Raw genomic sequence first — 66,067 nt, 5'->3', positions numbered from 1 at the left:
ATTCAATGAGATCATGGCTGATCTTTTGTGGACTCAGCTCCACTTTCCGGCCCGAACACCATAACCCTTAATCCCTTTATTCTTCAAAAAACTATCTATCTTTATCTTAAAAACATTTAATGAAGGAGCCTCTACTGCTTCACTGGGCAAGGAATTCCATAGATTCACAACACTTTGGGTGAAGAAGTTCCTCCTAAACTCAGTCCTGAATCTACTTCCCCTTATTTTGAGGCTATGCACCCTAGTTCTGCTTCCACCCGCCAGTGGAAACAACCTGCCCGCATCTATTCTATCTATTCCCTTCATAATCTTATCTGTTTCTATAAGATCCCCCCTCATCCTTCTAAATTCCGAGTACAGTCCCAGTCTACTCAACCTCTCCTCGTAATCCAACCCCTTCAGCTCTGGGATTTACCTCGTGAATCTCCTCTGCACACCCTCCAGTGCCAGTATGTCCTTTCTCAAGTAAGGAGACCAAAACTGAACACAATACTCCAGGTGTGACATCACTAACACCTTATACAATTGCAGCATAACCTCCCTCGTCTTAAACTCCATCCCTCTAGCAATGAAGGACAAAATTCCATTTGCCTCCTTAATCACCTGTTGCACCTGAAAACCAACTTTCTGCGACTCATGCACTAGCACACCCAGGTCTCTCTGCACAGCAGCATGTTTTAATATTTTATCATATAAATAATAATCCCTTTTGCTGTTATTCCTACCAAAATGGATAACCTCACATTTGTCAACATTGTATTCCATCTGCCAGACCCTAGCCCATTCACTTAGCCTATCCAAATCCCTCTGCAGACTTCCAGTATCCTCTGCACTTTTTGCTTTACCACTTATCTTAGTGTCGTCTGCAAACGTGGACACATTGCCCTTGGTCCCCAACTCCAAATCATCAATGTAAATTGTGAACAGTTGTGGGCCCAACACTGATCCCTGAGGGACACCACTAGCTACTGATTGCCAACCAGAGAAACACCCATTAATCCTCACTCTTTGCTTTCTATTAATTAACCAATCCTCTGTCCATGCTACTACTTTCCCCTTAATGCCATGCATCTTTAACTTATGCAACAACCTTTTGTGTGGCACCTTGTCAAAGGCTTTCTGGAAATCCAGAGATACCACATCCATTGGCTCCCCGTTATCTACCGCACTGTTAATGTCCTCAAAAAATTCCACTAAATTAGTTAGGCACGACCTGCCCCTTTATGAACCCATGCTGCGTCTGTCCAATGAGACAATTTCCATCCAGATGCCTCGCTATTTCTTCCTTGATGATAGATTCCAGCATCTTCCCTACTACCTAAGTTAAGCTCACTGGCCTATAATTACCCACTTTCTGCCTACCTCCTTTTTTAAACAGTGGTGTCACGTTTGCTAATTTCCAATCTGCCGGGACCACCCCAGAGTCTAGTGAATTTTGGTAAATTATCACTAGTGCATTTGCAATTTCCCTAGCCATCTCTTTTAGCACTCTGGGATGCATTGCATCAGGGCCAGGAGACTTGTCTAACTTTAGCCCCATTAGCTTGCCCATCACTACCTCCTTAGTGATATCAATCCTCTCAAGGTCCTCACCTGTCATAGCCTCATTTCCATCAGTCACTGGCATGTTATTTGTGTCTTCCACTGTGAAGACCGACCCAAAAAACCTGTTCAGTTCCTCAGCCATTTCCTCATCTCCCATTATTAAATCTCCCTTCTCATCCTCTAAAGGACCAATATTTACCTTAGCCACTCTTTTTTGTTTTATGTATTTGTAGAAACTTTTACTATCTGTTTTTATATTCTGAGCAAGTTTACTCTCATAATCTATCTTACTCTTCTTTATAGCTTTTTTAGTAGCTTTCTGTTGCCCCCTAAAGATTTCCCAGTCCTCTAGTCTCCCACTGATCTTTGCTACTTTGTATGTTTTTTCCTTCAATTTGATACTCTCCCTTATTTCCTTAGATATCCACGGTCGATTTTCCCTCTTTTTACCGTCCTTCCATTTTGTTGGTATAAACCTTTGCTGGGCACTGTGAAAAATCACTTGGAAGGTTCTCCACTGTTCCTCAACTGTTTCACCATAAAGTCTTTGCTCCCAGTCTACCTTAGCTAGTTCTTCTCTCATCCCATTGTAATCTCCTTTGTTTAAGCACAAAACACTAGTGCTTGATTTTACCTTCTCACCCTCCATCTGTATTTTAAATTCCACCATATTGTGATCGCTCCTCCCGAGAGGCTCCCTAACGATGAGATCCTGAATCAATCCTGTCTCATTACACAGGACCAGATCTAGGACCGCTTGTTCCCTCGTAGGTTCCATTGCATACTGTTCAAGGAAACTATCGCGGATACATTCTATAAACTCCTCCTCAAGGCTGCCTTGACCGACCTGGTTAAACCAATCAACATGTAGATTAAAATCCCCCATGATAACTGCTGTACCATTTCTACATGCATCTGTTATTTCTTTGTTTATTGCCTGCCCCACCATAATGTTACTATTTGGTGGCCTATAGATTACTCCTATCAGTGACTTTTTCGTCTTACTATTCCTGATTTCCACCCAAATGGATTCAACCTTATCCTCCATAGCACCGATGTCATCCCTTACTGTTGCCCGGATGTCATCCTTAAATAACAGAGCTACACCACCTCCGTTACCATCCACTCTGTCCCTCCGAAAAGTTTGATACCCTCGGATATTTAACTCCCAGTCGTGACCATCCTTTAACCATGTTTCAATGGCCACTAAATCATAGTCATTCACGATGATTTGCGCCATCAACTCATTTACCTTATTCCGAATACTACGAGCATTCAGGTAAAGTGCACTTATGTTGGCTTTTTTTTACCTCTGTTCTTAATCTTAACACCTCGATCAGTAACCTCTCCTAAGTTATATTTCCTCTTAACCTTTCTCCTAATTTTCCTGATCATCGAACCCATATCTTCCTGTAGCAACCTGCTGCGCCGCTTACCATTAATGTTTTCACTTCCCGTTTTATTCCTTTTAGTATTCCTGGTCCTATTCACTGAGCTCCCCTCAGTCACTGTACCTTGTACTGTCGCCCTTTTTGATTTTTGACTATGGCTTCTCTGCCTTACACTTTCCCCCTTACTGCCTTTTGTTTCTGTCCCTGTTTTACTACCTTCCAACTTCCTGCATTGGTTCCCATCCCCCTGCCACATTAGTTTAAACTCTCCCCAACAGCTCTAGCAAACACCCCCCCTAGGACATCGGTTCCAATCCTGCCCAGGTGCAGACCGTCCGGTTTGTACTGGTCCCACCTCCCCCAGAATCGGTTCCAACGTCCCAGGAATTTGAATCCCTCCCTCTTGCACCATCTCTCGAGCCACAAATTCATCCTCTCTATCCTGACATTCCTACTCTGACTAGCTCGTGGCACTGGTAGCAATCCTGAGATTACTACCTTTGAGGTCCTACTCTTTAGTTTAACTCCTAGCTCCCTAAATTCAGCTTGTAGGACCTCGTCCCGTTTTTTACCTATATCGTTGGTGCCTATGTGCACCACGACAGCTGGCTGATCACCTCCCCCCCCCCCCCCCCCCCCCCCCAGAATGTCCTGCAGCCGCTCCGAGACAACCTTGACCCTTGCACCAGGGAGGCAACATACCATCCTGGAGCCTCGATTGCGTCCGCAGAACCGCCTGTCTATTCCCCTTACAATTGAGTCCCCTATCACTATAGCCCTGCCATTCTTCTTCCTGCCCAGCTGCGCAGCAGAGCCAGCCACGGTGCCATGAACCTGGCTGCTGCTGCCTTCCCCTGGTGAGCCATCTCCCTCAACAGTATCCAAAGCGGTATATCTGTTTTGCAGGGAGATGACCGCAGAGGACACCTGCACTGCCTTCCTACTCTTGCTCTGTCTTTTGGTCACCCATTTACTATCTCCCTCAGTACCTTTCACCTGCGGTGTGACCAACTCGCTAAACGTGCTATCCACGACGTCCTCAGCATCGCGGATGCTCCAAAGTGAGTGCATCCGCAGCTCCAGAGCCGTCAAGCGTTCTAACAGGAGCTGCAACTGGACACACTTCATGCATGTGAAGGAGCCAGGGACAGTGGACGTGTCCCTGAGCTCCCACATCGCACACGAGGAGCATGACACGGGTCTGAGATCTCCTGCCATGTCTTAAACCTTTGGTTAACTTCAACAATTTCAATTTCCCCCCAAAAAAATTTAAATAAATAAACAATGAAGAAAAAAAAAAATAAATATACCAATGAAAGAAACAGAAAAACAGAAACACTACTTACCAGTCACAAAAAGCACTTCCTCCCCACCCAGCTTTGAATTCCCACCTCGATTCAAATTCCCAAACTCACTCTTTGCTGCATCACTCTGGCTGTCTTCTCTGTCTCACTGGGAGAACTCACTGCCACATATCATGGATTCGGGAAAAGCAGCTGATTTCTGTCACTTTCTGTATAAACGGTGAAACATTCACTCAAAATGGACCCAAAACAGCAACGCTGCATAGAATGTTTTTAAACATATTCTTCCCTGGGATGTTGGTGTCACTGGCTGGGTCCAGCATTTATTCCCCGTCTATAGTTACCCTGGGACTTAGTGCCTCGCTCGGCCATTTCAGAGGGTGTTTCAGAGTCAACCACATTGCTGTGGGCCTGGAGTCACATGCAGGCCAGACCGGGAAAAGGTGGCAGATTTCCTTCACGAATAAGTGAACCAGATGGATTTTCAAAATGATCAACAATGGTTTCATGGTGATCATTCGACACACACAAACATTCACAAACACACACACTCAGAAACACACACACACTCACACACACACACACACAGAAATACACATGTACACACACTCAGACAAACACACACACACTCACACACACACAGAAGCACATGTACACACACACAGACAAACACACACAAACACACTCACTCACAGAAACACTGAGAAACACACACACTCATTCCCACAAACACACACAAATTCAGAAACACAGACACACTCAGAAACACACACACACTCACTCACGGAAACCCACACACACTCAGAAACACAAAAACAGACATTCACAGGAACATGGACTCAGAAATCATCCACTCATTCACAGAAACAGACACACACTCAGAAATCCTCACACACTCAGAAACACACTCACTCACGGAAACACACATATACAGACAAACACACTCTCACAGAAACACATAAATTGACACTCAGAAATAGATACACGCACACTCACTTCTAAAAACAAACACACACTCACAGAAACACATACACACACACAAATGACATACAAACACACTCACAAAAACATACACACCTTTCATCCTTAAAAAAAAAAGCTAATTAAATTGATGCACGATCAATGACCACTAAAGCGAGGTTGTAGTCCAACTGAAGGCTTTAATAAGCTAGATGTTTCCCCCAGCAGCTCAGGTACAGTATGAAGGCTGCTGGGGCGGCACTGGTTCTTATACCCCGCCTAGTAGGGCGGAGCTATCATACATTCTAACCAATAGAAAGCAGACAATTTCCACCAAGGTTGCTTTAGCCTATCAGGTACCGTAATACCTATAATACCACAGGAGTATAAAGTGGGAAAATGTGGAGTTGCTCATTTTGGAAGGGATAAAGAGTATTATTTAAATGTAAAATACTGCATAAAGCTGCAACACGAAGGGACATTGGGGGACTTGCGCACGAAACACAAAAAGCTAGCACACAGGGTCAGCGGGTAATCAGGAAGGGTAATGGAATGTTGGCCCTGATTTCACTGGGGTTAGAGTATAAGAGTTGGGAAGTCTTGCTGCAACTGTACGATGTTGTAATAAGCCACAGGAGGCAGGGGTTCCGTCACTACACCAGTATATATTTGCAATAACATATACAAGAGCAGCTCCAAACAGTGCTACTAGCATTCCAGTCAACCTAAGACAGCCTCACAAAGCCTACACAGGTGCTTATATGGGCCCCCTCAATGAGCTATCATTGAGGGAGCTCATACTCCAATTGGCCAACCAATAATGCCAATTGGAGGTCATTACACCCCTCCCCCCCCCCCAAGGTCCAAGGAATTCCTGCCAGCTGGCATTCCTCTGAGCTTCTTCCTGCTCCTCCTGTCCGGGTCTGTCACCTCTGTGTCGTCCGCCGGGGCGTTCTCCGACATGGGTGGGGTGTACCTTACAGGTGCCCGTCTTTTCCTTGATGACCTCCTTGGAAGTTGTACTTCCTCCTCCTCGGGGCGAGGTGTCGCGGCGACCTCGTCGAACGTGTCCATCTCCGACTCTGACGCCTGGATGACGGGGTCTGGAGAAATTGCTCGGGGCTGGGGTGTGGGTATCTTTCCCGTCTGAGCTATCCCAGCTTGAGGCGGTCCTGCTTCGACGGCCTCCAGGTGTGGTTCCGCTGCCCTTATTTGGTCTCGGTGTTTCTTCAGCACCTTACCTTCTATTGAAACTTCATATGACATGGGCCCTGTTTGGGACTCAACCGTGCCTTTGACCCACGTTGGTCCATTCCTATAATTCTTGACCCAAACCGGTGTCCCCACCTGGAAATGTCTCTGCTGCTGACTATTATCATGCCCCCTGCGTTGGACCTCCTGTTGTTTCTCCACTTTCCCCGTTGAATTTGGGAAAAGGAGACTCAGTCTCGTTCGCAGCCACCTCCCCATTAAGAGTTCAGCTGGTGGTATGCCCGTTGTGGAATGCGGTGTTGTCCTGTAATCAAACAGCCAGCGGGAGAGCTTTGTGTCCATTGACGCTGCTGGCTGCTTCTTGAGTCCCGCTTTTAGTGTCTGGACCGCTCTCTCTGCCATGCCGTTGGACGCTGGATGGTAAGGGGCCGTTTTGATGTGGCGGACTCCGTTTCCCTTTAGAAATTTTCCAAATTCCCCACTTGTGAATGCCGTTCCGTTGTCCGACACCACTACCTCCGGAAGTCCATGTGTTGCAAACGAGGCCCTGAGTTTTTCAATTGTCGATGCTGTGCTTGCCGCGTTACCCGGTGGACGTCCAACTATTTGGAGTGGGCGTCCACTATCACCCAAAACATTGAGCCCATTAATGGGCCTGTGTAGTCAATATGCAGGCGGGTCCCGGGTCTGCCTGGCCATTCCCACGGGTGCAATGGTGCAGCTGGTGGCACTCTTTGCCCCTGTTGGCACTCCTGGCACCGACGTACCAAGGCTGTTATGTCTGTGTCCAATCCTGGCCACCAAACGTAGCTTTGAGCGAGCATCTTCATTTTAGACACCCCTGGGTGTCCATGATGTAACTCGGTTAAGATTGCCCGACGGCCCTGAGCTGGGACTATTACCCGGGCTCCCCATAATAGGATACCGTCTTCTACGGCTATTTGGTCCCTTCTGCTCCAGTATGGGTGCATCTAGGGCTACACTGGTCTCTCCAGTTCCCCTGTTAGCAGTAAATGCTTCATCTTGGCTAAAACTGGGTCTTTTTGTGTCCACAACCGAATATGTTGTGCGTCCACTGGTAGGGTGTCCAAAAAATTTAGAGTAATGACTGTCTCCTCTACTTTCGGTATTAGCGGCGGGGTGTCGGGGAGGGGAAGTCTGCTCAAAGCATCTGCATTTGCTCCTCGCGTTCCCGGTCTGTGCTCCAGAACGTATCTATACGGTGCCAGTATATTGGATTCTAGCTGGTGCAATCGGGGGTATTGACTTGTCTTCTTTTAATAACCCTAATAACGGCTTATGGTCCGTCACTATGGTGAATTTCCGCCCGTACAGATACTGGTGACATTTTATTACTGCAAATATCACCGCCAGTCCTTCCTTCTCGATTTGGGCGTACTTTCTCTCAGCCATCGCCAAGGTCCTCGAAGCATAGGCTATTGGCCGTTTTTCCCCATTCCTTCCTTGATGGGCTAAGACGGCTCCTACCCCGTAAGGTGATGCGTCACACGTGACCACCAACTCCTTGGGTCATAATGCTCGAGGACATTTTTGGATGGCAGCTGTTCCTTAATGTCCCTAAATGCTCGGTTTTGGCGGGCGGACCATTTCCATTCTTGTCCCTTTTTTAGTAGCTGGTGGAGGCGTTCTAGGATGTACGCCCTATTTTCAATAAATTTGCCATAATATGTTACCAATCCTAGAAATGATCGTAGCTCCTGGACTGTGGTGGGAGCTGGGGCTTCTTTTATTGCCAATGGGTGTAAGCCCGACTCGTCTACTTTATATCCCAGGTACGTCACTTGTGGGGACAGAAAAACACATGTTTCTCTTTTCAGCCGTACGCCTGCCTTTGCGAAACGCCTGAGCACTTCCTCCAGGTTCCTTAAGTGTTCCCTGTTTGTCCTACCCGTGATTAAGACATCGTCCAAATAAATCGCCACCTGCGGTAGTCCCTGCAGAATATTTTCCATCGTACGCTGGAATATAGCGCAGGCTGATGACACTCCGAAGGGTAGCCTAGTATAACGAAAAAGTCCCTTCAGGGTGTTGATCGTAGCGAACTTCTGGGAGTCCTTGTCCAGTTTTAACTACAGGGAGGCGTGGCTCATGTCCAGTTTCGTGAACAAAAGCCCACCTGCCAATTTGGCATATAGGTCGTCTATTTTCGGGATCGGGTATTTGTCCAGCAGTGCGTATTTGTTTACTGTCTGTTTGAAATCTCCACAGAGACGTATCGAGCCGTCTGGCTTCAAAATTGGTACCACCGGCGCTGCCCATTCCGAGAACTGTACTGGTCTGATAATGCCGTCGCGCCGTAACCTTTCTATTTCCACATCTACTTTCTTCCTTAATGCAAAAGGTACCGGCCTGGCCTCACAAAATTTCGGAAGGGCTTCTGGGTCCACGTGCAAAGTTGCTTTGGCGCCTATAATTTCCCCCAAACCTTCTTGGAAGACCTCTGGGTATTTTTGGAGTACTCCACTCAACTGCCCGCTTCCACTCTGGAAAATTTTCATCCAATCTAAGTTTAGGTCTTTCAGCCAGTTCTGTCCTACGAAGTTCAGTCCGGAGCCCTCTACTATCGTCAATGGTAATCTGAGCAATTGTTTGTCATATTCCACGGGTCCATGAGTCGTGACTAGAACTTCCAGGGGTTCCCCCATGTAGGTTTTAAGTTTTGTCGATGTTTTTGTTCGGGTTAGTGGCTGGAGTCCATCTTTGATTTTTTAAAATGCTGCCACTCCCATTACTGATATGGCCGCACCCGTGTCTATTTCCATTATTGTCGTCCGACCGTTCACCCGGGGGGTAATCTTAATAGGTTCTGCTTTCTTTGTCGCAATATTATAGAACTGTTCCCCTTCGGAGGAGGATGGGGCATCTAGGTTGTGTACTTCCCTGCGTCCCTACCTGCTATTCCTCTTTTGCCACCTCCTTCTAGGGTTTCTGTCACTGTTACCCCACTCTGTCTGAAACGGTCCTTCTCTGTTGGGGGAGCCTCAGCCGGTTGTTCCCTCTGTCTCCAGTTAGTCCTAGCAGACTTGGGGGCAGTTCTGGGGTTTTTCTTTGGCCCTCTGTTCCTCAGGCTTTCCCTGAGGGCGGCTATCTGGTAGCTGGACCCATTGTGGTAGTCCCTCTCCCTGGTATCTACCTCCATTGGCATGCCCTGTAGTTCCTGTGCCCCACTTGCTGCCTTTTCTAGGGACAGTGTGAGCTGTAACGCCCGCCTGCAGTCTAGCTGCGTTTCTGCCAACAGGCGATTCTGTATTTGGAGGTAATTTATGCCACACACTAACCGGTCCCGAAGCATTTCATTTAGCGTCGAGCCGAACTCACATTTTTCCGCCAGCCTTCTCAGGCGGGTCAAGAAATTTGTGACTGACTCTCTGTCTTCCCGCTTCGTTGTGTAGAATCTGTACCTACCCAAAATGAGGGGTGGTTTTGGGTCATAGTGCTCTTCCACCAATTTTGTTAATTCTTGGAAAGGTATCGTGTCCGGCATATCGGGGTAAGTTAGACTACGTATAATGGCGAAGGCTGAGGGTCCGCACGCCGACAGCAGTAGAACCTGTTTCCTTCCATCCTCCGTTATCTCATTGGCCTGGAAAAAGTAACACATTCTCTCCACATCCTGGGACCAGTCCTCAATAGTCGGGTCAAATGCATCCAACTTCCCAAAAAGAGGCATTTTTGAAAGAGCAAGCTTACCCTCCGAGTGCGGCAGCTGGTCTCCGCAAGGTTCTTTGTTTACCTCGTTTTTGCCAATTGGAGGTCATTCCAAAGGTACTGGTGAGACCACATCTGGAGAGCTGTGAACAGTTTTGCTCCCTTATTTAAGATAAGATATTATTCCATTGGAGGCGGTTCAGGGAAGGTTGACACGGGTTGGAGGGATTGTCTTTGCAGCAAAGGTTAATCTGGTTGTTGGGACGCTACTTGTTGGAAGTTGGAAGAATGAAAGGTGATCTCAGTGAATCTTATTCTGAATGGGCTTGACAAGGACAATGGTGAGAGGCTGTCCGCAGCCAGCACGCCAGCTTCCTGATCGCTGGGACCACACGCGGCCCGCTCCGTCAGGAACTCGGCCCATCGGAGGCGGAGCATCGCGGGTGGGCCGGCTGATGACATGGCAACGGCGTTCTGACTGCGCGCGGCATGCGTCCCGATGAAGCCGATTCGGAGGGGGAGGAGCATAGCGAGCCGGAGTCAAACCGGCGCCTGCCCCGATTCTGCCGACGGGAGTCATTCTCCGCCCAATCGCCATTCTCGATTTCAGCGTCGGGAAATTCCGGAAAATTCCGCCCATGGAATAGATTCTGTGGAAAAGGAGATGTATTTAAGCAGAGACAAGTGGTTACTCGGGAAGTGAATGGATCCAATGGGAAAGTGAAAATGAAAGCAAATTACTGCGGATGCTGGAATCTGAGACAAAAACAGGAAATACTGGACAATCTCAGCAGGTCTGGCAGCATCTGTGGAGAGAGAAGGGAGCGAACGTTTCCAGTCTGAGTGACTCTCTCCCAATGGGAAGCTTGTTGACCACAACAGCTGTTCCTGAAAAGTCTGATGATCTGATTGAACCACAATCATTAACGTGATACCAGGAAACAGAAATTGGCCGAGGTTTGAACACACACAAAAAAACAAATCCACACGGATATGAAAATGAAATGAAAATGAAATGAAAATCGCTTATTGTCACAAGTAGGCTTCAAATGACGTTACTGTGAAAAGCTCCTAGTCACCACATTCCGGCACCTGTTCGGGGAGGCTGGTACGGGAATATTGTATGGTACTGCTGTAATATATTTAGAGATTAATGAGTTTCATTTTGCAGAACCTGTCTTTCGCAAAATAAAAGTAAATCAAGTGCACGTTAAGAAAGGTGGTTTACGAACGGTGAGGGGTTGACTGTGTGGGTAGCAGGGCTGACAGAGTCGAGGGTTTATTAACCTCTGCCAGGGCCAGTGGGGGTGGGGGGCTAGTGTTCAGAGTCAGGGGCCTGTTGATTAAGTCATCAATACAAAATATAAACACACAAACCTGTTTCCCGAATCCCAGCCTGTCCACCACTCACACCAATGGGGATCAATTAGAATCATGAAAACTGCACTTACTGGTTACACTCAGCTGTGATCCATTCCCACTGATATCTCCCCACACGGAGCAGTAATAGACGGCAGTGTCACTGGGCTGCACGTTGCTGATTGTCAGGATGAAGGTTTTATTGGATGTGTCTCGGGAAGGATGGAAACGCTCAGTGAAACCTGGACTCCGTTGTGTGTTGTTCTTTATATCATGTGTTAAAACCCTCTCCATATCTTTCCCTGGCAGCTCCCGGTTCCAGTGAACATCGGTGTGTGTCACTGCGGCGTTCCGCATGGTGCACTGTAACCGTGCAATGGTGATTTTGAAAAAAATGACCATTGATAAGCAGAGAAATAAAAACACTGAACAACATGAGGCCATTCATTTCCTGTTGACTCCATTATGGATCACCCCACTATTATATTCCTTTGCAAAACTGGACCCAATCTTGGACTGGATTGGATTTGTTTATTGTCACGTGTGCCGAGGTACAGTGAAACGTATTGTTCTGCTTACAGTCCAGACATATCATTCCGTACATGAAAAATACAAAGGCCATACATGTATTTGGAATGTATATAAATGATTTGGAGGAAAATGTAACTGGTCTGATTAGTAAGTTTGCAGATGACACAATGTTGGTGGAATTGCGGACAGCGATGAGGACCGGACCGTCAGAGGATACAGCAGGATATAGATTGGTTGGAGACTTGGGCGGAGAGATGGCAGATGGTGTTTAATCCAGACAAATGTGAGGTAATGCAGTTTGGAAGAACGAATACAGATGGGAAATATACAGTAAATGGCAGAATCCTTAAGAGTGTTGACAGGCTGAGAGATCTGGGTGTTCAGGTAGATAGGTCACTGAAAGGGGCAACGCAGGTGCAGAAGGTAGTCAAGAAGGCATACGGCATGCTTGCCTTCATTGGCCGTGGAATTGAGTTTAAAAATTGGCAAGCCGTGTTGCAGCTTTACAGAACCTTAGGTAGGCTGAACTGAGAATCTGGTGTTCAATTCTGGTCGCCACACTACCATAAGGATGTGGAGGTTTGGAGCTGGTACAGAAGTGGTTTACCAGGATGTTGCCTGGTATGGAGGGCATTAGTTATGAGGAGAGGTTGGAGAAACTTTGTTTTATCTCATTGGAACGACATAGATTGAGGGGTGACCTGATAGAAGACTACAAGATTATGAGGGGCATGGACAGAGTGGATAGTCAGAAGCTTTTTCCCAGGGTGGAAGAGTCAATTACTAGGGGGCATAGGTTTAAGGTGCGAGGGGCAAGGTTTAAAGGAGATGTATGAGGCAGGTTTTTTACACAGAGGGTGGTGGGAGCCTGGAACTCGCTGTTTGGGGAGGTAGTGAAAGCAGATACGATAGCGACTTTTAAGAGGCGTCTTGACAAATACATGAATTGGATTGGAAGAGAGGGATTTGGTCCCCGGAGCAGTGGGGGGATTTAGTTCAGATGGGCAGCATGGTCGGTGCAGGCTTGGAGGGCTGAAGGGCCTGCTCCTCTACTGTAATTTTCTTGTTCTATGTATAAATACGCAATGTAAATACATAGACTCAGGCATCGGGTGAAGCATACAGGAGGGCAGTACTACTCAGTAGTGAAGATGTGTGAAGCGGTCAGATCAGTCCATAAGAGAGTCGTTTAGGAGTCTGGTATGAGTGGGGAAGAAGCTGTCTTTGAATCTGTTAGTGAGTGTTCTCAGACTTTGCATCTCCTGCCCGATGGAAGAAGTTGGAAGAGTGAATAAGCGGGATGGGAGGGGTCTTTGATTATGCTCCCCGCTTTCCCAAGGCAGCGGGGGTCAATGGATGAGAGGCGGGTTCGCGTGTTGTTGAGGCACGTTGCCTGGTTCTTCTTTGACACCAGTATGATGATGGTCTTCTTGAAGCAGGTGGGAACCTTGGAACGGAGTAGGGCGAGGTTGAAGATGTTTGTGAATACATTAGTCCGCGCAGCATGTGACTGTATGACCAGGGACCCGACCCAAACCGTCGCTTTCCGAGGGTTCACTTTCACGAAGCCCATCTGACTTCGGAAGCTGTGACGGTGGGTATGGGTGTGTCCGGGGCTGCTGGGGCTGTCGACAATGGTTAGAATCTATCATGGAATTTACCCATTGTAGCGCACAATGACTTACGAGAGACGAATAGAGATGAAGTCGATGAGGCTTTATTAAGCGTGACTTGTTCCCCGCAGTTCAGCAACAGACTGGAGCTGCGGGGAGAACTCCTGGTTCTTATACTCCGCCTTCAGGGCGGAGCTAGAGATCAACAGCCAACCAGGACCCGGGATCTGTCAGCCAATGGCATCACGGCTTCACAGTCCCACATGACCCCTAATGCATACTACCACACCCATCCTTCCACAGCCTATGTACACTCTCCTCCAAATCTGACTCCACCTAGCCAGGGACTGGTTTAGCAGACTGGGCTAAATCACTGGTTTTTAAAGCAGACCAAGGCAGGCCAGCAGCACAGTTCAATTCCCGTACCAGCCTCCCCGAATGTGGCGACTAGGGGCTTTTCACAGTAACTTCATTTGAAGCCTACTTGTGACAATAAGCAATTTTCATTTCAGTTAATCACTTTCCACAGCCCGTGCATAATGAATCTATCACAGACTTTTCACCTCACCCGTTTCTTCCTGATTCTGATTGATTCCAGTTTTGCTCGGGTTCATTGAGGCCAAACTCAGTCAAATGTTCTCGTGGTGTCAAAAACTCTCCATCTCCATTGGTTGGGCTCAAACCCGGCACAAAGGAAGATGGTTGTGGTTGTTGGAGGTCAATCATCTCAGTGCCAGGACATCACTGTAGGAATTCCTCAGGGCAGTGTCCTCGGCCCAACCATCTCCAGCTACTTCATCAATGACCTTCCTTCCATCGTAAGGTCAGAAATGCGGATGTTCACCAATGAATGCACAATGTTCAACACCATTCACAACTCCTCAGATACTGAAGCAGTTTGAGTCCCTGTGCATCAAGACCTGCACAACATTCAGGCTCGCTTCACAAGTGGAAAGCAACATTCATGATACTCAAGTGCCAGGCAATGTTCATCTCCAACCAAAGAGAATCTAACCATCATCCCTTGACAGTCAAGGACATTACCATCGCTGAATCCTTCAGTATCACCATCCTGGGGGTTACCCTTAACCAGAAACTGAACTGCATTAAATATATAAACAGTGTGGCTACAAGAGCAGGTCAGAGGTGAGGAAACCTGCGGTAAGTAACTCACCTCCTGACTCTCCAAAGCCAGTCCACCATCCAGTCAGGTGAGAAATGCTCTCCACTTGCCTGAATGACCGCAGCTCCAACAACACAAAAGAAGCTCAACACCATCCAGGAGAAAACAGCCCACTTGATCGGCACCCCATCCACCTCCTTAAACATTCAGTCCCCCCACCATCAAAGCAAGTAACAGCTGTGTGTACCATCTACAAGTGTGATGAATGTTCGAATTTCTGATATATTGTATTATATGTACTTGGTGGGGTAAGGGTTATGAGCCTGGGATAGAATGTGTGACTGCTGTAAGCGTGTTTCAAAATAAATCCTAGTTTGAAAGGCAACACAGGATTGGGAGCCAGCGCTCCCAATGATGAAATTATTGTAAAAAGCTTGGGCTAATGTAGTTTTGTTTGGACTAAGGCGATTCCCTGTGGAGTTAATTAGATTTCAGCTTGGTAAGATAATGTCATTACTGGGTGGACCTAGGGTATCTGACATTTTGCAGGGAATGCAGGGCAGTGGAGTTCTAACTGAAGCTGTGACCAGAAGTTAAGCAGTTTGTTCTCTGCAGTTCAGTTAAAAGCTCTGTCTGCAGAAAGAGAGCTGTGTGGCTGGAAGGGTGAACAAACCAGCTGAAACAGCTTCTAAGGCGATACAGCCAGAGTTTCTGCATGGGTCTGACAGGAGTCAGATCTTACCTTGAAAGCAGTGTCAAGCCACCTTTCTTTATCAAAGTAGATTAGCCAGGCATCCCTGTCGAGCAGGTATTCCTGAGAGCTAAAGGTACTGAAGGTAGACTGAGAGCTGAGATGTATTTTCTTGTAGTTTGAGTGGGAACAAAGATAGCAGTTAAGGGTTACTGTATTCACTGTATTGAGTAGTATTGTTGAAGGCGTAATTGTAAACTATTTTCAGGTCTGATGTGAAAGATACTTTAATACTGTGTTAGTACTGAGGTTTGTTTACTATGTCCCTATTTCTTCATGAAATCCTTCCTGGAGTGAGGTCCCCTTTCCTCAAACTCTTACACAATTAAAATAAAATATTGGGGGTTCTGTCCCATATCCCAGCCACTGTTACAGTCTGGTCCAGGATCGCAATAGAAGATACACTGCAGAAACTCATCAAGCCTCCTTTGGCAGTAATTTCAAAACTCTACCATCCAGAAGGACAAAGGCAGCAGGCATTTGGGAACACCACCATCTGCAAGCCCCCCTCCAAGTCACTCACCATCCTGATTGGAAATATATCCGTTCCTTCACTGTCGCTGGGTCAAAATCCCGGAGCTTCCTCTCTAACTGCTCTGTGGATGTACCTACATTACAGGGACAGCAGCGGTTCAAGAAGGCAGCTCACCACCACCTCCACAAGGACAATTATGGAAGGACAATTAGGTTATGGGGATAGGATTGGACAGGGATAGAGTGCCCATTTGAAGGGTCGGTGCAGACTCGATGGGCGAAATGGCCTCCTTCTGCGCTGGAGGGATTCGACGATTCTATGATACGTTATCTTGGGTCTTTCTAATTTACTGATCGATCTGTCATGTGTCTTACTAAAATCAATGTAAACTACATCAGTAACGCTGCCCAAAAGATGTTGCTGGAGTGTGAAATACAGCTCCGCATGGATCAGATCCTGGAAAAGGTCCTCACAGCGGAAAGTAAACAATCATCGTAAGTTCTTGTTCATTGTGTAGACAGAGCCTATCATTGAGTAGACAGGGCCTATCATTGAGTAGACAGGGCCTACCATTGTGGAGACAGAGCCTATCATTTTGGGACAGAGCCTATCATTGTGGAGACAGGGCCTATCATTGAGTAGACAGGGCCGATCATTGAGTAGACAGGGCCGATCATTGAGTAGACAGGGCCGATCATTGAGTAGACAGGGCCGATCATTGAGTAGACAGGGCCGATCATTGAGTAGACAGGGCCTATCATTGAGTAGACAGGGCTGATCATTGTGTAGACAGAGCCTATCGTTGAGTAGACACGGCCTATCATTGTGTAGACAGGGCCTATCATTGTATCATTGTGTAGACAGGGCCTATCATTGTGTAGACAAGGCCGATCATTGTGTAGACAGAGCCTATCATTGTGTAGACAGAGCTTATCATTGAGTCGACAGGGTCTATCATTGAGTAGACAGGGCCAATCATTGTGTAGACAGAGCCTATCATTGTTTAGACAGGGCCTATCATTGAGTAGACAGGGCCTATCATTGAGTAGACAGGGCCTATCATTGTGTAGACAGGGCCTATCATTGTGTAGACAGGGTCTATCATTGAGTAGACAAGGCCTATAATTGTGTAGACAGGGCCTATCATTGTGTAGACAGGGCCTATCATTGAGTAGACAGAGTCTATCATTGAGTAGACAAGGCCTATCATTGTGTAGACAGGGCCTATAATTGTGTAGACAGAGCCTATCATTGAGTAGACAGGGCCTATCATTGAGTAGTCAGGGCCAATCATTGTGTATACAGGGCCTATCATTGAGTAGACAGGGCCTATCATTGAGTTTCAGGGCCTATCATTGTGTAGACAGGGCCTATCATTGAGTCGACAGGGCCTATCATTGAGTCGACAGGGCCTATCATTGAGTAGACAGGGCCTATCATTGAGTAGACAGGGCCTATCATTGAGTAGACAGGGCCTATCATTGAGTAGTCAGGTCCAATCATTGTGTATACAGGGCCTATCATTGAGTAGACAGGGCCTATCATTGAGTAGTCAGGGCCTATTATTGTGTAGACAGGGCCTATCATTGTGTAGACAGGGCCTATCATTGTGTAGACAGGGCCTATCATTGTGTAGACAGGGCCTATCATTGAGTCGACAGGGCCTATCATTGAGTAGACAGGGCGTATCATCTCTGGAGTTGAGAAAAATTAAAGATAAACTCATTGAAACATTGAAAATCCTTGAGGGATTTGGCAGGGGAGAACTGGGAAGCTGCTTCCCCTGGCTGGGGAGTTTCGAATGGGAGAATCACCATCTCAGAATAAGGAGAATTATGAGATAAGGAGGAAAATAGTTGGGCACCTTTGGAATTCTCGAGCACAGGAAGCTCTGTCCTGTTGTTGGGTGTTTTCAGGACTGAATTTGATCAATTTGTGTTCACTGAGTGAATCAAAGGAGTTGGGGAGAGGATGGGGGAATGGAGTGGATTGACAAGAGCAGATTAAATACTGGAGCAGCTTCGAACATCGTATGTCCAACACTCGTCCTTGTTTCTTCCATTGGTCAAATCCCACCACGGCACCCGAGGATTTTCAATACAGTTAATTAAATACATTTACAATAAAAATGTTATTCCCAGTAATGGTGATAATGAAATTGCCAGATTGTTACAAAGACCCATCTGGTTTGCTGATATCCTGCAGTGAAGTAAATCTGCCATCCTTACCCAGTCTGGCCTGTAGGTGACTCCAGACCCACAGCAATGTTGTTGATAGTAACTGCTCTCTGAAATAGCCCAACAGGACACTCAGATGTATCAAACGTCTCTGATTGCAGAAGTTCAACAAAGCAGTTCACCACCATCTTCTCAAGGGCATTTAGGGATGGGCAATAAACGCTGACCTAGTCAGTGACAGACACTCCCTTGGATCTTTGAAAAGTTATTGATCCATTCTCATATCTCCATTGTTCAATTCTTGCATCTTTCACTCTCCAAACCACATTGCCACTCTGCATTCTGTGCCCACTACAGTATTGTGTGTGGCTGTGTATGTTTGCACGTGTCTACTCTGCTGTGGGAGGTAAAACAGGTTCCCAATCCGCTTATTGTTACTGTCACTCTGTCAGTGTGAGTCAGTATTGACTTACCTGTGACATAGAGCTGGCTCCCTGCTCCATGGATGTAGCTCCACACACTGCAGCTATAGACAGCTGTATCATTGAGGGTCACATTCACAATGGTCAGAATGTAGCTGTTAATGCTGAAATCCTGGGAATGCTGAAAACGGTCCTGGAAATCCCGGGACTTGCTGATGGTGCCATTTACAAACCAGCTCATCGTCCATTGCCTCTCGTACCCGGGTCTCTGGTGATACCAGTGGACATCAGTGTCATTCACACTGGCATTGTACATGGCACATTGTAACTCCACAGTCTCACCCTCTGGCACCTTGCTGATGTTTGGATACTGAATAAGGACTGGGTCAGCCAATCGACCTGTGCAGAGCAAACAGATGGAGTTCAATGCAAAGAAATCGATTTTCCATCATTTAAAGTTTAACGATTCATTAAATAAAGTTATATGATGACTTGTTGTTTAATATATGAGTTTCCAAACAGATTGCAATGGACATGATGAAGAGTGTCATGTGTGACTTAGTGGAAGTGATCACACCTCCGAGTTAGGAGGTCATGGATTTGGTTCCAGTGCAGAGAGTTCCACAGATATCGAGACAATCTGTACAGTATTGAAGCTGCTCTTTAGGAGGAGCCATCACTGAACTGAGGGGTTCAGCCAAGTCCATCCTTGCAGCTCGAGATGAAATACCCCACACCATTATTTAAAGATCCCTAAACCAGATGATATGCCCATTTCTATCATTGCCGTTTGTGTGGGATTTGTGTGTTCCCTACAGCAGTGATTCCGATAGCAGGAGAAAGCAGGGAAAGACAGATAAACTATTCCCACCGTTTGGAGACTCTAAAATTAGGGAGCATGGTCTAGACATTCGGGCCAGACCGTTCAGGAGAGATGGCAGGAAGCATTTCTTCACTCTAAGTGTGGTCGAGATTTGGAACTCTCTCCCACACACAGCAGCTGAAGCTAGCTCAGTTGTGAAATTTAAATCCGAGATAGATTTCTGTTCAGCAAAGTTATTAAGGGATATGGGCCAAAGGTAGGTATATGGAGTTAGCACGGATCAGCCATGATCTCATTGAATGGCGGGATAGGCTCGAGGGGCTGAATGGCCTACTACTGTTCATATTGTAAGGGCCACTCCTGTTGATTCCCTTATTTTCCATTTCATTTATTTTGCCACTATCATTTTCGATCCATGGATGTTTAATGGACATGTACCTTTAAACCGCGCAGATGAAGGGCTTGCAATCTAGTGCGTTGTGTTAACCTTTGAACAGCAGGCATTTTGGCACCCAAGGGAGATTGGAGGGATTCAGCTCGATTGGTTGCTTGGTGGCCAATGAATTGGCAAAAGGCTGTATTCTGCCCGGCGACAGGTGGCGATTGGATCCTATCCGAGAGACATGGTTCCCAGAGAACCAAGGAAAGGACAGTCAGGCTGTGAACAATCAGAGAAGAAACTGTGTAAGTCTCTCTCTCTCTCTCTCTCTCTCTCTTTCCCCAGAAATGCTGCACAGCTGCTGTATTTCTGAATCTACAGAGAACCTGGATGAATCTGCAGTGCAAACCCTTAGAGACTGAAAGCAGAAACCTCGAACTGAAAGCCTGGACTGAAGGAAGGTGGGCTAGAAGACAACCATCTGCAACAAGGACTCTTATCCTATAACTGTCACCATTATTTATACACCCCTCTTTTCCCTCTGTGTTTGTTTGTCTTGTGTATGTGTGTGTAGAGGGTGGGGTGAATTAAAGTGGGGGGGATGAGGAATTATATATTTGTTAGCCTGTTGTACTTGATGCATATTTAATTATAGTTATTGTCATTGATAAAAATTAATGTTTTGGGATTTACAAACCTGGTGATTGTAATCATTGGGCAATCAAAAATTTGGGAGTTTTTCGAAGAATTATTGGTTAATTTGAATTGTGTTGCGACTCCGGGTCCAGTGGGGCTGGAATTGACCGCACACTAGCTCAGGGGGTGGCAAAACTACATTCCTATTTTCCTGTGTAAATATATTTAATTGTCTGCGAATCGTGTTTGGACACCCTGAAGTTGTGATAGGTGATTTATAAACAATTGTTTCATTCATTTTCTGCTCAATGTAATTGTCCTAAAATAACAAGGCAAGGCTGGGACAAGGCAACCCGAATCTGAGAGTAATGTCCAGCTCCCGCATGCACCCTGACTAAAGTGATGGCAGCAGTGTGTGCAGAGGGCTGTGCCCAGCACCATGTCCTCAGAGCGACAGGCAGACAATGGGGGAGGCTCGGTGTGATGACACAATCAGATTTTGTCGCACTGGTTAATTTTCAGCAAGAGGGGACATGAGCAAGATTTTTCAATGTTTAAAATGGGCTTGAGTAGAGGAGGCAGAATTTCCCAGTGAACAGCTCCCTCCAAGTTCAGGAATGTCGGGAAGAGTGAGATGAACAGTGTCAGGTTCCGGGGAATATTGACAGAACGGTGAAATAGGTAGAGTCGGGACAGATGAAATTTATCACAAAGAAGTGGAAAGTGACTCAGTTTGGTAAAGATGAGGAGAGGCAATGTGAATGAGTTGGTACAATTTTAAACAAGGTGCAGGGGCTGAGAGAGCTCGGTCGGTACGGGCACATTCCTTCAAACCTGTAGGACAAGTTAAGAAGGCTGTTTCATAACGTACACAGACCTGATGTTGTTGGGGGTGAACTGGTGATGTATTCGGGGAGGTTATGGTACCTGCATCAGCGATGGTCACTCATGTATTAATGTTTTGCAATGTCCAATTTGTAACTTTTTTGGAATTCTCAAAGCCGACCTGAATAACAGAAATAATGTTTTGGGGTTACCACCTCTATTCAGAGCTGATATGGGGACAGGAGAAAGATTTGACAATGCCATGCTCCCAGGGAGGAGTCACAGTCCCATGGAATATTGGGTTATAACATCACAATGGCAATTCCCCAGCCCATTCTCCTCTTCACTGGGAATGTTTGGTTACAGGATTCCCCTCTATGGAGTGATGTCATTGTGAATGCACTTACTGGTTACATTCAGCTGTGATCCATTCCCACTGATATCTCCCCACACGGAGCAGTAATAGACGGCAGTGTCACTGGGCTGCACGTTGCTGATTGTCAGGGTGAAGGTTTTATTGGACGTGTCTCGGGAAGGATGGAAACGCTCAGTGAAACCTGGACTCCGTCGTGTGTTGTTCTTTATATCATGTGTTAAAACCCTCTCCATATCTTTCCCTGGCAGCTCCCGGTTCCAGTGAACATCGGTGTGTGTCACTGCGGCGTTCCGCATGGTGCAGTGTAACCGTGCAGTCTGACCCTCTGTGACACGTTCCAGACTCGGAGACTGGATAAGGACTGGAGCATTCACCTCTTTAAGAGAAAAATATCAACAAGTTATAACCAGTCTGAAGGTTGCAAATATCTGCAAATGTTTCAATGAGAAATGTATCCGCTGATGTTACTTTGGGGACAAAGTGAAGAAATTATCAAACGCTCTGATCTGAAAAAGCTAAAGATTTATTTGTTTAAGGTCACATGTTCAGCTGTCTCTGCCACTCCCCCCACCATTCCCAACTTCCCTATTCCTCCTCCGTGATCCCTATCACTGCAGAATCTTCCCATTCTCCCTCCCAATCCCTCTCTCCATATTTCCTAAATGCCCCCCTCCCCCGTTAATTTCTATTTCTTACCTCCCCTGACACTTTGTCATTGTTTACTCTCAGGTCACACACTGGGGGCTTTCCTCAAATATTCAAAACCATTGTCATCAATCCTCTCTTCATAGAAACCATCCAGACATATCTGCCCCCCGACTGCTGACTCTTCATCTAATCTCAATCCATAAACCACCTCAAATCCACCTGGTCAAATCCATCCAGCGTCAGGATCCTGGACCCGACCCCAACATTTGTTAGGATCCCGGACCCGACCCCAACATTTGTTAGGATCCCGGAGCAGACCCCAACATTTGTTAGGATCACGGAGCAGACCCCAACATTTGTTAGGATCCCGGAGCAGACCCCAACATTTGTTAGGATCCCGGAGCAAACCGCAACATTTGTTAGGATCCCGGAGCAAACCCCAACATTTGGTAGGATCCCGGAGCAAACCCCAACATTTGACAACCAGGACAGATGTCAGATGTCTCGGTGGGAGAGCATTTCTGTGACAGTGACCACAACTCCTTGACCTTTACCCCAGACATGGAGAGGGATAGGGACAGACAGTATGGGAAGGTATTTAATTGGGGGAGGGGAAATTATACTGCTATTAGGCAGGAGCTGAGGAGCATAAAGTGGGAACAGTTGTTGTTGGGAAATGCACAACAGTAATGTGGGGGTTGTTTAAGGAGCACTTGCTGCGAGTGCTGAATAGTTTTGTCCCACTGAGACGAGGAAGGAATGGAAAGGTGAAGGAGCCTTGGATAACAAGAGAAGTGGTGCTTCTAGTCAAGAGGAAGAAGGACATTTACGTGAGGTTGAGGAAGCAAGGACCTGACTCGGCTCTAGAGTGTTATAAGGTAGCCAGGAAGGAACTCAAAAATGGACTGAGAAGATCTCGAAGGGGGCATGAAAAAGCCCTGGGGGGAAGGATTAGGGAAAAACCCAAGGCGTTCTACACTTATGTGAGAAATAAGAGGATGATCAAAGTGAGATTAGGGCCGAACAGGGATAGTGGAGGAAACAGAGGCTGTTTAGCAGCGTGGGCTAAACTGCTGGCTTGTAATGCAGAACAATGCCAGCAACGCGGGTTCAATTCCCATACCAGCCTCCCCGAACAGGCACCGGAATATGGCGACTAGGGGCTTTTCACAGTAACTTCACTGAAGCCTACTTGTGTCAATAAGCGATTATTATTATTATGACTTGTGCCTAGAGTCAGAGGAAATAGCGGAGGCCCTGAATAAATATTTTGCTTCAGTATTTTTGCTTCAGGATTCTGAGAGATAGGGGGCGGGAATCTCTGATCCTGAGGCTAAGTGTTGGGATATGTACTGGGACCTCAGCTCTTTGTGGTTTCTATAAATGACTTGGATGAGGAAGTGGAAGGGTGGGTTAGTAAGTTTGCCGACGACACAAAGGTTGGGGGAGTTGTAGATAGTGTTGAGGATGGTTGCAGGTTACAACAGGACATTGACAGGATGCAGAGCTGGGCTGAGATGGAGTTCAACCTAGATAAATGTGGAGTGATTCATAGAACATAGAACATAGAAAATACAGCACAGAACAGGCCCTTCGGCCCACGATGTTGTGCCGAACCTTTGTCCTAGATTAATCATAGATTATCATTGAATTTACAGTGCAGAAGGAGGCCATTCGGCCCTTTAAGTCATTTTGGAAGGTCAAATTTGAATGCTGAATAAGAGTTAAAGGCAGAATTCTTGGAAGCGTGGAGGAAGAGAGGGATCTTGGGGTCCACGTACAGAGCTCCCTCAAAGTTGCCACCCAGGTTAATAGGGTTGTGAAGAAGGCGTCTGGTGTGTTGGCTTTCATGAACAGGGGGATTGAGTTTAAGAGCTGCGAGGTTTTGCTGCAACTTTATAAAACCTTGGTTAGACCACACTTGGAATATTGTGTCCAGTTCCTGTGTATTGATGCCTGGATATTGTGTATTATCCGCACTAACTTGTTACAATAAACCGCAAGAAAAGTGCTGCAGGTTTTGACAATGAGGATTTCAGAAAATGCTGGGAATGAATGCTCAGGAGACCTAGCAGCCTCTGTAGACAATGACAATCACGGCCTTCACTCTAGACACAGTTTGGCCACTGGAACACCTCTGGATCTCAGACACCCAATATTCCCGTAACCTCAGGAGCAGGAGGCGGGGGTGTGACGCTGGTCAACAAGAGGGTTTGCAATGGCAGCGGCAGAGAGGCTGGCCAGGATGTAACCATCCAGGGAGGACATTGTGGAAGAGCTTCCCTGTTTGACCAGAGGTTCTGTAGCCCACCTATCGGTGCCACATCAGCAGCTTCCCTGCCCATAGACCAGCAGAGTGCCCACACTGCCCGCACGGTAAAGTTTAATTCCAATCAGCTGGGGAAAGGCAGAGAGAGGACAGAAATTCACACTTTCAGTTCTGTCAAAATCCACCCCGAATCCCCACCGGGAATCTGAACGTGAAAATCCCGGACAACACCCCCTGGAGCTCTGAGAGATTTCAGGGGTGAAACTTTGATGTCACACCTTTACACTCACGCTGTCGCTTTACGTCTGTGTGTGTGTTTAAATTGTACATTTTTACTTCACAGACTTCAGGCTTCTTCCCAGATCGTTCCTCCCTCTGGGCCACAGCCTCCGAGGCTGGCAATGTTCCATCATATTCCTCTAATATATGGTCAAATATGGAATAAAAGCAATATAAGATAGACATTACTCACTGATTACATTCAGCCGGGTTCCTTTCCCAAAGATTTTCCCCCAAATCCCACAGATATAGACAGCGGAGTCACCGAGCTTCACATCTCTGACTGTCAGAATGTACATAGAACATAGAACATAGAACAATACAGCGCAGTACAGGCCCTTCGGCCCACGATGTTGCACCGAAACAAAAGCCATCTAACCTACACTATGCCATTATCATCCATATGTTTATCCAATAAACTTTTAAATGCCCTCAATGTTGGCGAGTTCACTACTGTAGCAGGTAGGGCATTCCACGGCCTCACTACTCTTTGCGTAAAGAACCTACCTCTGACCTCTGTCCTATATCTATTACCCCTCAGTTTAAAGTTATGTCCCCTCATGCCAGCCATATCCATCCGCGGGAGAAGGCTCTCACCGTCCACCCTATCTAACCCCCTGATCATTTTGTATGCCTCTATTAAGTCTCCTCTTAACCTTCTTCTCTCCAACGAAAACAACCTCGAGTCCATCAGCCTTTCCTCATAAGATTTTCCCTCCATACCAGGCAACATCCTGGTAAATCTCCTCTGCACCCGCTCCAAAGCCTCCACGTCCTTCCTATAATGCGGTGACCAGAACTGTACGCAATACTCCAAATGCGGCCGTACCAGAGTTCTGTACAGCTGCAACATGACCTCCCGACTCCGGAACTCAATCCCTCTACCAATAAAGGCTAACACTCCATAGGCCTTCTTCACAACCCTATCAACCTGGGTGGCAACTTTCAGGGATCTATGTACATGGACACCTAGATCCCTCTGCTCATCCACACTTCCAAGAACTTTACCATTAGCCAAATATTCCGCATTCCTGTTATTCCTTCCAAAGTGAATCACCTCACACTTCTCTACATTAAACTCCATTTGCCACCTCTCAGCCCAGCTCTGCAGCTTATCTATATCCCTCTGTAACCTGCTACATCCTTCCACACTATCGACAACACCACCGACTTTAGTATCGTCTGCAAATTTACTCACCCACCCTTCTGCGCCTTCCTCTAGGTCATTGATAAAAATGACAAACAGCAACGGCCCCAGAACAGATCCTTGTGGTACTCCACTTGTGACTGTACTCCATTCTGAACATTTCCCATCAACCACCACCCTCTGTCTTCTTTCAGCTAGCCAATTTCTGATCCACATCTCTAAATCACCCTCAATCCCCAGCCTCCGTATTTTTTGCAATAGCCTACCGTGGGCAACCTTATCAAACGCTTTGCTGAAATCCATATACACCACATCAACTGCTCTACCCTCGTCTACCTGTTCAGTCACCTTCTCAAAGAACTCAATAAGGTTTGTGAGGCATGACCTACCCTTCACAAAGCCATGCTGACTATCCCTGATCATATTATTCCTATCTAGATGATTATAAATCTTGTCTTTTATAATCCCCTCCAAGATTTTACCCACTACAGACGTGAGGCTCACCGGTCTATAGTTGCCGGGGTTGTCTCTGCTCCCCTTTTTGAACAAAGGGACCACATTTGCTATCCTCCAGTCCTCTGGCACGATTCCTGTAGCCAATGATGACATAAAAATCAAAGCCAAAGATCCAGCAATCTCTTCCCTGGCCTCCCAGAGAATCCTAGGATAAATCCCATCAGGTCCCGGGGACTTATCTATTTTCAGCCTGTCCAGAATTGCCAACACCTCTTCCCTACGTACCTCAATGCCATCTATTCTATTAGCCTGGGGCTCAGCCTTCTCCTCCACAACATTATCTTTTTCCTGAGTGAATACTGACGAAAAATATTCATTTAGTATCTCGCCTATCTCTTCAGACTCCACACACAACTTCCCATCCCTGTCCTTGACTGGTCCTACTCTTACCCTAGTCATTCGCCTATTCCTGACATACCTATAGAAAGCTTTTGGGTTTTCCTTGATCCTACCTGTCAAATACTTCTCATGTCCCCTCCTTGCTCGTCTTAGCTCTCTCTTTAGATCCTTCCTCGCTACCTTGTAACTATCCATCGCCCCAACCGAAACTTCACACTTCATCTTCACATAGGCCTCCTTCTTCCTCTTAACAAGAGATTCCACTTCCTTGGTAAACCACGGTTCCCTCGCTCGACGCCTTCCTCCCTGTCTGACCGGTACATACTTATCAAGAACACGCAGTAGCTGATCCTTGAACAAGCCCCACTTATCCAGTGTGCCCAACACTTGCAGCCTACTTCTCCACCTTATCCCCCCCAAGTCACGTCTAATGGCATCATAATTGCCCTTCCCCCAGCTATAACTCTTGCCCTGCGGTGTATACTTATCCCTTTCCATCATTAACGTAAACGTCACTGAATTGTGGTCACTGTTCCCAAAGTGCTCTCCTACCTCCAAATCCAACACCTGGCCTGGTTCATTACCCAAAACCAAATCCAACGTGGCCTCGCCTCTTGTTGGCCTGTCAACATATTGTTTCAGGAAACCCTCCTGCACACACTACAAAAAACGACCCATCTATTGTACTCGAACTATATCTTTTCCAGTCAATATTTGGAAAGTTAAAGTCTCCCATAATAACTACCCTGTTACTTTCGCTCATATCCAGAATCATCTTCGCCATCCTTTCCTCTACATCCCTAGAACTATTAGGAGGCCTATAAAAAAACTCCCAACAGGGTGACCTCTCCTTTCCTGTTTCTAACTTCAGCCCATACTACCTCGGCAGAAGAGTCCCCATCTAGCATCCTCTCCGCCACCGTAATACTGCTCTTGACTAGCAGCGCCACACCTCCCCTTCTTTTGCCTCCTTCTCTGAGCTTACTAAAACACCTAAACCCCGGAACCTGCAATATCCATTCCTGTCCCTGCTCTATCCATGTCTCCGAAATGGCCACAACGTCGAAGTCCCAGGTACCAACCCATGCTGCCAGTTCCCCTACCTTGTTTCGTATACTCCTGGCATTGAAGTAGGCACACTTCAAAACACCTACCTGAACACTGGCCCCCTCTTGCGACGTCAAATCTGTGCTCCTGACCTCTATACTCTCATTCTCCCTTACCCTAAAACTACAATCCAGGTTCCCATGCCCCTGCTGCATTAGTTTAAACCCCCCCAAAGAGCACTAACAAATCTCCCCCCCAGGATATTTGTGCCCCTCAGGTTCAGATGTAGACCATCCTGTCTGTAGAGGTCCCACCTTCCCCAGAAAGAGCCCCAGTTATCCAGAAATCTGAATCCCTCCCGCCTGCACCATCCCTGTAGCCACGTGTTTAAATGCTCTCTCTCCCTATTCCTCATCTCACTATCACGTGGCACGGGCAACAACCCAGAAATAACAACTCTGTTTGTTCTAGTTCTGAGCTTCCATCCTAGCTCCCTGAAAGCCTGCCTGACATCCTTGTCCCCTTTCCTACCTATGTCGTTAGTGCCAATGTGGGCCACGACTTGGGGCTGCTCCCCCTCCCCCTTAAGGACCCGGAAAACACGATCCTAGACATCACGTACCCTTGCACCTGGGAGGCAACATACCAAACGTGAGTCTCTCACGCTCCCACAAAATCTCCTATCTGTGCCCCTGACTATAGAGTCCCCAATTACTAATGCTCTGCTCCTCTCCCCCCTTCCCTTCTGAGCAACAGGGACAGACTCCGTGCCAGAGGCCCGTACCCCATGGCTTACCCCTGGTAAGTCCCCCCCCCCCACAAGTATCCAAAGCGGTATACTTGTTTCTCAGGGGAACGACCGCAGGGTATCCCTGCACTGACTGCTTCTTCCCAGTCCCTCTTACAGTTACCCACCTATCTCCAATCTTTGGTGTAACTAATTCCCTGAAGCTGCTATCTATGACCCCTTCTGCCTCCCGAATGATCCGAAGTTCTTCCAACTCCAGCTCCAGTTCCCTAACTCGGTCTTGGAGGAGCTGGAGATGGCAGCTCTTCCTGCAGGTAAAATCAGCAGGGACACTAACTGCATCCCTCACCTCAAACATCCTGCAGGAGGAACATTGCACTCCCTTCCCTGCCATTCCTCCAACTTTCTACCAAGATCTGGCTAACAACTAAATTAAATTTTTATAAAAAATAATAATAATATAATAAAATATGGTACCTCAGACCAATGGGTTTTATTATTAGGTCAGAGGAGGAGGGCGGGTGGGAGACACTACACGTGTAGTGTCTCGGGTTTCCTCTCCACCAGAATTTATTGGTGAGGGTCTTCCCAGACGTCCTCGGGTCGACTTCCTGTTCCCGCCTAAAAAACTAATTTAAAAAAAAAGAAAAATTCTCAGCTCCTGCTGAAATTGACTAACCAGCCAGCTCCACTCCCGCCGAAATCGACTGGCCTGCCCCTGCAAAGACAAGTGCTTTTAAAGGTTGACTTACCTCCCAGCAACCTCCTTCCGCAATGCTCCCGCTGAAACTGACTCACCAGCTGTTCTCCCGCCGAAATCGACTGGCCTGCCCTTGCAAAGACAAGTGCTTTTAAAGGTTGACTTACCTCCCAGCAACCTCCTTCCTCAATGCTCCCGCTGAAACTGACTCACCAGCTGTTCTCACGCCGAAATCGACTGGCCTGCCCCTGCAAAGACAAGTGCTTTTAAAGGTTGACTTACCTCCCAGCAACCTCCTTCCGCAATGCTCCCGCTGAAACTGACTCACCAGCTGTTCTCACAGCTGTTACCGGGAACATCTCTGGAAGGCTGAAACCGATCAGACAGACCTGTCGCCCGGGAAACTTGGCCATTTACATCATGACTCAATATCCATTCCTTACTTTGTGAGCGGTACCAATGTAAAGTGTATTTAACCCCTGGGAGAGGTGGGGAGCGCAGGGTTAGTAACTAACACATATCGTAGTGTGAAAAGGCCAACTCTGCTCTCCAGCACCCCCAGCCCCACACCCAACACCCTCTGATATCGACCCGACCAACTGCGATCTCAGCTCGGGAGAGGAAATTGAGTGCTGGCCAGGTTGTATATTGTGGTTATGCCGGAATTCACAATGTCCTCCTTGCTTCAGTTTCACAACTTCCTCTTGCTAAAGAATTGCTTCACAGTTACATTTCCCGGCAATCGCTGAGAAGCTGAGCTTTGGAGCAGATCCGGGGAATACGGATTGTGAAAGAAGGAAATGAGGAGAGTTTGAACAACTTCCAATTGTTTCCTTTGGCCCACTCCCCCGTAAGCCCGTGCCGTGATCATGGCCAATGCACCTAACCTGCACATCTTTGGACTGTGGGAGGAAAGCGGAGCACCCGGAGGAAACCCACGCAGACACGGGGAGAACGTGCAAACTCCATACAGTCACCGAGGTCGGAATCGAACCCGTGTCCCTGGCACTGTGAGGCAGCAGTGCTAACCACTGTGCCACCGTGCCACCCAGAGTGACATTTGTTACTCTCTAGTGCAAATACTACCCCTGGGTCTCCCGAGCTTTGGAAACTTCTGAGGAACACGTTTACAATTTTCTCACCTGTTCTTTTGATAACTTGACATGGAAACCATCAGGTCCTTGAGATTTATCGATCTTAAATCCCAACACTTACTCCACAGTCACTGCCTTTACCCGTATCAAATCCAATTTGTTTTCCTGAAGGACTGCAACATTCTCAGTGAACAAACCTGCCATTTCCTTCTCATCGATCATTCAGTCTTCTCCTGCATTCCTTTCCTCACTATTCTCTCTCACTCTCTCTGTATCCCTTTCCTTTTCACATTTTTGATTGGATCTGCCTTTTAGTTTAATATCAGCTTGAGTTGACAGGTGATGTCAGCCCTGGTGTGGAAATGATTGTTCTCTGGGAGGCTGCAGGAAAATGTTTGGGTGGCTTCTCGAGCTTGAAGAGCAGCTGATTAGCCTCCAAGTCTGTCGTGTGAACCACACTGAGATAACACGGGCTGCAACTGGATGCAGCTATAACTGAAATATACTCCAGACCTTGAAGTTAGTTCAATTTGATTTATTGAGTCTGTCTAACAGTTAGTTCAGTTCTCTGTGAGTTCGACTCTCTGCTAACCTATGTGTGATTACCCTGTCTGACTGAACCAGATTAGCTCTTAGCCACATGCTGCTGGTGTTATGGGATATATACACCTGACTCACTCTGTAGGTGTCCCCAGTGGAAAGAGGCGGAGTGTGAGTGCCCTGTGCCTTTTATAGTGGGAAACCATCCCCAAGAATTCTGCCTGCTGATTGGTTATGTCCTGTTTTCTGTGTTCATTAGCTGCCTGTCTGTATATCATTCTGTGCATGTCTGCATATCATGACATCTCCCCTTTTGAAATGTTTTTCTGTAGCATATACAAAAGTATTTACATGTGTCGGCCGAAAAACAAACTTATTTCCATACAATGGCAGATGGGATCATATGTAAATGTGAAAACAGGTGTCCAATGTGCGAAAACAGAACATAGCAAACAAAACAAATGTTCATAAGTCCAGTCTCTGGGACTTGCGTCTGATCCTCGTCGACCGCTGGAGAGGTGGTGGTGGGGACTACGGCCCCTTGATAGGCGGGATTGAAGCCTGACTGGTGGCCTCGTGGTTCGAGGTATCAGGAGGTGGCACAATAACAGATGGAAACAACGAAGAATGTGGTTGCGGGCGGGCAGCTGTGCGCAGTGCCCGTCTGTTTTGCCGCACAACAGAGCTATCAGCCACATGCACAACATACGCCTGTCGAACAACAACAGCTGGAACTCACCAGCCTCCATCAGGTAACTTGATCCGAACAGCATCCGCCGGGGATAGCACAGGCAAATCGGTGGCATGAGCATCAGGGCCCTGCTTTTGCCGGTCCCTGAGTTTCTGCACCTTCTGCAGCACCGGGATCCAGGTCAGGCAAGTGGATGGCTGGAAGAGTCGTCCGCAGGTCCCTGTTCATCAGGAGTTGAGCCGGTGACATGCTGGTAGACAGAGGGGTTGCCCTGTACGCAAGCAGCGCAAGGGTGATGTCAGAAACAGAATCCGCGGCCTTGCAGGTGAGCTGCTTCACTATGTGCACCCCTTTCTCAACCTTCCCGTTGGACTGCGGGGAATGTGGGCTGGAAGTGACGTGATGAAACTGATATAACTGGGCAAATCTTGACGACTCTTGGCTGCTGAAGTAAGAACCGTTGTCACTCATGACAGTGAGTGGAATACCATGCCTGGAGAACGTCTCCTTACAGGCCTTGATGACGGTCTTGGATGTGAGGTCCGAGAGCTTCTGGGTAGTTGGAAAATTAATCAATGATTAATACATAATCACGACCATTAGCGTGAAAGAGGTCGATGCCCCCCCCTTGGACCACGGGGAGGTCACGATTCCGTGCTGCTGAAGCGTCTCCTTGCTCTGTGCTGTCTGGAAGCATTGACAGGTCGGTCAGTTGAGGACCATATTGAGATGTCCTGACTAATCCCAGGCCAGTAGCAGCTTGCCTGGCTCTGCGCCTGCACTCCTCGACACCCAGATGTCCCTCGTGGATTTGCCGGATCACCAAGCTCTGGAGACTGAATGGAATGACAATGCGGTCCAGCTTGAGGAGGATACCATCAACCACCGTCAGGCCGTCCTTCACATTGAAGAATTTAGGGCACTGCGCTTTACCCAGCCATTGGCGAGGTGATAACTGGTCACTTAAGAACTTAAGTGTCGACATGCCAAAGCAACACTTGGCCCTGTTCAGCTTGAGGCCATTGGCATGGACACGGCGGAATACCTGCTGGAGACGAGAGATGTGCTCTTCGGGGGTTGTGGACCATATGATAACGTTGTCCACATACACACGAACCCCTTCAATGCCCTCCATCATCTGCTCCATGATTCTATGGAAGATCTCCGAGGCCGAGACAATGCTGAACAGCATACGATTATAGCAGTACCTGCCAAACGGTGTGTTGAAGGTGCAGAGCCTTCTGATGTGTTGGGTGTTCTGGATCACATACAGGTCACCAACACTTGAAATAGTGCAACACTATTTCATTGTATCATTAAATGTTCAAACATACTTAGACTGTGGGTTAATACGATACTAGCTTTAACTAAAGACCTTTGCCTTGTCCTAAGGAGTCGATGCACTCAGCACCTGGTGCATGTCTGTGTTGCAGGCTGTGAGCTCTGTCCTCCTAGCTAGCTGCAACTCGAATGAGCGGGAACTCTGATGGCCCCTGTCTTTATAGTGCGTGTGCTCTCACTGGTGATTGGCTGCGGTGTTGTGTGTGTTGATTGGTCCCACTGTGTGTCCATCAGTGTGTGTCTGCACCATGATATACTGGTGTATATTATGACACCTTCTGCTGGACTCAGCCAGCAGGATTTGCCAGAATCCATGTGACGCATCTAACTTTGTGAAAAACTGGGCGTGTGCATCTCACTTGTCAGTGTCCTCCCGCTCCGGGATGGGGTAGTGTTCCCGCATTATATTCTGATTGAGATCCTTGGGATCAATGCAGATGCGCAGCTCCCCCGAATGCTTTTTTACACATACCATCGAGCTGACTCAGTCAGTCGGTTCTGTAACTTTGGAGATGCCGCCCTGGTCCTGAAGATCCTTTAGCTGAGCCTTCTGACGCTCCTTCATTGGAGCCGGGACCCGGCGTGGTGCGTGGGCCACAGGCGTGGCATCAGGCCGTAGCAGGATCTTGTACCGATATGGCAGAATGCCCATCCCGTCAAACACATCCAGATACTGAGCGAGGATGTTGTCAATGCCGGCTTGAAGATCCACGTTGGGGGAGGTCATTGTGTGGACCCGCTGCACAAGGTTTAGCTGCTTGCATGCACAAGCGTCGGGCAGGGAGGCCATGTCTGGCTTGATGATTTCAAACCTTAACCTTGCGCGAATGCTCCTGTTGGAGACGAGCAGATGGCAGGATCCCAGTGCTGTGATGGCATTGCCGTTATAGTCCAGGAGCTGGCAGACTGCTGGAAGGAGCTTGGGTGGCTTCTTGATGCGGTTGAAAATCTGCCTGTGAAAGGAGATTGGCAGAAGCACCTGTGTCCAGCTGTAACTGGATAGAGCATTGATTTACTTGCATCACCGCTCGCCATTGGTCCGCAGAATCCGCAGTGAGGATGGGCAGGCACCGTGATGATGTCGGTCAGGCATGTTCACGTGTGGTAATGATGCCCACATGGCAGGGGATCTCCAGGCAATCGTCCTCTGGATGCGTTGGACTGCCAGGATCAGAATCCTGTAAACCTTGTTGGACACTCCGAACGCGCCTGCGTTGGAATTGGGAGCGCTGGCCCTTGACTGGTGGTGCAGACCTGCACAAGGCTGCATAGTGTCCAGGCTCTCCGCAATTTAAACAGCACCTGCCTCTTGCAGGGCAGTGTTTCTTTAAGTGGGCGGTGCTGCAGTTCGGGCACGTCATGACGTTGTTAAGCTCCCTGCGTCGTCGCACATGCGCAGTGCGGTCGGCAGACATCAGCACCTGCGCAGTGTGGGTGTCGGCCGCTTCGTTAACCCGTTCGCATCACGCATGCGTGGGGCTCCAGGAAAAGCGCGCGAGATGGCCGCTGTCTTCAATGCTGAGGTGCTGCATCCGGGCGATGACCTGTACACTCTCTGCCTCGTGGGAGGCAAGTTTCTCATTTTCAGCCGATTTGTATTGGGAATACCGATTTTTGGCATGCTCATGCACTGTATATGTTTCAATCGCGACCGACAGGGTCAATTGCTTGATTTTCAAGAGCTGCTCTCTGAGGATCAGAGTGAACTCCAAACACGATTTGGTCTCTGATCATGGAGTCAGCAATATCACCAAAGTTGCAGGACAGTGCTAGTAGACGGAGATTAGTTAAGAAGGAGATGAAAGATTCATCTTTACCTTGTAGGCGTTGTTTGAATCTCTAGCGCTCGAAGATTTCATTGGAGTTCACTTCACAATGACTATCAAACTTGTCCAGGATGGTCTGAAACATTGTCTTGTACTGGCCTTCGGTGAAGTTAAACAAGTTAAAGAGTTGGATGGCTTGATCCCCCGCAGTTGAGAGGAGAAGCGCGATCTTTCTTGTATCAGGCGCACCCTCGAGGTCTGAGGCTTCGATGTACAGCAGAAACCTTTGCTTGAAAGTCCGTCAATTGGCACTGAGATTGCTGGAGGTCCGCAGCTGTTGAGGAACCTGGATCTTCTCCATGGTGCCGGGATACATTTACTGGTCGTCACGGAACAGATTGAGGTAAACAACCTAGGGATAGCAGTCTTCTGGTACCATGTCGTGTTAAGCACACTGAGGTAACACGGGCTGCAACTGGTGCAGCTATAACTGAAATATACTCCAGACCTTGAAGTTAGTTCAATTTGATTTATTGAACCTGTCACACAGTTAGCTCAGTTCTCTGTGAGTTCAACTCTCTGCTAACCTAAATGTGATTACTCTGTCTGACTGAACCAGACTGGCTCTTAGCCATGTGCTGTAGGTGTTATGTGATATATACACCTGACTCACTCTGTAGATGTCCCCAGTTGAAAGAGGTGGAGTGTGAGTGCCTCGTGCTTTTTATAGTGGGAAACCACCCCCAAGTGTTCTGCCTGCTGATTAGTTATGTCCTGTTCTCTGTGTTCATTAGCTGCCTGTCTGTATCTCATTATGTGCATGTCTGCATATCGTGACAAAGTCCAGCAGTCTGACACACGCCGATAACTGGGCTGGGGACTCAGTCTTATCTCCGACTTTCCCATCGAACCGCGAGGAATCCCAAACTATCACCTTCCAAAACAGAAATATCTGACCCAAAATACACGTCGCCCACCAATAACCAGCAAATCGAATTCCAAAACATAACCACACCAAACAAAGTCAACCCTGGGTGTTTACTTACTGATTGTGAGACCGAGGGCCAGAGTCAGCGCTGAGAGAATCCAGTCAAACATTTCAAACAAGCTGATTTTTCAAAGGTGAAATTCCTGGGGCGTCATTCTCTGATCCCCCCTCCGGGTTGGAGAATAGCCGGGGGCTGCCGTGAATCCCGCCCCCGCCGGTTGCCGAAGTCTCCGGCACCGGATATTTGGCGGGGGCGGGAATCGAGCTGCGCCGGTTGGCGGGCCCCCCCGCTCGATTCTCCGGCCCGGATGGGCCGAAGTCCCGCCGATAAATTGCCTGTCCTGCCGGCGTGGATTAAACCACCTTTTGAACGGCGGGACAAGGCAGCGTGGGAGGGCTCCGGGGTCCTGTGGGGGGCGATCTGGCCCCGGGGGGTGCCCCCACGGTGGCCTGGCCCGCGATCGGGGCCCACCGATCCACGGGCGGGCCTGTGCCGTGGGGGCACTCTTTCCCTTCCGCCTCCACCATGGCGGAGGCGGAAGAGACTCCCTCCACTGCGCATGCGTGGGAAACTGTCAGCGGCCGCTGACACTCCCGCGCATGCGCTGCCCGTGGATGTCATTTCCGCGCCAGCTGGCGGGGCAACAAAGGCAGTTTCCGCCAGCTGGCGGGTTGGAAATTCCTCCGGCGTCGGCCTAGCCCCTCAATGTTGGGGCTCGGCCCACAAAGATGCGGAGCATTCCGCACCTTTGGGGCGGCGCGATGCCCGTCTGATTGGCGCCGTTTTGTGCGCCAGTCGGCGGACATCGCCCCGTTTCGGGAGAATTTCGCCCCTGATCTTTCACACCGAGTATAATCTGATACTGCTGAAGTTTCAGATGTAACTGACTCTCACTACGGTTCACGTAACTCGAATACCAGTCACAGAAAGAGGAAGGAATAACAAGAGAAAGAGGGACTGCGCTCTGATATACAATTCACAAATCAGGAACAAGAGGGCAAACAGATTGCACCAATCACCCTTCAATATCTCTTTTATTGAATCCAGTGACTCCCACTCAAGTCCAGGTCCACAGGCACTGTGTAAACTTCAGGCTGTGGAACCAATTCACCCAAAACGGGATAGGGCGGGGAGTGGGCCTAGGTACAGTGATCAGTCAGAGGCTAGGTGCAGACTCGATGTGCTGAATGGTCTCCTTGTGCACTGTAGCAATTCTATGACAATTTAAAACCTGCCATTGTGATACCGTTGGGTGAAAATGAGCGGCTGAATTTCCTACTTTACTCGGCAGACAGCGGCTGTGATGTACTGGGACAAGTCCAGCTGATGTGAAAGGTGCTACAGAAATGTAACTGTTCTTTTTTTGGCTCTTTATTCAGGTACCTTCCTTCCAGAATAGCAACTTTGATAAGAAATACATCCGAGTTTGTTGCTGACTCAGTTTTCAGTGCTGGTCGTATATGGAAGGGACACAAACCCCTTCTTGATGGAAATGTCACTGAGGAAGCTGTAAAAGGAGAAGTTGAACTTTAAACAATACCACAGGAGTTTATTTTTGAACAAAGAACAAAGAAAAGTACAGCACAGGAACAGGCCTCACATTTGCCCTGATTAAACTCCACCTGTCATCTCTCCGCCCAAGTCTCCAAACGATTTAAATCCTGCTGTATCCTCTGAAAGTCCTCATCGCTATCCGCAATTGCACCAAACTTTGTGTCGTCTGCAAACTTACTTATCAGACCAGTTACATTTTCCTCTAAATCATTTATATATGCTACGAACAGCAAAGTTCCCAGCACTGATCCCTGCGAAACACCACTCGTCACAGCCCTCCAATCAGAAAAGCACCCTTCCATTGCTACTCTCTGCCTTCTATGACCTAACCAGTTCTGTACCCATCTTACCAGCTCACCTCTGACCCGTGTGACTTCACGTTTTGTACTAGTCTGCCATGAGGGACCTTGTCAAAGGCCTTATTGAAGTCCATATAGACAACATCCACTGCCCTACCTGCATCAATCATCCTTGTGACCTCCTCGGATTGAACATGTCTCAATGCGCGCTTTTGGTTGTGGAGTTGTGGCCTCTGCACATTTGACTGTCCAATAGCAGGGTGCACAATGCTGCTGGCCTTGTCACTTCTCCACTGAAGTCTGCGTTGAAACATTTAAGGAAGTCATGAAAAAAATATACAATCATTGCAGTCTGTCTGGCAACAGGTTTTTTATTCCACAGGATGTGGGTGGGGCAGGCCAGGCCAGCATTTATTGATTAATTGCCCTTGAGGGGGCAGTAAAGAATCAACCACGGTACTGTGGGTCTGGAGTCACATGTAGACAAGACCAGGTAAGGACGGCAGATTTCCTTCCATCGAGGACATTAGTGAACCCAATGGGTTTTTATGATAATCGACAATGGTTTCATGGACATCTTTCGATTTTTAATTCCAGATTTATTTCCTTCAATTCAAATTTCTCCATCTGGTGGGATTTGAACCTGTGTCTCCACAGTATTACTCTGGGTGTCTGGTTTACTAGTCCAGTGACAATACCACTACACCACTGCCTCCTGAAGAGAAATACAAGGACAAATAGGCTTGACAGAGATCCTCTTTTTATTTACAGATTGTCCCAATTGTGGTGCAAAGGAAAATGTGATGTTGTAAACTGAGGACATACTTTGGCTGCCTCCCCCGAATCCCCCAACAACCCACATCCATCTGAAACCCTCGTCATTGCTCACTTTCAAATAGAATGCCCCTAATGCCCTCCAGGCCAGCCTCACATCTTCCACCCTTCATCAACCTGAACTCACCCGAAACTCAGTCCCGATATTCTACTTCTCACCATGGGGAAGTATGCTTGAAATGAAATGAATGAAATGAAAATGAAATGAAATGAAAATGAAATGAGATTGGGAAGTATGCTTTGGAGCATGCCCAAGCCGGGCAGGAAAATCCCTGGCTGGGAAGCCATTATCTCTCTTTGACTGAATAAGCAATCGCTGTCGCTATTTTGAAACTCCTCTCCACGTGGAAACTCCTCGAGTGGAACCATCCTCTCCAAGTCCACTCTATCCAGGCCCCGCAGTATCTTGTAAGTTTCAATGAGATCCTCCCTCATCCTTCTAAACTCTGAGTGTAGACCGAGAGTCCTCAACCATTCTTCATATGACAAGCTCTTCATTCCAGGGAACATTCTTGTGAACCTCCGCTGGACCCTTTCCAAGGCCAGCACATCCTTCCTTAGATACGGGGCCAAAAACTGCTCCCAATACTCCAAATGGGGTCTGATCAGAGGCTTATATAGCCTCAGACGAACACCCCTGGTCTTGTATTCTAGCCCTCTTGACATGAATGCTCACATTTCATTTGCCTTCTTAACTGCCAACTGAAGGTGCACATTGACCTTAAGAGAATCGTGAACAAGGGCTCCCAAGTCCCTTTGTGCCTCTGATTTCCGAAGCATCTCCCTATTTCGAAATAGTCTATGCCTCCATTCTTCCTACCAAAATGCATAACCTCTTTTCCAGATTGTTTTCCAGCTGCCACTTCTTTGCCCACTCTCCCAGCCTGTCCAAGTCCATCAGCAGCCCCCCTGCTTCCTCAATACGACCTGTCCCTCGACATATCTTTGTATCATCTGCAGACTTGGCAACAGTACCTTCAGTTCCTTCTTCCAGCTCGTTCATGTATATTGTGATGTGGACTAAAAGCAAGGATGGTCTAGTGAACCTTTATAAATGACGGGTCCAGTCTCAATGGAGGTTTGCGTCTAGCTCTGGGCACCACACTTTAGAAAGGATGTGAAGGCATTGGAGAAAATGCAGAAAAGATTGACAGGAATGGTTTGAGGATGAGGAACTTCACTGGGGGGTGGGGGCAGGGGGGTGTGGGGAAGAGCTTGGGGGCATTGCCCAGATAGGCCCAATGGGCATAAAGGAGGAGCCCCCTCGCTCGCCAGCAGCCCACCCAATGAAAGCTTCCCGGCTGCAGGTCAGCTTTGGATTTCTCCTGCTGCTGGTTCAATGCCAGTGGTGGCAAAATGTTTGGCCAATTAATGGCCTCTATTGGCCCAGTGGACAGGTCGGCCTCCCGATATTACCCTTGCCATGGGTACAATTGTGACGGGGTCAGGGTGGGTGGGCAGGTGGTGGGCACGGTGCCCATGGACTACAAACAGAAAATGCTGGATAACCTCAGCAAGTCTGGCAGTGTATTTGGAGAGGGAAACACGTTTCGGATCTAAATGACCTTTTTACAGAACTGGAATGTGGATCTGATTCCAGAGGAGTACATCTCTGTGAGGGCCTCCTCCAGGAACCACAGACAGCACACGCATAACTCTGGATACTACAGGAGATATGGAAAATGCTCCCTGAACAACCAGCATGGATAAGGCTACCTGCTACGAGACTTTCTGTCTCAAAGCACCCAGCACTTCCGGAAACTCGGAGTCAGGAGAAAATAAGCAGCAATTAATTAGTCAATGATTGTTGAACCCAATCATTGTCTCTGGTGGTGATTGAAGGAGTCTTCCTGTTGTTGAACCCATGTTCAGCACCTCCTGCGGAGGAGGTGGTCTGGATTGGTTCTGCCAGCTGGGCATTGGAGTGGTCCTTCTGGCCTCCGCTGATGACATGTCCTCATGTTCATGAACCCTGCTGACCTGCAGAGGAAGCTGCGTCTCCTCCCTGGATCCACTGGGCCGAGTGCTCCCGACTCCGTGTCAGTCCGGGGCGGATGGACATCCCTCCCAGAGGAGATCAGGCCTTTCACCTGGAGCAGGACCAGCCTCCTCTACTTGGGCGTTCATCTTTGTCCGGCTGAGGAATCCTGGCCGGCTAACTGGCAGGAGCTGGAGGACAAGGCCACCGCTCGCCTGAGAGAGTGGACAGGACTGCTCCGAGTGCTGTCTTACAGGGGCCGAGTTCTGGTCATAAACCAGCTGATTGCCTCCATGTTGTGGTACCGGCTGGTCACATTGGCCCCTCCCCCTGACTCTGTCACAGAAATCCAGAGAATGTTCATACAGTTCCTCTGGGACAAACACTGAGGATTCCCGGACACCTAAATCCCGACTGTCTACCACGGCACCACCACCTCTGCTGAGTGTGACCTGTCGGTGAGACAGGTCATATTGAAGGATGGTGACAGTGTCTGGGGTCTGTCAGTATCACCGTGTCAGGCTGCTGTTTGACTAGTCTGTCAATTCCCTCCCCCAATTTTGGCTCCTGAATGTTAGGAAGGGGATTTTGTGGTGCCGGGTGCTGGGGTCGATGTCGGGTGCCGGGGTCGATGGCGGGTGTCGGGGTCGATGCCGGGTGCCGGGGTCGATGCCGGGGTCGACGCCGGGTGCCGGGGTCGACGCCGGGTGCCGGGGTCGACGCCGGGTGCCGGGGTCGACGCCGGGTGCCGGGGTCGATGCCGGGTGCCGGGGTCGATGCCGGGTGCCGGGGTCGATGCCGGGTGCAGGGGTCGATGCCGGGTACCGGGGTCGATGCCGGGTGCCGGGGTCGATGCCAGGTGCCGGGGTCGATGCCGGGTGCCGGGTGCCGGGGTCGTTGCCGGGTGCCGGGGTCGATGCCGGGTGCCAGGGTCGATGCCGGGTGCCAGGGTCGATGCCGGGTGCCGGGGTCGATGCCGGCTGCCGGGGTCGTTGCCGGGTGCCGGGGTCGATGCCGGGTGCCGGGGTCGATGCCAGGTGCCGGGGTCGATGCCAGGTGCCGGGGTCGATGCCGGGTGCCGGGTGCCGGGGTCGTTGCCGGGTGCCGGGGTCGATGCCGGGTGCTGGGGTCGATGCCGGGTGCCAGGGTCGATGCCGGGTGCCGGGGTCGATGCCGGGTGCCGGGGTCGATGCCGGGTGCCGGGGTCGTTGCCGGGTGCCGGGGTCGATGCCGGGTGCCGGGGTCCATGCCGGGTGTGGGGGTCGATGCCGGGTGCCGGGGTCGATGCCGGGTGCCGGGGTCGATGCCGGGTGCCGGGGTCGATGCCGGGTGCCGGGGTCGATGCCGTGTGCCGGGGTCGATGCCGTGTGCCGGGGTCGATGCCGGGTGCCGGGGTCGGTGCCGGGTGAATGTTTGGCACCACGTTTACCCCTTTGCGTCTCAGATATGCTGATGAAACACCCAGCTCTCTGAAATCATGTTCACGGTGCTCCACCGACAGATAATTCAACCGGTCCCATTCAACACTGGACACCAGAGGGAGGGCCTCACCTGGCGAGCTGCACTTCACTCACAACTTTGGGGTTGGGGATTTTAATGTTTTTATATTTATTTACGGGGCATCGCTGGTTAGGCCGGCATTTATTGCCCATCCCTAGTTACCCTTCAGAAGGTGGGGGTGAGTTGCCTTCTTGAATCACTGCAGTCCCTGGCATGTAGGTGCACCCACTGTGCTGCTAGGGAGGGAATTCCAGGATGTTACCCCAGTGACAGTGAAGGAACGACAATATATTTCCAAGTCAGGGTGGTGAGTGACTTGGAGGGGAACCTCCAGCTGGTGGGGTTCCCAGGTATTGTGGACAGGTTTTGGGGGTCAGGAGGTGAGTTACTCACCATAGGATTCCGAGCCATTGACCTGTCCTGGTAGCCACAATATCAATATGGCTAGTCCAGTTCAGATTCTGATGAATGGTAACCCCCAGGATGTTGACTGTGGGGGATTCAGCGATAGAAATGCCATTGAATGTCCAGGACCGATGGTTAGATCCTCTCTTGTAGGAGACGGTCATTGCCTGGCACTTGTGTAGCGCAAATGTTATTTGCCAATTGTCAGCCCATTTAACCTGAGGATCATCACACCTCAGGCGAGTGGCAAGGTTGAGAAGGCGAGGCCTGAATGTATAACCTCAGCTGGTACAGGAATTGAACCCGCACTGCTGGCCTCGCTTGCCTCGCTTGGGTAAGAGGACCAATCTCTGTCTTACAAAGGAAATTAGGGATAGTATCCGATCCAAGGAAGAAGCACACAGATTGGCCAAGAAAAATAATAAGTCTGAGGATTGGGAGCAGTAAAGAATTCAACAAAAAAGGATCAAGAGATTGATTAATAAGGGGAAAATACAGTCCGAAAGTAAGCTTGCAGGGAACATAAAGACAGACTATAACAGTTTCTATAATACATAAAGAGAAAGAGATTGGTAAAGACAAATGTCGGCCCCCGACAGACAGAAATGGGGGAATGTATAATTGGTGACAAAGAAATGGCTGAGCAATGGAATACATACTTTGGTTCTATCTTCACAAAAGAGGACAAATTAGATACCAGGAATGTTGGAGAATGAAAGGCTGAGTGAGAGGGAAGAACTGAGGGAAATCAATATTAGGAGAGAAATGGTGTTGGGGAAATTGATGGAACTGAAGGTGGATAAATCCCCAGGGTCTGATAATCTACATCCCAGAATACTGAAGGAAGTGGCTCTGGAAATAGTGGATGCATTGGTGGTCATCTTCCAGGATTCTATAGATTCTGGAGCAGCCCCTGCAGATTGGAGGGTGGCTAATGTCACTCCAATATTCAAAAAGGGAGGCAGAGAGAAAGCAGGGAATTATAGACCAGTAAGCCTAACATTGGCAGTGGGGAAAATTCTCAAATCCATTATCAAGGACTTTGTAGCGGGACATTTTGAAAGCTGTGGCAGGATCAGTCAGAGTCAGCATGGATTTATGAAGGGGAAATCATGCTTGACAAATCGAATGGAATTCTTTGAAAATGTGTGTAGTAGAGTTGACAAGGGGCCTGTTGATGTGGTATATTTGGACTTTCAGAAGACATTTGACAAAGTCCCGCATCAGAAATTATCGTGCAATATTAAAGTGCATGGAATTGGGGAAGTGTATTGAGGTGGATAGAAAACTGGTTGGGAGAGCAGAAACAAAGAGCACAGATTATTGGGTCCTTTTCAAATTGGCAGGCAGTAACTAGTGGGGTACCACACGGATCGATACTGGGACCCCAGCTATTCACAAGAGATATTGATGATTTGGATGAGGGAACAAAATGTAACATCTCAATGTTTGTAGGTGACACCAAGTTGGGTGGGAGGGTGAACTGTGATTAGGATGCAGGGATCCTCCAGCATGATCCGGACAGGTTGGGCGAGTGGGCAAATCATTGGCAGATGCAGGAGCGGGAGATAGAGTACCAGATAGGTAGACAGATTTTGGAAAAGTGTAAAAACAACAGGGTTGTGGGGATGGGAGACTTCAACTTCCCCAATATTGACTGGGACTCACTTAGTGCCAGGGGCTTAGACGGGGCGGAGTTTGTAAGGAGCATCCAGGAGGGCTTCTTAAAACAATATGTAGACAGTCCAACTAGGGAAGGGGCTGTACTGGACCTGGTATTGGGGAATGAGCCCGGCCAGGTGGTAGATGTTTCAGTAGGGGAGCATTTCGGTAACAGTGACCACAATTCAGTAAGTTTTAAAGTACTGGTGGACAAGGATAAGAGTGGTCCTAGAATGAATGTGCTAAATTGGGGGAAGGCTAATTATAACAATATTAGGCGGGAACTGAAGAACATAGATTGGGGGCGGATGTTTGAGGGCAAATCAACATCTGACATGTGGGAGGCTTTCAAGTGGGAGTTGAAAGGAATTCAGGACCGGCATGTTCCTGTGAGGAAGAAGGATAAATACAGCAATTTTCGGGAACCATGGATGACGAGAGATATTGTAGGCCTCGTCAAAAAGAAAAAGGAGGCATTTGTCAGGGCTAAAAGGATGGGAACAGACGAAGCCTGTGTGGAATATAAGGAAAGTAGGAAGGAACTTAAGCAAGGAGTCACGAGGGCTAGAAGGGGTCACGAAAAGTCATTGGCAAATAGGGTTAAGGAAAATCCCAAGGCTTTTTACACGTACATAAAAAGCAAGAGGGTAGCCAGGGAAAGGGTTGGCCCACTGAAGGATAGGCAAGGGAATCTATGTGTGGAGCCAGAGAAAATGGGCGAGGTACTAAATGAATACTTTGCATCAGTATTCACCAAAGAGAAGAAATTGGTAGATGTTGAGTCTGGAGAAGGGTGTGTAGATAGCCTGGGTCACATTGAGATCCAAAAAGACGAGGTGTTGGGTGTCTTAAAAAATATTAAGGTAGATAAGTCCCCAGGGCCGGATGGAATCTTCCCCAGAATACTGAAGGAGGCTGGAGAGGAAATTGCTGAGGCCTTGACAGAAATCTTTGGATCCTCGCTGTCTTCAGGGGATGTCCCGGAGGACTGGAGAATAGCCAATGTTGTTCCTCTGTTTAAGAAGGGTAGCAAGGATAATCCCGGGAACTACAGGCTGGTGAGCCTTACTTCAGTGGTAGGGAAACTACTGGAGAGAATTCTTCGAGACAGGATCTACTCCCATTTGGAAGCAAATGGACGTATTAGTGAGAGGCAGCACGGTTTTGTGAATGGGAGGTTGTGTCTCACTAACTTGATAGAGTTTTTCGAGGAGGTCACTAAGATGATTGATGCAGGTAGGGCAGTGGATGTTGTCTATATGGACTTCAGTAAGGCCTTTGACAAGGTCCCTCATGGTAGACTAGTACAAAAGGTGAAGTCACACGGGATCAGGGGTGAGCTGACAAGGTGGATACAGAACTGGCTAGGCCATAGAAGGCAGAGAGTAGCAATGGAAGGATGCTTTTCTCATTGGAGGGCTGTGACCAGTGGTGTTCCACAGGGATCAGTGCTGGGACCTTTGCTCTTTGTAGTATATATAAATGATTTGGAGGAAAATGTAACTAGTCTGATTAGTAAATTTGCAGACGACACAAAGGTTGGTGGAATTGCGGATAGCGATGAGGACTGTCAGAGGATACAGCAGGATTTAGATTGTTTGGAGACTTGGGCAGAGAGATGGCAGATGGAGTTTAATCCGGACAAATGTGAGGTAGTGCATTTTGGAAGGTCTAATGCAGGCAGGGAATATACAGTGAATGGTAGAACCCTCAAGAGTATTGAAAGTCAAAGAGATCTAGGAGTACAGGTCCACAGGTCATTGAAAGGGGCAACACAGGTGGAGAAGGTAGTCAAGAAGGCATACGGCATGCTTGCCTTCATTGGCCGGGGCATTGAGTATAAGAATTGGCAAGTCATGTTGCAGCTGTATAGAACCTTAGTTTGGCCACACTTGGAGTATAGTGTTCAATTCTCGTCGCCACACTACCAGAAGGATGTGGAGGCTTTAGAGAGGGTGCAGAAGAGATTCACCAGAATGTTGCCTGGTATGGAGGGCATTAGCTATGAGGAGCGGTTGAATAAACTCGGTTTGTTCTCACTGGAACGAAGGAGGTTGAGGGGAGACCTGATAGAGGTATACAAAATTATTAGGGGCATAGACAGAGTGGATAGTCAGAGGCTTTTCCCCAGGGTAGAGGGGTCAATTACTAGGACGCATAGGTTTAAGGTGAGAGGGGCAAGGTTTAGAGTAGATGTACGAGGAAAGTTTTTTACGCAGAGGGTAGTGAGTGCCTGGAACTCGCTACCGGAGGAGGTGGCGGAAGCAGGGACGATAGTGACATTTAAGGGGCATCTTGACAAATACATGAATAGGATGGGAATAGAGGGATACGGACCCAGGAAGTGTAGAAGATTGTAGTTTAGTCGGGCAGCATGGTCGGCACGGGCTTGGAGGGCCGAAGGGCCTGTTCCTGTGCTGTACATTTCTTTGTTCTTTGTTCTTTGTTCAGTGGAGTGGATATTTTGGTCAGTAAATGAGTGGCGGTTGAGACGGGGAGTATCGTGGCGGACAAGGGGGGCAGGTATATATTGGTGAGTGGCAAGCTGCAGGGGGCTCGGGTGGTGTTACTGAATATATATGCCCGGAACTGGGTCGATGCGGACTTTATGAGGCACGTACTGGGTAGGATCCCGGACTTGGAGATAAGTCACCTGATTATGGGAGGGGACTTTAAAACGGTCTTGGATCCGGGCTTGGATCGTTCCAAATCCAGAACGGGAAAGAGGCCGGAGGCGGCCAGGGCCTTGTGGGAGTTCATGGACCAGATGGGGGGAGTGGACCCCTGGAGGTTTACACGGCCAAGGATGAAGCAGTTTTCCTTTTTCTCCCATGTCCATAAAGTGTATTCGCGAATAGACTTCTTTGTGTTGAGTTAATCCCGAGGGTGGAGGGGGTAGAAAGATCGGCCATTGCAGTCTCGGACCATGCCCCGCACTGGGTGGACCTGCGACTGGGGCGGAACGGGGTCAGCGCCCTCTCTGGCGACTGGATGTGGGGCTGCTGCTGGACGAAGAGGTGTGCGGGTGGATAAGGAGGAGTATTGAGAATTATGTGGGAACGAATGACACAGGAGTGGTGACGGTGGCAGTGGTTTGGGAGGCTCTGAAGGCGGTCAGTAGGGGAGAGTTAATCTCCATTAGGTCCCACAGAGAGAAGAAGGAGAGGGCGGAGAGGGAGAGACTGGTGGGAGAGATACTCAGGGTAGATAGGAGGTACGCGGAGGCCCCAGAGGGGGGCTGTTGAACGAGCGCCTGAAATTACAGGCGGAGTTTGACTTGCTGTCCACGGGGAAGGCAGAGGTGCAGCTGAGGAAAGCGAAGGGGGCAGTTTATGAGTATGGGGAGAAGGCGAGTAGGATGCTGGCGCACCAGCTGCGCAGGAGGGAGGCGGCCAGAGAGATTGGGGGAGTGCGGGATAGGGAAGGCAACATAGTGCTGAGCCCAGAGAGGGTCAATGAAGTCTTCAGGGAGTTCTACGGAAGGTTATACGAGTCGGAACCCCCCGGGGAGGGGGAAGGGATGAGGCGGTTCATGGACCGGTTGAGGTTCCCAAGGGTGGAAGCAGAGCGGGTGCAGGGACTGGGGCCCCGATTGGGTTGGAGGAGGTAGTCAGGGGGCTGGCAGGCATGCAGGCGGGCAAGGCCCCGGGCCCGGGCGGCTTCCCCGTAGAAGTTTATAAGAAGTTCTCGGAGCTGTTGAGCCCGCTCCTGATGAGAACCTTCAATGAGGCAAAGGAGAAAGGGATCCTCCCTCCGACAATGTCGCAGGCATTGATCTCGCTTATCCTGAAGAAGGAGAAGGATCCGCTTCAGTGTGGGTCCGACAGGCCGAGATCGCTCCTGAACGTGGGTGCCAAGCTGTTGGCAAAAATTCTGGCCACCAGAATAGAGGACTGTGTCCCGGGAGTGATTGGAGAGGACCAGACGGGGTTTGTTAAGGGCAGGCAGCTGAACGCCAATGTAAGGAGGTTCCTGAATATTATCATGATGCCCTCGGTGGGGGGGGGAGGTGGAGGTGGTGGCTGCGATGGACGCGGACAAGGCCTTTGACAGGGTGGAGTGGGAGTATCTGTGGGAGGCGCTAGGCAGGTTTGGATTTGGGGAGGGATTTATAGGGCGTGTCAAGCTGCTGTATCAGGCCCTTGCAGCGAGTGTGTCCACAAACCGGCTAAGGTCGGAATATTTCAGGCTGCACCGGGGGACGAGACAGGGGTGTCCCCTGTCCCCGTTGCTGTTTGCCCCGGCAACTGAGCCATTGGCCATCGCGCTCAGGACTTTGGGGGTTTGGAGGGTGCTGGTACGCGGAGGGGAGGAGCACCAGGTCTCCCTCTACGTGGATGACCTGCTGTTGTATATTTCGGACCCGTTAGAGGGGATGGGGGATGTCATGCGGATCCTGGGGGACTTCGGGAGGTTCTCGGGGTATAAGTTGAATGTGGGGAAGAGTGAGCTGTTCGTGGTCCACGGTAGGGGCCATGAGGAGAGACTGAGGGAGCTCCCGCTCAGGTTAGTGGAGAGGAGCTTTCGGTCCTTGGGGATACAAGTGGCCAGGAACTAGGATGCCCTGCACAGTCTCAACTTAACCCGGCTAGTGGAGCAGATGGAGGGAGAGTTTAAAAGGTGGGATATGCTCCCACTTTCCTTGGCGAGATGCGTGCAGACTGTGAAGATGACGGTTCTCCCCAGGTTCCTCTTCGTATTTCAGTGCTTCCCCATTTTCATCCCCAAGTCCTTCTTTAAGCGGATGAATAGGATTGTGACGGGATTTGTGTGGGTGAATAAAACCCTGCGAGTCACAAGGGTATTCTTGGAGCGTAGCCGGGGCGGGGGGGGCGGGGGGGGCGGGGGGGGGGGGGGGTGGGGGGGTGGACTGGCTCTGCCAAACTTCTGCAGTTATAACTGGGCGGCCAATGTGGCCATGATCAGGAAATGGATGATGGAAGAGGGGGCGACGTGGGGGCGGTTGGAGGTGGTGTCGTGTAGAGGCACCAGTCTAGGGGCACATGTTACGGTTCCGCTGCCGTTCTCGCCAGCGCGATACACCACTAGTCCGGTGGTGACGGCAGCAATGAGTATCTGGGAGCAGTGGAGGAGACACAGGGGAGAGGAGGGGGCCTCGGTGTGTACCCCGATACGGAATAACCACAGTTTTGCTCTGGGTAGGTTGGATGGGGGATACCAAGGCTGATATAGGGCAGGTATTAGGAGGATGGGGGACCTGTTTATAGATGGGACTTTCCCTAGCATGCAGGTGCTGGAGGAGAAGTTCGGCCTGCCCCTGGGGAATGCGTTCAGGTACCTACAGGTTCAAGACTTTCTTAGAAAACAGGTGGGGACATTTCCGCTGCTACCCCCTCGTAGGATCCAGGACAGGGTGGTGTCTGGCATCTGGGTAGGGGAGGGGAAGGTGTCGGACATATATCAGGAGCTGCAGGAGGTGGAGGAAGCCTCAGAGGAGGATTTGAAGAGCAAGTGGGAGGAGGAGCTGGGTGAGGGGCTGGATGAGGGTCTGTGGGCCGGCGCGCTGAGCAGGGTGAACTCCTCCTCATCATGTACCAGGCTCGGATTATTCCAGTTTAAGGTGGTACATCGGGCGCATATAAAGGCGGGAAGAATGAGTACGTTTTTTGGGATGGAGGACAGTTGCTCGAGATGTGCAGGGAGTCCGGCGAACCATGCCCATATGTTTTGGGCATGCCCGGCACTTAAAGAACTCTGGCAGGGGTTTGCGAGGGTGATGTCCAGGATTTTGAACACTCGGGTGAAGGCGAGTCCAACAGTAGCGATATTTGGGGTGTCGGAGGATCCAGGAGTGCAGGAAGCGAAAGAGGCCGAGGTACTGGCCTTTGCCTCCCTGGTAGCCCGGTGACGGATCTTGCTAATGTGGAGGGACTCGAATCCCCCGGGTGTGGAGATCTGGGTTAGCGATATGGCGGGGTTCCTCAGTCTGGAGCGAATAAAGTTCACCTCGAGAGGGTCCTTGATGGGGTTCTCCCGGCGGTGGCAACCTTTCCTTGACTTTCGAGGGGAGCCGTAAGTGTCAGCAGCAGCAGCATCCTGGGGGGGAGGGGCGGGGGCTTCAGGTGGGGGTAGTGTTGATACAATGTGAGTTGGGCATGGAGACAAAACCCACCTTGTTCTGTTTTTTTTTAATTCTGTTGTGTGAGTAGTTTCACTGTAAACTTTGGGATATGTTTCTTGTTATTGTTTATTACTATCTGTATTCCTATTTTTGTTATGTAAAACGTTCATTGGAAAACTTTAATGAAACATTTATTAAATATTGTGTGTAGTTTTGGCCTCCTTTTCTGAGGAAGGATGTTCTTGCTCTCGAGGGTGAGCAGGAAAGGTTTACCAGACTGATTCCAGGGAGTTTTTTTCAAATAAACTTTTTAAACCCACACAAACACAGGGAGAATGTACAAACTCCACACGGACAGTGACCCAGAGTCGGGATCGAACCCGGGTCCTTGGCGCCGTCAGGCAACAGTGCTAACCCACTGTGATACCGTGCTGTCCCTCACCCTGATGGTGTTGACCTCACTGTGGGGAGTGATCCCACAGGTGGCATCAGTCTTCCAATAACTCTTTTCAATAACTGTTCCTCGTCACTGAACCGGGACAATGTGATGTTTTGAACATGAAGACTGAGACAATTGTATCTGTGGATTGCCGCCCGCTTGTGTTTCAGAGCGGGATCACTGGACTGGGGGCTCAGTGTTGTCTCTGACACTGTATTTTCCCATTGAACCATGAGAACCCCAAACTATCCCAACTCTTAAACAGGAAAATATGACTAAAAATAAACATCACCCCCAATATCCAGAAAATCAACTCAAAAACATAACGATGTGCAAGCAGCCCCAGGTTACTTACCCACCGCCATACAGAGGGTGAGAGTCAGAGCAGAGAGAGCTGGGCAAAACATTCCAAACAATGTCCTTTTGCAAATGTACAATTCTATTCTTTCTTCCTGTATTCTCGGGTCAGTGGTTCACAGGTAGCTCATTGTCACGCACTTCCTTGTGTTCAAGTTCAAGGTGGACCACAGAAAGGGAAGGTGAGGGGGTAATGGTCGGGTTAAAAGGTCTCGGGTGTTTACTCATTTGCGGACTCTCCGCGCAGAAGTAGTCTTCTTGCAGGAGACATATTTGCCAATTAGGGATCAGACGAGACTGAGGAAAGGGTGGGAGGGGCAGAGGTTCCATTCAAATATTCATTCAAGGTTCAGAGGAGTTCCGATCTCGATCAATAAGATGGCATTTACGGCGACTAGAATTAGATAAATAGAATTTTATAAGTCTCTATGAGATCCCCCCTCATTCGTCTGAACTCCAGCGAAAACAATCCTAAACTAATCAATCTCTCCTCATACGTCAGTCCTGCCATCCCTGGAATCAGGAGGGCAGCACGGTGGCGCAGTGGTTAGCACGTTGCCGAGGTCCCAGGTTCGATCCCGGCTCTGGAGTTTGCACATTCTCCCTGTGTTTGCGTGGGTTTCACCCCCACAACCCAAAGATGTGCAGGGTAGGTGGATTGGCCACACAAAATTGCCCCTTTATTGGAAAAAATGAATTGGGTTCTCGAAATTTATTTTTAAAAAACACCATCAGAGTGAGGGGATGGAGACCATTGTCCATAGAATAAAATGGAGCCATTTCCACTGCTCAGTACTGACGAGCTCTCCGAGTATCTGTGGAGACGCAGGGTGAACCTTGCTGAAGTCTGCTGCTGGGGCTCCTGAATTATCATCCCCAAAACCACTTTAATGTCCCTCAGTGACCCAATCTGTCCCATGGGAATGAATCAGAGAATCACAGAAACATTCCCGACAGTGCAGGAGGAGGCCATTGGGCCCATTGAGTCTATACTGACCCTGTGAACGAGCGCCCCACCAAAGTCCACTCCTCCACACTTAATTTTGTTTTTTAATAATCTTTATTGTCCCAAGTAGGTTTACGTTAACACTAGTCGCCACATTCCGGCGCCTGTCCGGGTACACAGAGGGAGAATTCAGAATGTCCAATTCACCAACCACACGTTTTCGCGGCTTGTGGGAGGAAACCGGAGCACCCGGAGGAAACCCATGCAGACACGGGGAGAACGTGCAGACTCCGCACAGACAGTGACCCAAGCCGGGAATCGAACGTGGGACCCTGGAGCTGTGAAGCAACAGTGCTAACCACTGTGCTACCGTGCCACCCAACATCTATCCCCATGTCACCATGTAAGCTTTTGAATAGTACGGGCAATTTAGCATGAACAATCCACCTAACCTGCACATCTTTAGACACTGAGAGATAATTTATCATGGCCAATCCACCAAAACTGCATAGCCTTGGATACTAAGGGACAATTCAGCATGACCAATCCACCTAACCTGTGCATCTTTTCTCTGTGGAATTAAACCGGAGCACCCGGAGGAAACCCACGCAGACACGGGGAGAATGTACAAATTCCACACAGTCACCCAAGACTGGAATTGAACTTGTGTCCCTGGCGCTGTGAGACAGCTGTGCTGACCCGGGTCCCTGGCACTATGAGACAGCCGTGCTGACCCGGGTCCCAGGCACTGTGAGACAGCCGTGCTGACCCGGGTCCATGGCACTGTGAGACAGCAGTGCTGACCCGGGTCCTTGGCACTGTGAGATAGCAGCTGACCCGGGTCCTTGGCACTGTGAGATAGCATTGCTAACCCAGGTGACTGGCGCTGTGAGGCAGCAGTCATAACCTCAATGTTACCGTGCTGTCACACCTCTAGAAGTAAACATAGGAAGTAATATTGAGACATCCCGCAATCTTTCACAGCAACATCGAATAGAAGAGTGTGTGAACGAAACAAGAATTGTGTGTTTGCAAAAGGACTTTGTTTGGAATGTTTTGCCCAGCTCTCTCTGCTCTGACTCTCACCCTCTGTATGGCGGTGGGTAAGTAACCTGGGGCTGCTTGCACATCGTTATGTTTTTGAGTTGATTTTCTGGTTATTGGGGTGATGTGAATTTTTAGTCAGATTTTCCTATTTAAGAGTTGGGATAGTTTGGGGTTCTCATGGTTCAATGGGAAAATACAGCGTCAGAGACAACACTGAGCCCCCAGCTCAGTGATCCCACTCTGAAACTCCAGCGGCCGGCAATACACAGACACAATTGTCTCACTCTTCATGTTTAAAACATCGTTGGACGGCACGGTGGCACAGTGGTTAGCACTGCTGCCTAGGGAGCTGAGGACCTGGGTTAAAACCTGGCCCCGGGTCACTGTCTGTGTGGAGTTTGCTCATTCTCCCCGTGTCTGCGTTGGTTTCACCCCCACAACTCAAAGATTTGCAGGGTAGGTGGATTGTCCATTCCAAATTGCTCCTTGGGTACTCTAAATTTAATTTAAAAATTAACAAAACCTCGTTAATTCTTTAATTCCCATTTCTCCTGATTTGCGTGATGATTTTCATTGGATTATTTTCCATCCTAGAATGTTAAATGGAGGGAATTAATTTGCCAGCGGATTTCTTCCTCAAATCCACCATTCATAAACTGCTCCTGAATTATCATCCCAAAATCCTTCAGACCCCTTTCATGTCCGTGAGGAGCCTGATCCGTCTCATAGGAACAGTCACCCCCTTGAAGCCTTTCCCCCAAACTTGTGTGCCCCTATTTACTGCTGTCTGTGTGAATGGGAATGGGAGGTTTAGGGATAGCTGAGGGGGTCAGCACACTGAGGAGGATGTTTAATGTACAGATGCTGAAGGCTGACGTGACTCTGACACAACTCCAGGCATTTTTCTGTGTCAATGCTTCAGTCAGGAATTTTGTGAGCATGTTTCGTGATCTAATTAGTGTGAGTGATCCGAGCTTCCCAATGGGAATCCTGTGGTGATGTTGAGGGGGATATGAAGAGGTCCCACTCGGTGCCTCAGCAGAGTTGACAATCTCAGAAAGCCACCTTGGAATGTTCTGCCCACCAGAGGGTCAGAACCCTGCCCCTTGCGTTGAGGCTCCTGAATCCAGTAACGTTGCCGTAGGCTGCAGGGGGCGTTGGGAACTCAAAGGGGTCAGAAATTCTCGAGATCCAGTTTGATTGTTGGATGATCGTTGGGTCAGGAGATCAGTTTACCCATCGTGCCCAATGGGAGATGATTATTTTATCAATTTTCATAGACTTTTGGATTTTATCTTTCTCAGCTTCTGATAGGATCCTTGATGCGAAACCACAAGAAGCCAGGAAAGAGAGTGAAGTCAGACAGGAAATGACATCCAACAATGTGATTAGAAATCTCAATTAAAATAAAATGAAGAGAAATGTTGCACTTAAAAAAGGAAATATAACATGTCCTGGGAATTATAGACAAGTTGGTTTCACATAAGTTGTATGAAACATAATGGAATTCCGACTAAATAAATCTAGACTCTAAAAAACAAACAGAAGAATGAATAGTCAACATGGACTTGAAATGGACGTGTCATTCTTGACCAAATAAATTCATAGACTCAGAGAATCCCCACAGTGCAGAAGGAGGCCATTCAGCCCATCCAGCCTGCACCGACCCTCTGAAAGAGCACATGACACAGGGTCAGGCCCCCACCCTATCCCCGTAACCGAACACTAAGGGGCAATTTTCTATGGTCAATCTATCTAACCTGTATATCTTTATACTGTGGGAGGAAACCGGAGCACCCGGAGGAAACCAAACAGACACGGGGAGATGATGCAAACTCCATACAGACAGTCACCCGAGGCCAAAATTGAACCTGGGTCCCTGGTGCTGTGAGGTAGTAGTGCTAACCTCTGTGTTACCATGCCACTGAACAGAATTCTTTGAAGAGCTAACTAAGAGAGTAGGCATAGGTAAACTTGTAGATGTTATATATTTAGATTTCCTTTGATAAGGTAATAAACAAATGAATGAGACATGATGGGAATTGGAGCTCTACAATGTTCTGTGCTGGGATGACTCTTGTTTACCATTTATATCAATAATTTAAACTTGGACCACGCTTAACAGAGGAAACTGCACTGCTCCTGGCTGAATACATTCTGTTCCTGGCTCTAAGGCCTGCAGGCAGCCATTCACAACATCAGCACACATTTGGTCAATCTGACCTACCTCCAACACATCGTTCTATCCCTCAAATCCTCCCCACTGTGTCCATCTTGGCTCAGTTCAAATCCCACTTGAGACGCGAGGCTTTGAGCACAAAATGCTGGGCTGACATTATTGGTCAGTACAGTGCGATGTGAGACAGTGAAGTTCAGGGTGTGGATAAAGCAACTGGGCTACAAGTTACTGATGACAATGCACAATATTAATTCCTGATCTACACGGGATTTTATAATAACTTGTGTTTCAGCTTCTATTTTGTATTTTCTTATTTGTTCTGATCTTCAGTTATTTTCTGTTCACAGGTCATGTGACAGGGGCGGTTCTTATCCAATCCCCTCACTTTGTGAAAGTGCCTGAGGGTGAAACAGTGACGTTTCTGTGTGACTTACAGAGCAAGCATGTAGGGCACACTGTGGATAAATACACTTTACATTGGTACCGCTCACAAAGTAAGGAATGGATATTGAGTCATGATGTAAATGGCGAAGTTTCCCGGGCGACAGGTCTGTATGATCGGTTTCAGCCTTCCAGAGATGTTCCCGGTAACAGCTACATTCTGACAGTCAGAGATGTGAAGCTCGGTGACTCCGCTGTCTATATCTGTGGGATTTGGGGAACAATCTTTGGGAAAGGAACCCGTCTGAATGTAACCAGTGAGTAATGTCTATGCTTAATTACTTTTATTCCAAATAATGTTATTACACATAGATTGAGTTGACCGCCCAGAACTAGAATCAGGTTGCGGGGGGGGGGGGGCGGTGGTAGCACAGCACCGGGGTAGGGGGGTAGCAGAGCACCGGGGGGGCGCGTACAGAATGGGAACGGGTCTGTCGCCCGGCGCCGATCCCAGCGGGTTTCCCGATCTCAGCGGCCGAGAGCGCAGAATCCCAGCCGATGTCCCCGTGGATTGATCCTAAAATGAAGGAATTTGGGAAATTTGTAACGAGTGCATTCTCTAAATCTGCAGCGATCTCTTTTAGAATCACAGGGTGTGGGCCATCAGGTGTGGGAGATTTTCCAGCTTGCTGTCTTTGCCCTCCCCTCCCGGAGGTGGGAACTCTTCCTGAGCTTTGTTCCCTGCAGTCCTGGCCACACAGATTGGTGGCATCGACAATGATTTTTTTAACTATTGAGCAGCTCAATGCTCACTTTCCAATCATCAATGAGAATTGCTGGAATGTGGACTAAAGAAACAAAGGTTTGTTCTTGAATTGAGCAACTCCTTCAGCTAATAGGACAAGGGCCACAAAATAGTTGCCCCAGACTTTGAATGTGAGTGAGGAACACATTAACTGGCGGCTTCAGTGCGGCCGGGACAATGGGTGGAATCTTGTGGAGGTGATGGGAACTCAGCGGGTGGCTGGAGAGGCAGCCACACCCCCACATCATTTCTTTTTGGGAAGCTCCATTGGATTATGTGAGCATGAAGGGATTGACAGGTCAATAATGGGTCTGACCCTGTGATCGAGGATCCCCGAGTCTCTGATCGGAGGGTGGCACTTCTACTAAAAGCAGAAAGAAAGGCTGCAATTCTCTGGCCGTTGCGATTGCCGCCGGCAGCGCCCCCTCGCCCGGGGCTTTCCCTGTGGCGTGGCTTCAATGGGAAATCCCATTGACAAGCGGGAAGGCAGAATCGCGCTGCCTGGGAACAGCGCGCCACCGAGAAACACGCGGCTGGGAAAGCGTAGAATCAGCCCAGACTGCAACCTCAGCACCTGTTTATAAATTGTTGATATTTTTCTCTTAAAGGTGAGAAACCTCCAGTCCTTATCCAGTCTCCGAGTGTGGAACGTGTCCCAGAGGGTCAGACTGCACGGTTCCACTGCTCCATGCAGAACGCCGCAGTGAGATACACAAACGTTTATTGGTACCGGGAGCTGCCAGGGAAAGAGAGGGAGAGGATTTTAGCACTTGATACAAAGAATTATGTAGACCGGGATTCGGGTTTCTCTGAGCGTTTCCTGCCTGCCAGACACATCAGCTCCAACAGCTTCATCCTGACAATCAGCAACGTGCAGCCCAATGACACTGCCGTCTATTTCTGCTCCGTGTGGGGACATATCAGTGGGGATGGATCACAGCTGAATGTAACCAGTAAGTACAGTTTCCATGATTCTCATTAATCTTCACCACATGTTCTGTCTTGTGGTTCTCAGAAGTCTCAAATGTTCACACTTTTTTGGACACAAAGCCCGCTTCTTGATACAGGTGATGGGGTCTCTCACTCACTGGCCTGAGGTCCAGGGAGAGGCCCATGTTGCTTCCTTTGTGAAGGATCAGGCACATACATAGACATCAGTGGGCCTTCCACATGACCATGGTGCCTGAGACAGGCAGCTGCACATTGCAAACACCAGTCAAACCAGTGGCCCACAACAAGGTCAGGCTGAGGGATTCGGACCAAAGGTGATTGTGGGAGGGTTTGGGGTCATAGGTTGAGATTGTGGGAAGAGGGGTTAGCAACCTGGACAGGGTGGTAGCTCTACACAGGCCCCCCTCCCCCTTCCTGATGTCATGGCAACCAGGACTTGACAATGAGGAACTCCCCCAGGTCACCATTAGAAACACGAAGTGGGTTAGTTTTTATCCAAATGGGGAGACCCCCTCCTGATGCTGGTGGTGGAATGCGGTCTTCAAATGGGTATTGGTGCCAATTGAAGGATTTTGTTTGGATGGTGGGGGAGTGGCCGAGGAAGGGTGCTCTTCCAGAGGGTTGGTGCAGACTGGATGGGCTGAATGGCCTCTTTCTCCACTGCAGTGATTCTGTGTTTTTTTTTACAATTTCAAGTACCCAATTCATTTTTTCCAATTAAGGGCCAATTTGGCGTGGCCAATCCACCTACCCTGCACATCTTTGGGTTGTGGGGGTGAAACCCACGCAGACACGGGGAGAATGTACAAACTCCACATGGACAGTGACCCAAAGCTGGGATCGCACCTGGGACCTCGGCGCCATGAGGCACCAACGATTCTATGGTTAACTACCAGAGCTACTTTGTAAATCCAGATACTATTTTAAGTTATGAATATTGTTTCTCCAAAGGTGCAGATGCCCCAGTGGTTATCCAGTCTCCTGCTCCAGAATCTATCAGACAGGGTCAGAGTGCACGGTTACAGTGCATCCTGTATAACGCCTCTGTGAGATACGCTGATGTTCATTGGTACCGACAACAACCAGCTTTCATCGAGTGGATTTTAACAGATGAGATACTGAACAACACACGATGGGGTCCTGGCTTCTCCGAGCGTTTCCAGTCTTCTCGAAACATGTCCAGTAACAGCTTCATTCTGACAATCAGCAACATTCAGCCCAGTGACGCTGCCATCTACTATTGTGAAGTGAGGGGAGATATTGATTGGAATGGAACCCAGCTCACTGTAATAAGTAAGGACAAGTTACATTATCCAACTTCACAGACTCGAGCACATAATCTAGTGCAGGACACACTGATTGATGGATTTCTAGGTGCCAATGATATTGAGGGTTATGGGGATAATGAGGGAAAATGGTGTTGAGGTCAACACTCAGCCATAGCCCAGTTGAATAACGCAGAGGGCTAGAGGGGCTGAATGGCCTACTCCTGCTGCTCTGCTCTGACAAAGGGAATTGCCCACAATGCCCATACAGAGTGAGTTAGAGTGAACAATGCCTAGTGTCCACGGTGATTCATCAACTTAATAGGCCAGAATTTGCTCGGGGTGGGAGGAGCATCTCACAGAGTGACCCCCCCATGAGATAATTCAATGATATATGAGGTCACTGTGTCCCACATTTCCGGTTACTGGGAACAAATGTCCCTTCCTGTTTTCCTCCACCTCCACCAGTCAGGATGTCAGGATTCATCCTGAAACCAAGAAACCTTTTCTTAAATTGAGGATTCAGCATCCAAATTTCCTTTTTCCTACATCCATGACTCAAATTTGACCATTTGTGATGTGATCATAAAATGTGGTAATGTGGTCCCCGTCCCCCGCGTCTCCCACCCCCCGCCCCCCCGGCCCCACCGCCCAATGCGGGGGGGGTGATTATCCTGAGATGCGGAGTGGATATATGCAAAACCAATGTCGCAAAGTGGTGTGAGAACAGGTGTTAATTTTTCGAGATTCCTTAAGGAGCATTGTGTTATTGTATAAAGAAGGATGTGTGAGAGTGTCCCGAATAGAGCACCAGGCTCGGCAATCTGGTGTCAGGCAGCTTCTGAAGGTCTTTAATTTTCACATTTGAGTTAAACGTGGTTTGAGAGATCATGTGGGATACATTTAGTCAGGTTACAGCAGTTGTGCCTTGGTTAATATTAACTGGATTTTGATAGTTAAACATATATTAGGGAGTATTGCCTGGAAGAATTTTATTTATGAGTCTGATCAATTAGGGAGTCTTTTGGGGGAACATATTGTGAAATCAATTTTAACTGTGTAATTGTAATTGTGTGTGGTTAAATTTTCTTTTCTTCTCAATAAATCTTTGAGGTTTAAATTTAAAAACTCGAAAATCGCCACTGGACTGTCCCTTTCTGGGAACACTGCCACTTACCATCAATGCAGTTCCTGGAACATTGTCTCAGGCACAGTGCTGCAGTACCTCTTACAGCCACTGTAGCGCTGTGCATGGAGGGACTGGGACTTCTTTCCAAATGCGGACCCGAGTTAATTTGAGCAGGAAATGGCAGCAATGCTGTCGGGTCGTCCCCGCCGACTCTCCGAATGATGAGCAAGGTACTCTCACCATCCATAAAATCCAGGCCATAATGACCTTTACTGGCATCACCAGTTGTCCCAAAGTGCTTTACAACCAATTAAACCCTTTGTAAAGCTTGGGCCCTATTTAAATGTAGGAAATGTATCGGCCAATTTGTGCACAGCAAGCTCCCTAAATAACAACGTGATAATGGCCCGATAATATCTTCTTTGTCGTGTTGAAGAATGAATATCACAAGTCGGAATAGTTTGTCTCAATTTGCTTCAGCAAAATGATTGAGAATTCGGAACAATTCTATCAGAGGATGATCAGACGAGACTTTAAACCAAGCCCTGGTCCGCTCTCTCTGGGAGATGCAGGAGGCCACATGACAGTAGCTTAAGAAGAGCAGGAGAGTTCACCCCAGTCAGTAACTCGAGGGAATAAACTAAACACAAAACCCATCCCATTAGCTCCCTTTCAGCCTGGCACGCTGCCCATCACAGCCAACATTGGCAATGAGCTGAATCAACACAATTACTCTGAACTTTAGTCCCAATCCCACTCACACATTGAAGGCACTTTTTTGAATGGGTTAATTCTCTTTGGAGGGTGTTCCATTAATCTAAAACTCTCTACATTCTTCCTTGTTAATTTTGCAATCACAATCTTTTAGACAAACTCCATCTTGCTAACTGATGTGTCATTGACATTTCCTCTTCCAATATAGAGAACTTTACCTTCATCTCAGTCCCCATTGCTCTGCCTTTCCTCAACTCAACTCCTCCATGTTTAAAAACAAACTTCATCTTGTTTATACGGATCGCCTGGTCACATTAGTGGTATCGGCCACACAATACACACCACCTATCCAAAAGTCACTCCCCTACAGTGTAATGTTGGTGTGGACGGAGGAGGATACAGAACGGAACCCACTGGGGATCTGTTGGTGGTTTTCTTTCCATCTGTGGGACTTTGCTGCACTGTTACCAAGTCAGCCAGAATGGCCAGCAAGTGGTCAGTGTGCGATATAAGATTGGCCTGCCGCATTATCAATAAATCAAATTGATCTGTGTTTAAACTGACATTGTTATTCCAGGTGTCCAGCAGATAGAAATATCTGCTCAGTTTGAATTCCACCTGCTTTCATTTCTCTACTTTACCATTTCAAATGTCACCGACTGACGAGAATCAAATCCATTCCCCGTCCTTTAACCGTAAACATGTGATTTCCTTTCACAGACCCGGCTGACGCTGAGAAGATGAAGCTTGTCTGGATCATTGTGGGAACTCTTACGGGATTTGCAGGACTTAGTTTGCTCGTTGGATTCATACTGCTTCGGAAATAACAATCCCGTAATTTTGACAGAATAATTCCGTTTCTCTCGGTTATTGTGTATAGTTTGTTTTGTTTGTTTATGGGATGTGGGCATTGTTGGCAAGAGCAGCATTTATTGCCAATCCCTAATTTCCCTTGCGAGCAATTAACAGTCAACCCCATTGCTGAGGATCTGATGTTACAATCCTGGCCAGACGAAAACAGTGGATGAGATACGCAACAGGAACCCCAATATTTTATTTTAATTTGGTAAAACTGTGATGAAATGACACCTCACTCCAGGAGTGATTTGGGGAAAAATAGGGATATGGTGTATGAAACAAACTTGATTACTTACAGAGTATTAAATTATATTTTACATCACACCAGGAAATATCTGACAATCGCCACGTAAACAATGCTAATCAATACAGTGAATACAGTAACCCTTAACTGCTATCTTTGTTCTCACTCAAACAATTAAAAATCCCATCTCAGCTCTCATTCCACTGTTAAATTCAGTTAGCCCTCAAGAATACCTGCTTCACAGAGATGTTCTTTGAAGAAGAGCGATCATTTGAAGACAAGATCTGCAACCTGTCAGAACCGTGCAGAAAGTCTGGCTGTATTTCTTCAGAAGATACTTCAGCTTGTTTTAGCTCACCTTCTGATTACACTCTTCTGAACTGCTTGGAAAGAAAGTGCTCATCTAGTCACAGACATAAATCTTTGAACTGAACTGCGATGCTTGCTGCCTGCTCACATCTCCATCTGAAACTCAACTGAACTCTGCTGCTCCGCAAAATGCCTGATATCTTGGCTCCTCCCAGAAATGACATTATTTTACCAAGCTAAAATATAATTACCTCCACAGGGAATCTCCTTAATCCAAACAAAAATCCATTAGCCCAAGGTTTTTATGATGCTTTAATTGCACCCATGGCTCCAAAACCAGGATTTATAAAAACATGACTGCAGCAGTCACACACACTAACCCTTATTGCACCAAATACCCACAGTACAACATGTCTGAAATTCCTACATTCACCACACTGCAGTCACATGTCGGCCAGACCAGGTAAGGACGGCAGACTTCCTTCCCTAAAGGACATCAGATGGATTTTACAACAGTCACAGATGGTTTCAAGGTCACCACTGAGGAGAATAGCTTTATATTCCAGAGTCTGTATTAATTAAAAACTTGAATTTAAATCTCAACGGAAGCCATGGTGGAATTTGAAACCAATGAGCCTGGGCCTCAGCAATGACTCATCGCTGTGTCAGTGCGTCCCCCACCCCATTATAAAAGGAAAGTAATTGGTGAGGACAGAAATGTTGTCAGCTGATAAATGTGATGAATATTGTGGCTGATGTTGGTGCGAGTTTATAATTCATTTCCCAGCAGCCCCGGGAGCAGCTGATGGTCAGAACACGGCTGCAGATTTTGAGAAAGTTGGACTCACTCGCTGAGTTCAGTTGGTTTTTGAGGATGTTACTTTCTCTCATGTGAAGGATCCTGTGTTTCTAACTCCACATTTAATTGGCTGCTACATGGGTGTTTATTTCCAATCATTTCACTTCATAAAACTAGTCTTCACAACTTTGCTGAGAAGCACTCTGATAGAACCTGGACTCCATCCACATGTTGCTCCCACCCAGATTGCCGCAACGCCTGACTCAGTTTGGAGATTACAATAACGAGACTTTTTGGTTTTACGAAACATAACCTGTGAAGGTTTTGACAAACGGGTTCATGAAAAACAAAGGCCCCGAACCCCATGTCTCACAATGTGTTGAATTTCTTCACCTGTATGAGGTGGTTTGCAAAGGTCTCCAATCTAATCCGTCACATCCACAGTTCTGACACATTTGAAATGACTGACGTTTCCTGTTGTGGTGTGGGTCACAGACTGGGAAAGTGAAATCTGCTCCCAGACTGCTCCTCCCTCTCTCTGCTGACTGGGTTTTATCTGCAGATGTGAGCACCCTTCTTTCTCAGCTGCGTTTTGACATGTTCCCAGTGACAGGACTGTGTTTCATCAAGTTCAGGATTGTCCTTGATCTTGTGTTTTTTAACATAAACTTTGATTGATTTGCTCTGACTGTGATGTTCCCTGTGAGTCTCTCAAAATGGTTAGAAGTCGTAGTGCTGACAAAGAACATCAAGCTGTGTATTACAAACAAAGCTAGTTTATTTACACTACTTCAAAATGATTCGCACACCTTTCTAAGTGATAGATAAGGAAATAACAGTATTTAATATTTGCTACAGAAATCTAGAATATCTAACTACGTTGTCTTATCTCTCACACAATGAACACCCAATCTCAACCTTTCACTAACACCTTCTCCCAGAATCCCAGGAGCCACATTATATTTATATGACTACACTGTGGTGCCACCTAGGGTTGAGATACATGAACATCATCTTGTTAACCCTTTACACTCCCTATACTATGCATATCATTACACTGATTATTTTTCGAAGAATGATTTAAGCAAAATGTGAAAATTACTGAGGTGATAGCTGATGCTGGAACAGTCATGCCAGTGAATTCTTCAACTGACAATATCAATATTTTAGACAATAGCTTCCAATTTATTGCAGTATTCTGGGATGTCAGCTGGGAGATTCCAACGCCATGTACATGGTAAGAAATTCTAATTTCAGGATAATAAAAGATTTCAAACAATATTTCATTCTACCCGTGTGACTAGATTCTGCTCACTAAAATCTCTCTATTTTCTGTTAGACAAGCCAGCCACGGACTCTGTCCATATACTGTGATCTCAATAGTATGTTTCTGTAAGACATATCATGGATTCGGGAAAAGCAGCTGATTTCTGTCACTTTCTGGATAAACGGTGAAACATTCACTCAAAATGGACCAAAAACAGCAACGCTGCATAGAATGTTTTTAGAACATGGAACAAAGAACATAGAACGATACAGCGCAGTACATGCCCTTCAGCCCATGATGTTGCACCGAAACAAAAGCCATCTAACCTACACTATGCCATTATCATCCTTATGCTTATCCAATAAACTTTTAAATGCCCTCAATGTTGGCGAGTTCACTACTGTTGCAGGTAGGGCATTCCACGGCCTCACCACTCTATGCGTAAAGAACCTACCTCTGACCTCTGTCCTATATCTATTACCTCTCAGTTTAAAGCTATGTCCCCTCGTGCCAGCCATATCCATCCGCGGGAGAAGGCTCTCACCGTCCACCCTATCTAACCCCCTGATCATTTGGTATGCCTCTATTAAGTCTCCTCGAAACCTTCTTCTCTCCAACGAAAACAACCTCAAGTCCATCAGCCTTTCCTCATAAGATTTTCCCTCCATACCAGGCAACATCCTGGTAAATCTCCTCTGCACCCGCTCCAAAGACTCCACGACCTTCCTATAATGCGGCGACCAGAACTGTACGCAATACTCCAAATGCGGCCGTACCAGAGTTTTGTACAGCTGCAACATGACCTCCTGACTCCGGAACTCAATCCCTCTGCCAATAAAGGCCAACACTCCATAGGCCTTCTTCACAATCCTATCAACCTGGGTGGCAGCTTTCAGGGATCTATGCACATGGACACCTGGATCCCTCTGCTCATCCACACTTCCAAGAACTGAATCACCTCACACTTCTCTACATTAAACTCCATTTGCCACATCTCAGCCCAGCTCTGCAGCTTATCTATATCCCTCTGTAACCTGCTACATCCTTCCACACTATCGACAACACCACCGACTTTAGTATCGTCTGCAAATTTACTCACCCACCCTTCTGCGCCTTCCTCTAAGTCATTGATAAAAATGACAAACAGCAACGGCCCCAGAACAGATCCTTGTGGTACTCCACTTGTAACTGAACTCCATTCTGAACATTTCCCATCAACCACCACCCTCTGTCTTCTTTCAGCTAGCCAATTTCTGATCCACATCTCTAAATCACCCTCAATCCCCAGCCTCCGTATTTTCTGCAATAGTCTACCGTGGGGAACCTTATCAAACGCTTTACTGAAATCCAGATACACCACATCAACTGCTCTACCCTCGTCTACCTGTTCAGTCACCTTCACAAAGAACTCGATAAGGTTTGTGAGGCATGACCTACCCTTTACAAAGCCATGCTGACTATCCCTGATCATATCATTCCTATCTAGATGATTATAAATCTTGTCTCTTATAATCCCCTCCAAGACTTTACCCACTACAGACATGAGGCTCACCGGTCTATAGTTGCCGGGGTTGTCTCTGCTCCCCTTTTTGAACAACGGGACCATATTTGCTATCCTCCAGTCCTCTGGCACTATTCCTGTAGCTAATGATGATATAAAAATCAAAGCCAAAGGTCCAGCAATCTCTTCCCTGTCCTCCCAGAGAATCCTAGGATAAATCCCATCAGGCCCCGGGGACTTATCTATTTTCAGCCTGTCCAGAATTGCCAACACCTCTTCCCTACGTACCTCAATGCCATCTATTCTAATAGCCTGGGTCTCAGCATTCTCCTCCACAACATTATCTTTTTCCTGAGTGAATACTGACGAAAAATATTCATTTGGTATCTCGCCTATCTCTTCAGACTCCACACACAACTTCCCATCCCTGTCCTTGACTGGTCCTACTCTTACCCTAGTCATTCGCCTATTCCTGACATACCTATAGAAAGCTTTTGGGTTTTCCTTGATCCTACCTGTCAAATACTTCTCATGTCCCCTCCTTGCTCGTCTTAGCTCTCTCTTTAGATCATGCCTCGCTACCTTGTAACTATCCATCGCCCCAACCGAAACTTCACACCTCATCTTCACATAGGCCTCCTTCTTCCTCTTAACAAGAGATTCCGCTTCTTTGGTAAACCACGGTTCCCTCGCACTAAGCCTTCCTCGCTGCCTGACCGGTACGTACTTATCAAGAACATGCAGTAGCTGATCCTTGAACAAGCTCCACTTATCCAGTGTGCCCAACACTTGCAGTCTACTTCTCCAACCTATCCCCCCCCAAGTCACGTCTAATGGCATCATAATTGCCCTTCCCCCAGCTATAACTCTTGCCCTG

General features: G+C 48.1%; 1 protein-coding gene across 2 annotated transcripts; it reads left to right on the top strand.

Annotated features, from left to right (window-relative positions):
• The first annotated feature begins 20,951 nt into the window (after positions 1-20,951).
• Positions 20,952-63,717, top strand: LOC140428449 (immunoglobulin kappa light chain-like). Of its 2 annotated transcripts, XM_072514921.1 has the most exons (5): positions 20,952-21,051; positions 55,315-55,665; positions 56,762-57,106; positions 58,056-58,397; positions 60,933-63,717. In XM_072514921.1, exons 3-5 carry the CDS (start codon positions 56,842-56,844, stop codon positions 61,037-61,039), a joined length of 714 nt encoding a protein of 237 aa, XP_072371022.1. In that variant the 5' UTR covers positions 20,952-21,051; positions 55,315-55,665; positions 56,762-56,841; the 3' UTR covers positions 61,040-63,717. The 2 variants fall into 2 exon arrangements, with proteins under 2 accessions (XP_072371022.1, XP_072371031.1); XM_072514930.1 differs by lacking the exons at positions 20,952-21,051; positions 55,315-55,665 and adding an exon at positions 56,155-56,210.
• The last annotated feature ends 2,350 nt before the right edge of the window (positions 63,718-66,067 follow it).

Source organism: Scyliorhinus torazame, chromosome 1 (assembly GCF_047496885.1).
Source record: "Scyliorhinus torazame isolate Kashiwa2021f chromosome 1, sScyTor2.1, whole genome shotgun sequence".
In the NCBI taxonomy this organism is placed as follows: Eukaryota; Metazoa; Chordata; class Chondrichthyes; order Carcharhiniformes; family Scyliorhinidae; genus Scyliorhinus; species Scyliorhinus torazame.
This window is presented reverse-complemented; position numbering and strand designations above follow the sequence as displayed.

Excerpts from the sequence above, each read along its gene's own strand:
- LOC140428449 (XM_072514921.1), top strand. The coding sequence starts at position 56,842 with ATGCAGAACGCCGCAGTGAGATACACAAACGTTTATTGGTACCGGGAG. Across the intron at positions 57,107-58,055 it reads ATCACAGCTGAATGTAACCA|GTGCAGATGCCCCAGTGGTT; the intron begins GTAAGTACAGTT and ends GTTTCTCCAAAG. Across the intron at positions 58,398-60,932 it reads AACCCAGCTCACTGTAATAA|ACCCGGCTGACGCTGAGAAG; the intron begins GTAAGGACAAGT and ends TTCCTTTCACAG.